Source organism: Pelobates fuscus, chromosome 4 (assembly GCF_036172605.1).
Source record: "Pelobates fuscus isolate aPelFus1 chromosome 4, aPelFus1.pri, whole genome shotgun sequence".
NCBI lineage: Eukaryota > Metazoa > Chordata > Amphibia > Anura > Pelobatidae > Pelobates > Pelobates fuscus.
In genome coordinates, this window is record NC_086320.1 from 163,234,282 (window position 1) to 163,306,370 (window position 72,089).

Sequence of the window (72,089 nt, forward strand, 5' to 3'; positions counted from 1 at the left end):
GTGCACCCTTCGGCTCCATCTATGTGGTAACTGAGGCATATGTAACCGGTGTGGTGCTCCGTGGTCTGAAAGGAGCGATGTTTGCTGGATCCCAATTGTGGCTCGGGGTGGTAGGGGCACCGGGTCCTGTTTGGGGGGGTAAGTCTTGTGGTAGACCCAGGGTTCGTAGAAGGGCCGCTGCCTCCTGCATGCTGTGGATTTGGTGCGACGTTTCACCCTGTTGTATCAGGAGCGTGTGTGAGGGTCGCCAGCGATAAGGTACGTTGTTGCGCTGGAGTGTGGAGGTGAGAGGCCGAAGAGACCTGCGCCACGCCAGAGTTCCACTGGACAGGTCGGCAAAAAAGGTTAGTGTGGTATTTTCAAATTGTATGGGGGCCTTGCCTCGGACGGCCGTGAGGACCTTCGATTTGTCAGTCCCGTTTTTAAAGGATAGTATGGTGTCCCTTGTGGCCATTTCTGGAGCCCCAGCCGGTTTTGGAATTCGAAAGAGCTCTGTGGGTGTTATGGCGTTAGCTTGGTCTGTGGGTAAAATGGTGGTAAGCAGGCGCTTGACCATGTGTGGTAGGTCCGTCTCCGGCAACCCCTCTGGGAGTCCTCTGACCTTGATTGTTCAACCGTACTTTACCTCTTTTTTAATAAGTGCACCAACACTTGTTATATATCATTTTATTCAGGGGAAACAGGGCTTTCATTTAACATCAAATATTTAGCTATGAAACATAATTTTATATGAATAAAATATAAAAAATGGGAGAAAATTATTATTATTTTAGTTCTACATGAAATTTTAAATGTCATAATACTGTTTGCTCTTACTGCTATAAAATACATATATTTGTTTTTAGCGATGTCTCACGTGTAAAACAGTACAGTAAAACAGTACTGTAGTATGTACAGGTTTTATGGTGTTTTGGGAAGTTACAGGGTCAAATATAGCATGTTACATTTTTCAGGTTATACACATTGAAATTCGCCAGATTTGTTACGTTGCCTTTGAGACCAAATGGTAGCCCAGGAATGAAAATTACCCCCATGATGGCATACCATTTGCAAAAGTAGAAAACCCAGTGTTTTACAAATGGGGTATGTCCAGTCTTTTCTAGTAGCCACTTAGTTACAAACACTGGCCAAATTTAGCATTCATATTTGTTTGTGTGTGAAAAATGCAAAAAACTAAATTGAACGCTAATTTGGGCCAGTGTTTGTGACTAAGTAGCTACTAAAAAAGATTGGACATACCCCATTTTCAATACCTTGGGTTGTCTACTTTTGCAAATGGTATGCCATCGTTGCAGTAATTCTCATTCTTGGGCTACCATACGGTCTCAAAAGCAACCTAACCAATCGGCAAATTTCAATGTGAAAAAAAAAAAGGAAACCCAAGCCTTATATTTGACTTAGTAACTTTTGAAAACACCATAAAACCTGCACATGGGGGGTACTGTTATACTCGGGAGAGTATCCCCCATGTACAGATTTTATGGTGTCCTAGAAAGTTACAGGGAGAGAGAGATACATATATGTATTTATAATGTCATTCTAAATGTATTTTGAATTCAATTTATATGTATATTAATTTCAAATACAGTTAGAACAAATTAGAACTGGTATATTTCTTTTTTTTTTTTCTTTTTTTTTAATTTATTGATTATTTTTTATTGTATATATAATTAACATCATTCTACATGTATTTTAATATTAATATATATATATATATATATATATATATATATACATAAATATAAAAATACACTTTTATTAATTGTTTATGTATATGCATGTGCATATAAAAGTACTTGGATTATATATATATATATATATTAATTAATCTTTATTAATCTTTTTATGAACTTTAAAAACTTTTTTCCAGGCACTAGGGGGACTGCCTAAGAGCTCAGGCATGCCCCCTGCAGGCACTGCATTAGCAAGCTATTCCGGCCATGTGATCGCAAGGACCCCGCGATCAAATGGCCAGGGGGGGTGGGGGGGATCAGGCAGAGGGGGTCTGCCTGAGCTCCCAGGCAGACCCCAGGATCGTGACCGCCGTCGGGGGAACGGCGGGGACCCGGTGAGTACAAAGGACGGCGGTAACATTCTATGCCGCTTGCTGGCGTTTAGGACCACCCAAAAAAGGACGGCATAGAACGCCAGCCGTCCTTAACCCCTTAAGGACACATGACGTGTGTGACATGTCATGATTCCCTTTTATTCCAGAAGTTTGGTCCTTAAGGAGTTAAAGGGTTACAGTCCAATTTGGTTGTGAATACTCTCAAATAAGAGCTGACAGACTGCACTTTAACCCTATATTCATTATTTAACTGTAACTTGTTAAATAATTAGATAAATATAATTATCTAATGAAATAATTTATATATATTTTTTTGCTGGCGAATGTAATGCACATTTATACAAGACACTACTATACAACATGCAGAAGGACATCCAGCATCAGCTATTTCCCCATATCAATGCTTTTCTATTGGGAGGGCTAATGCGCATGCAGCATTAGCGCCAGCTCTTGGTGGGACGACGGAAAAGGCAAAGCCGCGACCCAGCACCGAGGGTCATCAGCACTGGGGTCAGGTATGTAAATAAAGGGCTTTTAACCCTTTATTCACATTTGGGGGGGGGGGGGGGGCAGGGCAGGCAGAAGAAGCTATAGTGCCATATTATACCATAGTGACATTGATGGTATTTTAAATTTAGTGTTACATGTTATCATTTGCTCTTGCGTACCCCCTCACCCAACAACCTCAGCCTAACCCCCCTCAACTCAGGAGGGACCTTAATTCTCTTGATCTCCAGCAGTTGTCAGCTGCATTGATTCACGACTGCTGTCCATCCCTTCCCTCTCCTGTCCTTCACTGGCAATCTCCACATATAACTCTACTCTTACATCTTACATCTTACATCTTACATCTCTTTAGGAAAGCTTATGGCCTCCAAGACTAACCCCTACCTCACATACCTGTCTCTTGCCCTCTCCTAAAGGACAGCCCACCTTATTTGATTGTAAATTCCTGTCCTAATGTGTTTTACACCCCACCTCCTATAGAATGTAAGCTCGGTTGAGCAGGGTCCTCTTCAACCTATTGTTCCTGTACGTTTATTTGTAATTGTTAAATCCCCTCTAATAATATTGTAAAGCGCTACGGAATCTGTTGGCGCTATATAAATGGCAATAATAATAATAAGTCACCTAAACATCTGTAGCTTAATGAAGCAGTTTTAGTGTATAGATCAAGCCTCCCAGGTTTCACTTCTCAATTCACTGCCATTTAGAAGTCAAATCACTTTGTTTCTGTTTATGCTGCCATTACCTCCCCTGGCACAGCCTGCATGAAAAAAAATGTTTCACTTTCAATCAGATGTAATTTACCATAAACAATTGTATCTCTTTCTCTGTAAATTGAACTTTAATCACATACAGGAGGCTCTTGCATGGTCTAGCAAGCTATTAACAAAGCAGAGGATAAGAAAATCTAAATTAAACAGAACTTTCAATAAAGGAAAGATACACATTAGATGGCTCTTTACAGGAAGTGTTTATGGAAGGCTGTGCAAGTCACATGCAGGGAGCTGTGAGTAGGGTTCATAAACAAAGTGATTTAACTCCTAAGTGGCAGAGAATTGAGCAGTGAGACTGCAGGGGCATGATCTATACACCAAAACTGTTTCATTAAAGGACCACTCTAGGCACCCAGACCACTTCAGCTTAATGAAGTGGTATGGGTGCCAGGTCCAGCTAGGGTTAACTAATTTTTTTATAAACATAGCAGTTTCAGAGAAACTGCTATGTTTATCAATTAGTTAAGCCTTCCCCTTTTTCCTCTAGTGGCTGTCTCACTGACAGCCACTAGAGGCGCTTGCGTGCTTCTCACTGTGAAAATCACAGTGAGAGCACGCAAGCGTCCATAGGAAAGCATTATGAATGCTTTCCTTTGCGACCGGCTGAATGTGCGCGCAGCTCTTGCCGCGCGTGCGCATTCAGCCGACGGGGAGGAACGGAGGCGGAGAGGAGGAGGAGAGCTCTCCGCCCAGCGCTGGAAAAAGGTAAGTTTTAACCCTTTTCCCCTTTCCAGAGCCGGGCGGGAGGGGGTCCCTGAGGGTGGGGGCACCCTCAGGGCACTCTAGTGCCAGGAAAACGAGTATGCTTTCCTGGCACTAAAGTGGTCCTTTAAGCTAAGGTTGTTTTGGTGACTATAGTGTCACTTTAAGTCTATTCTTTCTCAAGCCTTCATACAGGAACAAAGTTTGCCTGTGTGAATTTGCCTGTTTGAATTCACCCGTTTTAATTCGCCAGAATTACATTTTCCGGAATGCAATTTACAGAAAAAATTTGAATACTAAGGGACAAAAATCATCTACGCCTCTGTACCCAAAAATCCTTGCACCAGCCCTGTAAAAATGGTGTATATGTTTTTGAAACTATTTCACTTTATCTGGTTGGGCAGACATGTTCGGTCAGACACAGTGGCAGAACTAGAGACACGGCAGCTGTAATGGGTAGCCCATGGACGTAGGGCAATCCTGATAGGCAGGTTCTTTAGCAGGGCAACTAGGCCCCTTTTAATAATGGCAGCCAGTGTTGGGTGACTACTTGTCACTTCCTCCCAACTGACAGACTGCGCAGGCTAGGATGATAGAGTAAGTACATACAGGGTGGGAGGGAGAGCACGGCAGAAAACCTGGACAGCCTCAGACTCCCATCAACTTCATCCAGCCTAGGGAAGCCACCCTTCTGCACTCAAAATATATGTAAGCAGGGGGTTGGCTAAATATATGCAAATTGCGACTTGTGTGTATGCTTCTGTGGCTACAGATGTGTATATCTGGCTATACATACCAGAATTCAAACATTACCACTACAAGCACGCCCCTGCAAGCAAATGCCCTAACTACATACAAACACATTCCTGCATTCAAACACACTACATACAAGTGTATCACTGGTTTCAAGTGGCAACAGTACATACAAACACACAACTGAATTCAAATGCCAAGGCTACACACAAATATAAACACTATGTTCACATGCACATACTCCATGTAAAAAGATGCTTACATTCAAACACTGCTCACAATTAAAACCCTGGAAGGATGGGCCAATGGTAAAAGATGGCATTACATTGCGCAATATGTACGACAGATGCCGGGGTGAGCCCCAAATACTTTCTTACACCAGGGCCCTCTCTATAGGACTTCCGCCACTTCACACTACTAGTTTCTGTGCTGCAGTTTCAAACTTTTAAACAATGTGAACGTAAAATTTGTTTACAGTTGTCCGTTAAAGTCACTTAAGAGGACTGGGTGCAGTGGTCCTTTCCTTTTAACTCTGCATTGTAAAACATTACAGTTTTTGAGAAACGGTTCATGGTAAACTTCTCATGGCACACTGACAGCCACTAGAAGTGCTTCTGCAGCACAGACCAAGTAAAACTTAGTCATGTGATGCAGAAGCCCCATAGGAAAACATTAAATCAATGCTTTCCATTGCAGAGGCCATGACTCCTCTGTATTGTCAATGGAATAGAGGACTGGAGCAACTCTGTGCTGGGGAAAAAAATAAATAAATATATATATTATTAAAATTAGAAGATTGTCAGGTCCGCTATAACTAGGTACAGGGACAATGTGTGTGGGCTAGGCACTGACTGTGGTGGCAGGAGGGACATAAGGATGTCCTTCCATTTATTTTAATTTAATAGCTCCATCCTGCTGGCAACAGTGTGGGTTGGGGGACACAGTGATCTGTTCACCTCCATTATTTAAGTCAACACCAGATATTCATGGGGGGTGGGGAGGAGTACTGTGTTCACCTCTTTACTTAAAAGGTGTTGATGGGGCACTTATAGTGACACGGCAAAATGACTGCCCTGTTGCTAGTTTTAAACATTTAGAAGAGGTTTATTTAATGTAGCAGCTGGTAAACAAATGCTGGCCAGCCACTACATAATAAACCCTAGTGGTGGAGTCGGTTACTTAACTAGTTGCCCACCAGCAGTCAGGATTACAGCCATTTGTGGCAGTCTGTCAGGCCGAAATCCTGACCTTATTCAGGCCCTTTTTCTGCGTGATGTGCAAAATCTGGAAATTTTTAAATAACGTGATCAATGTCTGGATATTGCACTCCAAATGGGTTATAACAAACTGGAAAAAAATATCAAGGCCTTAAATTTAAAATTCACTTGAACAACTTGAATTCTCATACTTAGTAAATAAATCAATGAGATATGTCAGATTTCAATGCCAAATAGGTAACAAAACATTTCGGAAAAAAAATTGCACCTCACCCTCCCTCCCCACATCTCCTATTGCCAGTGCTACAATTATTTATAATTAATTTCATAAGAGAAGGGGTTCACAGAGAATAAATGTTATTTTAATAAAAATAAAAACTCAATATGTAATGGAAATTAAATGAAAATAGTATTGTAATAAATTAGTCAATAAAATATAGGATTTGCAGGGAAAAAAAAAATGTGTTGGAAATAAAGGTTTAAAAATCTCCCCTCAGGAAAACGGATGGAAAATGGAACCACCAAAAACACGCTCTTTTCATAGCAGAACAATCCAAGATTGGCAGTTTAATCTCGGAATGAAAAGCAGATGGTTTTAAAATGATTTTGTAAGCTTATTTGATATAAAATGTACATGTGGACTGTCTTAGCACATCTTGCATCCAAACAGACTTTCACATTAAAAACTGGATAACCTGTAACCATGAATTCTCTAACTAGAATTTACAAAATCACTGTGCAACACAAGGGGGCACTAAACGCATACACATTCTGCCTCGGTTACCTGGACAACTCCATCACAAAGAAAACATATCTAACATCTCAATAGTACGGTTGCCATAGCACTAAAAGCAACAAACATGCTTGGGTTGTAGCTATTGAAATGCAGGTATTCATCCGTTACTGAAAACGTTATTTAGTTACAATGTACCTGTTCATAAAGTGCTTATCTAGCCACTCCTACAATTTCAGATATCCATTTTTAGAAATATAAAATTTTAAATCAATGTTTAACTGTTGTATTCTTAAATTATATAGTATCTTATGTCTGAGCTCTGATATTTATTAACCCCTTAAGGACACATGACATGTGACATGTCATGATTCCCTTTTTTCCAGAAGTTTGGTCCTTAAGGGGTTAAACATGATGTGGCTATATGATATAATTATATCCCCATATTATTTACACAAGATGAGTGTTTGTTAGCCTTGAAAGGTTTGAAACTGAGATTTTTTTGTGGGCTGACTACTTGTGCATTGTTTTTTAATCTGATGGTTACATATCATGCACTAGGAGTACCATGATTACGTATCCCACCACCTGCCATAAAGAAGAAAAATATTTTATATCACTGTATAGACATGTTCTGTTGGATGGCAACAGAATCTTTTTTTCTTGGGTCCATGAAATATGCAAATATGAAGTAAAACCTAATGGCAGACAGCAAAAATTGTGGTCTGTGTCCCTTGAACTTTTTCATTATTTCCCTACTCTATATACCAAATAGCTTTTTGGCACAAAATGTACTTGTTATATTCTGGTCTATTACCTTATCCCTTGTTATTTGTTTTAACACACACTTCCACCGTCACTTTACCTATTGTATACAACCTGTCCTACATCCCCATGTAACGTTACTACTCTCTGAAAGCCATGAAATTTGGCTCTCCTCCAGTTAAGAGGGTCTTATTCCACATCTGTTTACAGGCATCTCTTTTCTGCTTTGCCATCGGATGACTGAATTGCACAAGAGGAGAAGGTTCTTTTCTATGGAACATCAGCACAGGCACATAATGTGACGCGAAGTAGGCCCACACAGACATGATCCTAGAAATAAATGCCAGGGTGAGCTTGTTCTATTGCTGGTTTACATATTGGCTAAAAAGACCTAACATCTCCTGGTGCAAGCCTTTGAGGGGCCTGCTCCTTTAGTCTCATGTCTGATCAGACCTCAAATTCCCAAAGCAATAATTTATAGCTAAATAATAAAACCATGCCAGATTGATACCTACAAGTTAATTTATTTACCATAACTTAATTACATGGTATGCACACAATGAAGATATACATTATTATATAAAAATAGATAATATTCACACTGAACTGTGGTTGCTTAATAATGAAGAAAACAAATGCATTTAGGGTGTACCATTAATCCTGTATTGGCACATTGGAGCAGACAACTGTTACACTTCAGAAGCAATTACCAATGTGAGAAAGATTATTGCCCGCACTAGACTAGAGATTTTTATACACAGAATAGGCATGTTACAAAGTTGTCTACAAAATGCATATTCTTGGTCTGAAGAGTGGAATTTTCCTTAATCTCTATTTTAGATGTATTTACCAGTTCTTTAGAATGCAAACAAGATTCAGATTAAAAAAAAAAAGTATATCCACTGTATGTTTAAAGTGAATAACACTAATTTTAATAAAATGGGCTGGTCGTTCATGCACTACTTTGTTGTCCCTTTTTCTTCTTTTGTTTATTTTCAAGTTTCCGTTTTTTTTGGACAACTGGGGTTTCTGTTTCTTCTGTATCCTCTGTTGTGTCTCTCTTTGATTTGGGTTTCTTCTTGGCAGTCTGAGAATGTTGGTCTGGAAATGCAATTGAATAACTGGAATCAGCACATATTTTAAAAAGATAACATTGCCGCTTTAAAGTATATTCCAGACTAGTATGTTATGAAGCTTAGTAACCAGATACCTCCAGCTGTCTTAAATACTCAAAGTTAACTAGATCATATTTACACAGTAATTCTATAACTACTACCTGGCACAACATACAGAACTAGAAATCCAGCAATCTGTAAAACGCGAAAAAAAAGGAAAAAGATCCAAATATGTATTACTGTATGCTACTGTAGCATCTTTGGGTCATCACATTAAACATACTAACATCCCCAACTCTGTACATAGTGTGGGTAATGGAAAGATGCAGACATTAAAACCCCTTAAGGACACATGACGGAAATATTCCGTCATGATTCCCTTTTATTCCAGAAGTTGTGTCCTTAAGGGGTTAATGGTACAGCTACATGGGGTCCCCAAGAACTGCAATACTTTGATGTAAGAACCACTGGTTACTGGCTGTAAAAGTAGTCATATCCCACTTCCCTCCCTTTTCAATAAAATAGTCCCTGCCAAAACAAATGAAAATCACAAAATATAGACACAAAAATTCTTACCAGGAGTGGCATCTTCAGTGGATTTTTCCTTATCCTCAACTCCAGATTGCCACACTGAAACACATGTAAGTCTCGCTGATGTACTGACTTTGCAAAGCAAGGATGGAGCATTCTGCAACTAAAAATAAACATACAAATACATTAAACACTTGACCATCCCTCTATAGCATGTGATACTATACAAATATGAATTCTTTAAGTCTCTGTGAAAAGACTAAAACATTGGGAACTTTGAAGAATTCTATAATTTACAAAATATCCAATTATCTCCCTACAGTTTTGTAATATGATCCCATGTCAATTTGTTTATGGTTTTATTTTTTTGGTTTGCTTTTTTATGACACACCCCAATCACTTCTGTCAATGCTGATGGATCGTTTTCCTACGCAAAGACATCTGTTGAACAAACATTTTAAATGACAAAACATTTGTTAACCTGGTTGTTAAGTCTTCAGTTGGAAACATCAGGAATCCATATATCATGCTAATATTTACAGGGGGGAAAAAAATAGCAAAATTGGCTTCTTACATTTTTCATCATTTGTGACACACTATATCCTTCTGAAATGTTATCAGGTCCCAGGCGAACATCCCTTTGCTGAATGCATCCTTTGACTTTTTTTTTTTGGTTGAAAAGGGACACTATAGTCACCAGAACTACAGCTTAATGTAGTTGTTCTGGAGAGTATAGTCCGTCCCTGCAGGTTTTTTGCTGTAAACATTTTTTTTTTTTTTAAGGCAGTGTTTACTTTCCAGCCTAGGGACACCTGCAGTGACTACTCCTCAGATGGCTGCTAGAGGTGCTTCTGAGGTCACCCGCTGCAAGGAGACACTGAACTTTTCCTAATAGAGATGCATTGATTCAATGCATCTCTATGAGGAGATGCTGATTGGCCAGGGAAGCATAAGACTCTCCCCCCCCCCCTCCCCCCACCCTGCCTCACTTCTGATGAGGTCAGTCAATGAGGCAGATCTGGACAGAGTCAACACTAGCAGACTGGAATAAAGGTAATATTTCACTATATTTATGGGTGCTAGTGTTTTAAAACTATAGGGTCAGGAATACATGTTTTGGTTCCTGAACCTATAGTGTTCCTTTAATTAAGGTATCTATAAAGCATATCATTAAAGGGACACTATATTCAACAATAACTACAGCTTAATGTAGCTGTTCTGGTGAGTATAGTCAGTCCCTGCAGGATTTTTAATGTAAACACTGTTTTTTCAGAGAAAAGCCAGAGTTTACATTGTCCCCTATGCACACCTCCAGTGGTAGCCACTCACACGAACGTTCAGAGTCTCAAGGCTTAATATTTTGTTAAATCATGAAATGGTGTAATATGTCATGCGTTGTTGCTCATCTGAGGTGTAATTTACCCAATTTTAAGACCTGCTAAGAGACAGATTGTTATATCCCTATGTGCAAAACCATAGAATTCAAAGAGGGTGTACTTTCTTTTTCCCATGACTGTGTTTCAAGAACACCTTTCCAAACAAATGTATATTATGCAAGGTTCAACGTTTTGATTTTTTCACAATCTGCAGAATCATACATACATTTTCTCTGTCAAGTTTCCACATCTTTACATAACCATCACTTGATGATGACACAATTATTGTAGAGCCTTCAAATTGAAAAGTATGGAGATTCTTTACCCTGGTATAATAAAAATACATAAATAAAAAGGACATTGGTTTTATATGGATTTAAAAAGGCAATGTGCCAAACACAGCAAGTAATTCACTAGTCATTTTAATATGTATGCAGTTAGATGTTTTTAATAAAGAACAAAATATAAAGACATGTCACATATTTGAGACATTTGGGTGTATCATGTGCCTAAGCTGCATAAAATACTAGCCTGGAATATACTTTAATACTGTATCTTTCATTTATTAGTATAACATTGAGGAGCGCTCTACAATCATTGTTTCAGAACTTGATATCCATTATGTAGAATCAACTTTAAATGCTTTTGGCTGCACAGCTCCAAGGGAAACATGTTTTCTCATGTGTTGTCACGCACCGAATGATAAAGGGCATTCCCAGTTGTCAGTTGCCATGGACGCCACACGATGCGTACATATTGCATTGTGTCAAAAACCTTGTGAGTGGTTATGGAGTGCAGCCAAAACGGCAATGGTGCCAAACACTATTGCAAAGACTAGCAGAGCAGGAAACTAATAGTTGGTATTACTCCGCAGAGTTGTAGTTCTATGTCAGCAGTGTCTCTGATAAAATACTATTTTTATGCGATCTCCCTCCTATACTCATTACAACAACACAACTTAAATCTCCCAGCACCATCATAGATGGGGAAAATGGCAATTGGAGAGAGTTTACATCACAGTAGTGGGGGAAGATATGTGATCTAGTACAGCATTGCGCCCTAGCTAGTAAAACCCAGGAAACCACATTTAAAGTATCATCTATGTGGTATCGAACCCCGCAGGCCCTCCAGAAAATGAACCTGTCCCTAGATGGGGACTGTTGGCGCTGCCATGCGGCCACAGGATTGTTCCTCCACATCTGTTGGGAAAGCCCAAGGGTCAAACTTTTCTGGAAGGCGATAAACGCCATCCTATTGAAGATTTCTGACAACCCCCCTCCCTTCCGGCCCGCCCTATTTCTCCTACACCATACCTCTTCGCTGACCGCTAAATATAAGAAATCCCTGGGAAACGGGACATACCACCACCCCCTACTGTCTGGTTTACTAGAATGTAAGGCTTAAGACGATAATTAATTTACACAGCACAGGACCGCTCCCAATTGTACGCAGATATTTGGGCACATTGGCTGACGACTGCCTACATTTCTGACTTCCAGAGGTTGAAGACATAGGAGACCCGAGGAGAGTAGTGAGCGAAAGGAGGGAGGAGATGGGTGTTACTGCTTAATGGGGTCTCGGGTTGCCAGCCGTGAGCAACAGGAATGGTCTAACAGAGTTCTAGGGACGTTGACGCCCCTTGCCTCTGACCCATGAGCCCCTAATCTGTGTTGCAGATGACCGCAGCCCACTTCTTGGACGGGCTGGGTGCAGGGGGGTTATGGAGTACTGCTCCTCGCTAGCCAGAACAGACTAGCAAGGGGAAGGAGGATCCCTCAAACTACCTAAGCTATTCTCTGACCAGTACTCCTTTGCTACTGAAACATGAGTAGATGGAATAGGTGCCTTAACCAGTGTTACATTATACTAGAAATTATTTAATTGATTGCAATGGACCTGCGCGTCCTGACAAGTTCATTAAGACGGTCCTGCGCGACCCACGAATGGTTGCCGATTTAGACATGCATGTCCAAGAATGTTGTATTTACTGTTTTACTTGACCAATAAAAATAAATAAATCTTATTCATAATACAAATACTATTTTTAGGTAATGTAGTTGCCTCCTCTGAATCATTTGGGTGTCATGTTGTGATATGTCTGGAAGAGTATGGTTGAGGACTAAGGGGGTGTAAGATCTTGTAATTCTCAGATTTGTTTCTGGATGTCGGGAAATATTTTATATTTGTTATTAGTCATCCACAGCCCTGCTTTGGAGCTTTGTTTTAGTGGTTTAGCAATTGGTCATTCACAGCTTATCTTCAGGGTAAAGATTAAGGGAGTAGGACTGATATATCAAAAGGTACATCTACAGATTTGGTTTCCTAATTTAAACAGTAGAGAGTGGTAATGTTGCTGCAAACTACTGGCTTTTTCAGTATTACAGGAACATTTTCCTGACAGTGAATCAAGCATGCTTCCTAAGCCAAATCACAATGATTGGTGCTGGGCAGTTGGTAAAGGCCAGCAGTGGTCACAGCCAGGGAGACACAGTGTCTGTTTAGACCCTAGGGTTCGCCCAAACAGACTGGTGTCTCCTCTTCAGCTCAGACCCTGGGGTTCTCTGTTTTTTTTATAGTTTGAAGACCGTATCAAAGTTATAACCTTTACATTTTATCATTTGAAGAGTCATACTGTGAGAGGAGTTTGTTGAATGCAAACATATTTGGATTGCCTGGAACTTTCAGCCTCCTCCCACAGCGTGGGTAAGAAATACATTTATTCATTCATCCATCAACTGGATCTTCCATTGTGGCTTTGTTTATGTTAAAAACCATTCCTCTATTACTCACCCCTGTACATGCTACTGAGGAATTAACACAGAGAGATCCACAATGGAGAAACTATTAGGCACTTAAAGGGACACTATAGGCACACAGAACCCTACATCTCATTGAAGTGGTCTGGTTGCAGTGTCCTAGACAGCCACTAGAGGTGCTTTCTGCGGTTTCACAGAGTTTAACGGTGCTGGACAACCTCAGGCTTTCTTAGTATGAGGACATCCAGCATCTTGAAAATCCCCATAAGAAAACACAGATTTTTATCCCTTTCAGCAACAAGGGGACAGAGGGACATTATAGTGTTTTATATTCCCGACACTTTTTTTTTTCATTCTTTATTTATGTTGTGCACATATTAACAGATAAATTCGGTATGCCACAATAGCTATACCAAACGTTTTAAGAACATTCAAAGAACAACGGTAGCATGGAATGCATATGACTAGCACATTTTTTAATTTTAGGTGTTGTCGCTGTGGTGGAGTATTATGTGTAATAGTAATACTTTTTAACTCTGCTTCATGTGCTATGTGGTGCCGGCTTCCACGATTCCCTGCACGGAGCAATGCGGTCCATATTTACATTCATGGTCCACACAGAAAAGTGGAACACTTCCATTTTATGTGTGAGTAATAAAAAGAGAAAAGCATAATCATTTACCAACAGTTAATACATGTGCCATGTGATTGCCATGAATGGCAGTCCTGGCATGATGGAGTTACAGATTTTAGACAATAGACCATATTGCCAAAGTCGTTTCCTGCAAAGTTATCCTGAAATTACAATAAAACAAGTATTTTAGAGGTTTGTGAATCTACATGGGTTCAACTCTGAATGCAAAACCATCCCAGCAGGTTTTTTTGAAGAACTAGCCAACTACAATAATATTTATAAAGAACTTGAGATTGTATTGTTTATCACGGACATTCTGCTACTCCAAGCCCGGTAAAAATGGTTCGGTTTTTGTCCAACAAAATAAAATAAAAATTCAAAAAAACAAAGCACACTATTGTGTTAAGGCATGTTAACGAACAGCAACCATTTATTCTGAACCATGGTTATATATTTAAAAAAAATAAAACCATAGATGAAAAATTTAAAACCTGCTAGGTATGCAGGACATTGTCCCAGTGCTGCCCTTTCAGTTAGGTCCTCACACTAACATTAACCTAAAATGTAATGGAATCTAAACATCTCTGGGCACTGGAGACATTTATAAACCCCTAATATTTTGTCTTTAAGTTTAATACAAACAACGTTGGGATGGGTCAGTAGGTACACTGGGCTTTGCCACTGGGGTGTATTGAAACGTCCTAATGTTTTGGTGTGAGCAGGGTTAAATCCCAGCCAACATCAGGGAGCCTCGGGTATTATAAGATATCTGGGGAATCCTTCTGTTATCTAGGGCAATTTTTGATGTAAGATTAGTTGGATGTAGAGGTCAATCCTGCAATTCGGTGTAAACAGGGTTAAATCCCTGTTCACACCAGGGAGGCCCAGGTATTAATGGATACCTGGGGCTCCTCATTGCCATTTTCAGTTACCCCAGACTAACGCATGAGCTGTATGAAGCATTTAAAGTTAGCTCGGGAAACAGATAAATCCATTCAGAATACCACGGCTGAGCAATCGCACTCAGCAGCTTTGATTCTAGGGATGCAGGATGCTGAAGGAGAATTCCAGGGTCTGAACAGACCCTGACTGGGAATTTCTACATGTCTCCAAGTTGATTGTGATCACTGCTAGGCTTTGCCAGCTGCCCAGCACCTATCACAGTGTGGAAAATGTTCTGTAATATTGAAAAATACAGATGTTAGCAGCAACATACCATTCTACTGTTTAAACTAGGAAACCTGATATCAGCAGATTGTTTCCTTTGGGGTTAGGAGTAGTGGTAGGTTTAGGGTTAGTGTAGGGTTATGGTTAGTGCAGGGTTATGGTTAGTGTATGGTTAGAGCTAGTGGTAGCATAGAGTAAGGGGTATGGTTGGTATAGTGTGGGGGGAGTTGATAATGGGTTAGCGTTAACTACCAAAAAGAATTCAGATCCTAATCGTATTATACATTTAACAATCATGTGCATCTTCCCCCCCACACTTTAAGGAGCACTAAAGGGTTAATAACACTAGGCTGTATTCCCAACACTATATTGTTCCTCTCCCTAGCTCTAAAATCTTTCACACTAGAAGCAGTCTAAACCCTGCAATGTTAGGGACAGGGGCACTGCACCCAGACTACTTCAATGAAATATAGTGTTTCTTTAAAGTTGTGTTAGATTTGTGGTCTTCGTCACAATAGTGAACGTATGTTTGTTGTAGCTACCAAATTCAAAGCCGTGTAATCTGTCCTTTGCCCTGACCACCATAAGGAAAGCCTGAACAGAACTAATCAGGAGTGTGAATGGAAGAAAGGCAATAAAAATAAAAAATGAAATTATAGCATGTAAAGGGTGGGTTTGAGGTTATAAAGCATGCTTCCTGAATTAGAGGAGCTATAAAAGTGAGAAGGAAAGTTATGCCGATGCCAAAATGAGTGTCACTGACAAAACAGCAGGATGCATGTTCAATCAGGGTGTGTCACCCAACACTCCCAAGCACTGAGCTGATGTGCCAACTGCCTGGCAACAGAACTCAGCTACAGTGTTTAGTGACATACTGGAAGTAAGCTCCCTACAGATCATGTCTAGTGTTCCCTGGTGCAGGAGAAGAGAAAAATATGAAAATACTGGGACGGCAGGGGACAGGCCCCAAATTAGGTCTGTCCTGCAGGATGTTGGACTGTTGGGAGGGATAAGACACATGCAGTAATAGTCAAGGACCACAGTATGTATTTGCGAGTCACTTAGCCAGCAAAATCACTACTGCAGCAGTAAAAATAAATAAAATGTGGTCTCCTATAGAAACTTTGCTGTGTATATTACCTCTTCAGTTACAACCAAATGTTTGCTTCTTTTGTAGGTAATAGAATAAAAAAAAAAAAAAGTTTACAGAACAGCAACAGCTATAACTGTTAAATTAAGGAACAGTTGAGCAATGTTAAGGTCAGCCTGGCATAGGACATCTAGTTAAATGGATATTCCAGGGTTGTTACACTTAATGCATTAATCATAGAATGCATCAAGAAGATTTAAAATAAAACACAACTACACTTACTATTAAAGCGTCTAACGCTGCTGCACTGGCATAGCAAGCTTCAGCAGCAGACAGACCTTCCCAGAGCAAGAACAGAAGATCATCTATCAAGAGGCTCTAATGCTCGTCTGTGTAGTCTGACCTTACCCTATGAATACCAATCAAGCCAGGTATTATGAGATATGAAGTTCAGCCCCAAATTCAGTTTCACTCATTAGATCAAATAATAGGAAGTGCTCAATAAGCAGATAGCAGCTATCAGACTTAACAGCCCCGTGCAGCTTTGCTCAATGTTCTCATTAACAACCAACCACGAATGTTCTCACTCTTTGGGAGGTACATAACTGTGTGAAGATGCACAATCTGGAGGGATTCTGTGCTAAAGGGTAAGTTAAAACTCAATGAGAGAAGGGATTGAAAGACATGTGCCTGCCCTGCATGCACACATACATATCTGGATGGGTAGAGTTCTTATATCTGGCATAGAACGGGCAGGACAATAACTCAAGTGATATTAGCAACTATGTTAAAAGCAACTGTATGTTTGGGCACAGTGACAAAGCACTTCCTTGTACCTAACAATGAGTAACATTCTTATTGAGTCTTAGTGTGTCTCTTTAAGATATTCTTTACAGACAGGAAGACTGAGCAGTCAGTCATGGGAGATAAAGGTTTACTATGTTATAAAGTTCAAGAGGATTTCTCAGAATTCCCAGGGAATGTTAAAAATAACTTGTGCCTTTTAAATAAAACTTCTGCTTTTGATTTAAAGATTAGTTGTAATTGAGTTTGTTCCCAGCAGTCAACAAACTCCCTTGGGATATAAAAAAATTAAATGCTAAAAATAAGCCTATTTAATAAGTTAATGGAAGGCATAAACTTGATAACGACCTCCATTCTATCTACAGAAAGCAAAGGCTAAGTGGATGGCCACATGTCAAAATAGATTAGCAAACTCACTACAAATAAATCCGGTTACAATTTCAATTTGGTTTAGAAAAAAAAAAAAAAGCTATGCACAGGACCCATTTGATGCTCTATATTTTATGTTGGCATAGGAAATGTGCCCAAGCTACCATTTTTTTCTTAAGCACAAATTATTCTGACCACTAACAAAATGTTTATTTCATATATTTACTACACACCCTGAACCCCTGCAGGCAATGACATGTCAGGAATGTCACAATAACAAAACTATTTTATGAAATTAAGACTAGAAGCAGTCAAAAAAAATATATAAAATAAAATTACACCATGCTTTCCATAACATAAACCAGGTATATATGAAAACTATTAACAAACATTTGTTTTTTACATAATCTACCTGTTCATTCAGCAGACATTTCTAATCATCGCATATTACGTAACATCAAACTACACAAGAGCATGCATGATGCTACTTATACAACTTCCACCCTGCCTGAATGGTGGGAGTCACAGTCCTGGCTATCTATTTGCGACTACCACTACTAATACAATAGACCCTGTCATTACGGACATGCCAGGAAAATGTCTGGGGAGACATGTTGCCAACAAGTTGGTAACGGACTAATTAATGCTCAGAAGAGGGCCTTCCTCCAGTCTCTGCCAGGCCATTCCAGTTGACAGAAAACTAACACTTGCCATAACCATAAATGCAATGAACCCATGTAACACAATGTTATACAACACAAAGGCAAATATTAGGGGAGTATAAAGCCATCTATGGGTTCTAGAATAATCCATTGACTTTGGTTTACGTCTGCAGAACCCATTAGTAGCACTATTTTCCCATAAGATACAGTTCATGGTTAGGAGAGAGATTATATATGTATATATACACATACTTCTATACATATACATACACACACACACACACACAACATTAGAAGTAAAATTAAGTCTGGGGTTCACCCAAGAACATAAAACAAAAACAAAAAATCAAGTATCAACCAATTTTTACCTGTTTTCATGAGCTTTGAACTCACAAATGCATTTCTGTGAGTCAGTGTTGTACAGTCTGATCTCTTCTTCATCTCCAGCTACAGCTAGAATTGTATCCTGTTGATTCACATAAACATATCATATCATATAAAATATGACCAGGTAAGAGAAGGGAAAGTATTAAACCTGTAGTTATCTATACATTTTGCCTGACTATTTCCTTTGCAGATCACCAAGATGGAGCAAAATGATGTTAAGCAAAAGAAAATGTGATTTCAAAACTGCATATTAAATAGTTGACATAACATCCTAAAGTAATTATATGTAAAAATAAAGTAAACAAATAATGGATCCAACCGGAGATTTAAGATTATTAACCTGTTAAGAACAGATAAAGGTCCATTCTATCATACTACAATTTTTAAAGGCATACCCTAAGCACCAAAACAACTTTACCTTTAAAGGATACTATAGTCACCAGAACAACTACAGCTGAATATAGTTGCTCTGGTGAGTATAGCATGTCACTGTATGTATTTTAATGTAAACACTGCCTTTTCAGAGAACATTACATTACTGCCTCTTAACACCTCTAGTGGCAGTCACACACGACGTGCAGCATGGACATTTAGCCTATTAACGACGTGAATGAAGGCTTTGAACTCTCCCCATAGAGATGCACTGATTTGAAGCATATCTATGATGAGATGCTGATTGGTGCAGCACTGCATTTTGCTGCGCATGCACGATAGCCCTCCAATACTTTCCTATGGAACAGTTCTGCCAATATGATTTTAATAAAAGCAGAGCATGTATAAAAACTGACTGGTAAAGGATTATGTGACATGAACTTGTAAAGTACTTGGTAGCAGTTCCATTTATCCAAATGGGATAAATGGAACTGCTGCTTAAGTGGATATCAGCTGGCACCTGTTAACTGAGAATTCAATTCAGGTTTGTGAATGGACTGCACAGCTAAGCTATGGTTCCAATTTATTCCAAGTAAACTGTGAAGTAGCTCGTTAATGTAGGTGGGAAGTTGTACAGCATTTATCTTTCCAGCAAATACGCTCCACATGATTATTCTATATGAAAATATATATATATATATATTTTTTTTTTAGAATGGACACTGTGAAATGAGACAGACCTCTTTGCACTATAACCTCTGCAAAGATCACAGGTAGTTATGGTGTGTTCTGAGTCAATATAAAAGGTGTCACTTTAAAACGTTATCAGTCACTAATCCGGAAGTTACACCACTCAAAACAATAAAATTCAACTTTGTCATCCTTGTTACAATAATGAAGAATTGTGCTCCATTGTGCATTGCATACTTTTGAAGTGTCATACTATCCCTGTATGAATCAATACAAATTAGAATCCAAACGTTGGTATCTGCAGTTAAGGTCCAACATAACAATGACTTGGTAAATATATAGACAGTGTCTTACTGTAATGAATTGTATTGAAGAGATCCTTTTGGGATTATGTATAGTGCCAATAATCGAGGCATTTTCCAGTTTGTACACATCTGCTTTATCATGAATTACCACTGCATATTTCTCTCCATCGGGAGACCACTGGACTATATGTGCATCTATAAGGAGCAACAAGAAAATATATCAATCATTGCCAGTTTAAATTTACAAAAATACATTTCTCATGTTTGTAATGTTTAACAGTATAACATTTTATCCATATTTAAATTGAAGAGACAAGCTGAAAGAATCATCTGACATCAGCCTATGGCTGCCATCCAAATAAGAAAAACATTTGTATTTATGAAGCGGGAGAGTAAATTCCTCTTTAGCCGTGCAGGAGTTAAGGTGGTGTTCTCGGGTAGCATGAAGGGAGCAGAAAATAAAACTGCAGTATTTGCAAACTGTTTTTAGACATAACCCAATGAGAAAAAAAAAAAAACGCATGATTAAATGCATGCAAGTTTTAATGCTAATTTGTTGATCTGGTAATTAGGATTAAAAATGGGATCCAAGGACAAAACTACCAACCATTGAAAATTAACACTTTGACATTAAGAGGACACACCATTAAATGCGTTTGTGACTAATGTGAAGAAAAAATAAGGGAGATTTAAAAATGCATTAAAGGGACACTATAGTCACCTGAACAACTTTAGCTTAATGAAGCAGTTTTGGTGTATAGAACATGCCCCTGCAGCCTCACTGCTCAATCCTCTGCCATTTAGGAGTTAAATCCCTTTGTTTATGAACCCTAGTCACACCTCCCTGCATGTGACTTGCACAGCCTTCCATAAACACTTCCTGTAAAGAGAGCCCTATTTAGGCTTTCTTTATTGCAAGTTCTGTTTAATTAAGATTTTCGTATCCCCTGCTATGTTAATAGCTTGCTAGACCCTGCATGTGATTAAAGTTCAATTTAGAGATTGAGATACAATTATTTAAGGTAAATTACATCTGTTTGAAAGTGAAACCAGTTTTTTTTCTCATGCAGGCTCTGTCAATCATAGCCAGGGGAGGTGTGGCTAGGGCTGCATAAACAGAAACAAAGTGATTTAACTCCTAAATGACAGTGAATTGAGCAGTGAAATTGCAGGGGAATGATCTATACACTAAAACTGCTTTATTTAGCTAAAGTAATTTAGGTGACTATAGTGTTACTTTAATAAAAAAAATAAAAAATAAAAATACTAAAATAGAGAATTTGAAAAAATTAAACTACTTACTTTGTTTGATATTTTTAATAAAAGCGGAACGACCCTCTACTAGATTCCAGGTTCTGTAAACAAAAAAAACAAAAAAATTCAATATGCTTGCATTAATATATTTGCTTTATCAATAACATTTATGAAGTAATATTGGAACATTGTTTGAGCAAAAAAGGAGAATTTTGCTGTTCTAAAAACGAAAATGATTCTTCCAATCTGCTCATTGTTGAAGTGTTAGCAGCATGGGCAGAGCAGAAGGGCTACAAAATTAAACAATTCACACCGGCCAAATAGGGACATTCACATGGTGCTTGAACTAAAGAACGCCTTGTGAGTTACTTCCTTTTTTACAAAGCAGTGACCCATTAACCAAGCTCTTCACAGTATTAATTGGCAGAAAATCACATAGATTGTTTTATACAATAAAAGTATGGAGAAAGTGCCAGGAAGCTTGTGATTAAGCATAATAATTCCAGTCACGCACCTCTTACTTTTCACATATTATTACATAACAGACGAAAACCCCCGGGGAACTGCTACTGCTGAAAAACAATGCTCACGACTGGAAACATCCTCCCAGTAACGTTTATTCTGGCGACTAAATCTTAATAATTTTTCAGTCTTGACAATGAAACACCAAACCCATTAACAGGACTCTGTTAGTCATTTTGAGAGAGCTTTCTAGAAATTATATCACTAAATAAAACATTTTGAACAAAATCATGGTATGCGCATATACCCTTATAGTTCTATGCAGGTGCTTTTAAGAACAAAAATATGTATTCCAAATGCAATACAGGAGGATTAAATACAGTGGTTCTTAAAGGGACACTCCAGGCACCCAGACCACGTCAGATAAATTAAATGGACTGGGAGCTGTGCCAATATTGTACTTAGTGCTGCAATGTAAAATATTGCAGTTCCAGAGAATATTGCAGCTCTAAGTCTGCCTTCTGTGGCTTCTAGAGGGCTTCTGGAATCCAAACCAACCCTTGGTCGGTTATCTGACGCTGGATGTCCATGGACCTCCAGCATCAGATTTTCCCCATAGGAAAGCATTGAATAATGCTTTCCTATGGGGAGGTCTAATGCACGCGGCCATTGCCACGCATGTGTATTAGGTCTCCCCCGCCGGCTCAGAGCCTGATCCAGCACTGAGGAACATTGGTGCTGGATTTAGGTAAGTAGCTGAAGGTGTTTTAACCCCTTCAGCGACATGGGATGGGGGGGCAGGAGGGAGGAGGGCACTGCAGGATTCTGCAGTGCCAGGAAAACGGGGTTGTTTTCCTGGCACTGGAGAGTCACTTTAACATAACATTTCAGTTTTCATTGGTTTCCATGGAGTTGGTGCGCCTTCCCCAATACAATAGAGACATCCTTAGTGGGTGCATAATAGGGGATGGTGAGGGAGATTAAAAGAGTTGGAGGACCAGCATTCTAAAGATTACATATAATTTGAATTTACCGTATATACTCGAGTATAAGCCGACCCGAATATAAGCCGAGGCCCCTAATTTTACCCCAAAAAACTGGGAAAACTTATTGACTCGAGTATAAGACTAGGGTGGAAAATGCAGCAGCTACTGGTAAATTTCTAAATAAAATTAGATCCTAAAAAAGTTATATTAACTGAATATTTATTTACAGTGTGTGTATATAATGAATGCAGTGTGTGTGTGTGTGTATGCAGTGTGTATATAATGAATGGAGTGCAGTGTGTGTATATGAGTGCAGTGTGTGTATGATGAATGCAGTGCAGTATGAGTGCAGTGTGTATGTATGAGTGCAGTGTGTATGTATGAGTGCAGTGTGTATATAATGAATGGAGTGCAGTGTGTGTATATGAGTGCAGTGTGTATATAATGAATGGAGTGCAGTGTGTGTATGAGTGCAGTGTGTATATAAGTGCAGTGTGAATGCAGTGTGTATGTATGAGTGCAGTGTGTATGTATGAATGCAGTGTGTGTATATAATGAATGCAGTGCAGTGTGTGTATGAGTGTGTGTATGAATGCAGTGTGTGTGAGTGCAGTGCATTGGTGGGGGTGGGCATTTTATTAATTATTATTATTTAATTCTTATTGTAATATATATTTTTTTTATGTTATTTTTTTATTATTATTATTTTTTTTTATTATTATTATTTTTTTTATTTATTTTTTCGTCCCCCCTCCCTGCTTGTTAGCTGGCCAGGGAGGGGGGCTCTCACTCCCTGGTGGTCCAGTGGATGGGCTGTAGGAGGGGGGCTGTCAGGAAGCTGTAACTTACCTTCACCGCAGCTCCTGTCAGCTCCCTTCTCTCTCCTCCGTCCGTGCAGCTCCCAGGTCAGCTCCCTCTGCAACTCTCGCGGCCGCGCGGAGCGTTGCCACGGTAACCCGTGGCAACGCTCTGACCCCGCGGCTCTCGCGAGAGTTGCAGAGGAAGCTGACCTGGGAGCTGCACGGACGGAGGAGAGAGAAGGGAACTGACAGGAGCTGCGGTGAAGGTAAGTTACAGCTTCCGGTCCTTGTCTGTATTATGGCAATGAAAATTGCCATAAAACAGACAACTGACTCGAGTGAGTGTTTTTCAGCACAAAAAATGTGCTGAAAAACTCGTCTTATACTCGAGTATATACGGTAGTTGGTAGTGTTATGGACCAAAGGAGTCAGACAATCCTATATCCAATTCCTATATGATTTTGCTAATTTTTCCTGTGGGGATTTCCACATTTCCGCACCCAGCAGCTGACAAGGCTACCACAAAAACAAGTTTACGCCAGCCCAGGGCTGGAAAAATTTGTTTAGAATCTAGCAGTCAGCTAAAAAAAAAATACAAAAATAAAATTAGAAGGCAGGTTTTTTTTTTTTTTTTTTTAAACTAATTTTAACTTTAATAGCAAAAAGGAAAAGAAGAGGAGGGTCTGTCCCTCAAGAATGTAAATATATGTATGTAGAAGTATAGAAGAGACAGTTCAAAAAAATTATATACTTTATTATACAGAAAAAAGACACACATCAATAACACAACCCTAACCGTAGCTACCCAACTTAATATAACAAGTTAGTGACCGTAGTCTACGTAAGGAACAAAAAGGAGGTAAAAGGAAGTGAGATATGACACACAAAAGTGAACGAGTAAATAAAATAAACTGGGCTGACTAGAAATGTATGTACCTTAAAGAGCTAGCTAAAAAGCTGCATAAGGTATTAAGAAATCACCTAAAGAGAATACTAGGCGCAAAATGTCAAAAGATATATATATCTATCTCAAGCTCTAAAATAACTTTAGCTTAACCCCTTAGTGACCGTGGACATATCAGATACATCTGACAAAAAAAACAAAAAAAACGGTTATCTACCTCGGATGTACCCGCGGCAAATTTGAGCTCTAATGGTATTGCAGCGATTCCTCGATACAGCAGTGTAGCAGAGCATCGGAAACCATCGGGCAGGCTTCCAATGCTCTGCCTGTGTGCTGAGTGGAGAATAAATCAAATAAAATAAATCATAAAAAAAAAATATAGATGTATTACTCCCATCCCCCCCTCCCTCCCACAGCCATCTGGCTTCCAATATGGTGCTGCCTTTCTAAATACAGTGTATCATGGGGCTCCTGGTGGTGTGCCTAGGTCATCCAATCAGAGCTTGCCTTTATACCAATGTTTATTATAACTATGATCCCCATTTGTCTTATCAGGTCAATATTAAATTGAGATTTAGCTAGTTTTAGGTAGGGATTTGTAAAATTGTGAGACTTAAAGGCTCTTTTCAGAACCATTAAAACCCCTATCTTGCCAGTGAGCACTATACTGGAGATCACTGGCTCTTGCACATTAGTACTTTTTTGTTAGCGTTTTGTTTTTTTTAGGGGTTCATTTTTCTTGTTATACCCAAAAACTCTTTTCAGAGCGATTAACCCTGATCAATCACTGTATAGATCACTGACTCTTGCACAGCAGCTTATTTTGCTGTTTGTGCATTTTTTTTTAGGGGTTAATTTTTTTTCAGTGATTTTTTTGTGGCAGATCACTAAATAAAGTTATTGTGATCATGTCACAGAGGTCGTATAGCGCTGAGGAGGCGTATGCCATACTTGCTTTAGAGTCTGACGTGTATGTCGGACTATGACCGGTGATCAGATACATCACTAGATGCAGTGTCTGTTAGTGATGTATCTAGTTATGATGCATCTGTGGCTGCTAGTCCCACTGCCAGAAGGAAAGGTGCTGCTCCAGCTGGCAGTGCTGCTGAGGAGTGGGTATCACCTCATCGCCAGTGGCCAGATATTCCATCATTCACTGCAAATCCTGGCATCAATGTGGATGTCACAGGATTTAGCCCCCAAGAGTTTATGGAGGTGTTTCTGGGCGATTATGTAATGGGGAACATTGTCGCCCAAACTAATTAATATGTCCATCAGTTCCGTGCTGCAAAGCCAGAATCTTTTTTTGGCAAAGCAGCAATGGACCCCCATCGATGTGCCAGAATTTTTAAAATTCTGTGCATTGGATATGCAGATGGGCATCATAAAGAAGCCCTCCATCTGCTCCTACTGGAGCAGTATCCCCATCTACTCTACCCCCTATAACTGGCAAAAAAGCCAATAAAGTTAGATCACAAGATAAGACGCACGGACTGGCGGATTTAAATGAGGGAAAAACGGGAGAGAATACAGAAGCTCCTGAGGAAGTCGGATTGCCGAAACACGTAGAGCTCCATCAAGAATACCCTGTCACTTGGTATAAGCAAATTGTGAAGCACCTTTGCTTATATTATTTGCACTTTTCAGTTGTGCTATTAGTTGTGTGCTCTGAAGGAAGTTGATGCTAGTTGACATTCAAGCAACAATCAAAGCACTTTATTCACTATCCTTTACTTGAACTATCTTGCACATTATCCATTTGTGCCATGATCTCTGTGCTGTGAAGGTCTTTTGCTGTGAGCTGCTATCCTAAGAGTTTTATGCCTATGTAGGCTTTCTATTGTGATTGTTGCACATTTTGTGCCGCTGCTTAAAATATGTTAATTTTCATGTTCTAATAAACTGTACGTTGTTTTACTAATAGTTTTTTTCGCTCACTCCTTTGTTGAGAATACGGACTACAAAGCTGGTAAATATAGTGACTGTGGTGCAGTTATTTTCTTTACATTGTGTCTTTATGTTTTAGAAGGTTAGGAGTAACCTTTAGCAGGATGCTTGCCTGCACTTATTTATTATCACATAGAAACATAGAATGTGTTTCTATGTGATAATAAATAAGTGCAGGCAAGCATCCTGCTAAAGGTTACTCCTAACCTTCTAAAACATAAAGACACAATGTAAAGAAAATAACGGCACCACAGTCACTATATTTACCAGCTTTGTAGTCCGTATTCTCAACAAAGGAGTGAGCGGAAAAAAAACTATTAGTAAAAATCACTCCACCCATCCACTAAAATAAAGGAGTAAGAGGACAATTACAGCTAAACAAAAACACAACAGAAATGTAAAAAGAGCCCTGGACCTCAACGGTAAGAAAATTGAAGGGAAAAAAAAAAAAACAAAACGGTCTGGCCACTAAGGGGTTAAACACAAGCTTTTGGTGTGTAGGTCATGCTGCTGAAGCCTCACTGCTCAATTCTCTGCCATTTAGAAGTTGCATTACTTTGTTTAGCCAATTACATAGGGTGTACTGTTAATTGCCTGTTACAGTCCCTTGTGTGTTATTAAGATTCAATTAACACAGTAGGCAGGACCATTTCTAAATGATGCACATGGAGGCTGTGAGTCACAGCCAGTTTTGATGTGGCTAGGCTTGCATAAACAGGCGGGCATCCCTCCAATGGCCATTGGAGCAACTAAATGACCTCCATTTGTCTAAATATACATAGGGATTAAGGAGAAAGCGCAAGTAACATTTTCTTTTCTTTGGTTTTTACTATATATTGGGGCTGATGTGTGTTGTAGTCCTTGCTGCTTAAGCGCAGGACTTCTCTTTTTGTATTTGTATAGGCTTGCATAAACAGAAACAAAAGTGATTTAACTCCTTAATGGCAGAGAATTGAGCAGTGAGACAGCTTTGGCACAAGCTATACACCAATACTGCTACATGAAGCTAAAGTTGTTTTGGTGCTCATCTGTTGCAAAATCCAAACCTTTCCAATTCTCCTAAGGTTGATACTTACCTTAAGGTTTTATCTGTTCCCACAGATAAGGCCAGTTTCCCAGAAGGATGGATGGAAAGAGAAGAGACCTGTCCCCTGCAGAAATTTAGGAAAAAAAAATAAAAATTAATATTTTCATAATTTGAAATCAGAATTCCTACCGTTCAAGGGGAAGGCAGTTATATCATTCAAAAATCATATGCATTTGAAATTGTAATATTTTCTGATAAACCTATCGAACAAAACTAGGCAGACTATTCTAGCATACAACCTCTTAGGATATAGATAATCTAACAAAGAAAAAAAACCACAAAATACAGTTATGTATAATTGCGGGTGGAGGGGGTTGAGCACTCACAAGATGTCAATGAATAGTATGCACGTCTCTCCTCAGGGTTATCACTCAAATTTGAAGTCTGGTTCCAATTGTACTTTAGTAGTAACATTTCTGGTAATAAAGAGAATAGATAGTACAGTATAGTTTGTACACATTTTAATTTAGTAAATGATTGCACTTACAAACACATAGAAAAGTTGGGCATGTCTCCACAATAAGTAACCTCAGGAACTGAAGAATCTTATATAGTTCCACCAAGGAAAATAGCAGCAAACATGAAAATCACAAAAAAAAAAAAAAAAAAATAGAAAGATCCAACAAAGTCCAACACCCAACACGTTTCGTCCCTCTCACTGAAGAGGTCCCCCAGGGAGAAGGGTGAAATGAGCTGGATGTTGGACTTTTATATTATTTAGTGATTTCCTTGGTGAAACTATATAACATTATTCAGTTCCTGAGGTCACTTATTGTGGAGACATGTCCATCTTTTCTGTGTGTAAGTGCAATTATTTACTAAATTAAAATTTGTACAAACTATACTGTACTATTATCTCTTCATTATCAGAAATGTTACTACTAAAGTACCATTGTAACCAGACTTCAAATTTGAGTGAGGAGAGACGTGCCTACTATTCATTGACATCTTGAGAGTGCTCTACCCCCCTTCGCTTGTACATAAAAATCTGTGCTACACTATTTTGCGTTTTTTCTTTTTTAGATTATCTATATCCTAAGAGGTTGTATATTCATAATTTATATGAAATGGTTCATATTATTTGGTTAATATGTATGATTCTTTTCTGTTATATGCTTATAGGGTGTGCGTGAGACACCTCATATGAGCTCTTGTTTTATACAGAGTGATTTTCTTTAAATTGTAAACTATTCTAACAGGCTGAATTAGCGTCTCTCAACCGCTGATTGGTTGAGAGCCGCTGCCAGATTCTGCAAAAGTCTTCCTGTTAAGAGATTTTTAGAAAACAGAAGATCAGAAAGCAGGGAGATTCAGAGCTGGAACAAAAACTTGGGGGTTAAACCATTTAAGACCTTAAGATGAACCAGTGCAAGGCACCACTACAACTTAATTTCAATGAAATCGCTATGGTGCCCAGAGTGTGTTGTTTGTTTTTTGTTTTTTTAATCCCTCCTTTATAATCCCATATCTTATAATCAAATATCTAAAGCAAGCAAGCTTCCTTCTTTATAAGAAGATTCTTCAGTGCTGACTTGATAGTATTTTTATTATATATTGAAATATATGTTTTCCATTTTTAAGAATTTCAGGAAAGTTTCAGTATATAAAAATTTGTAAATTATGACAAACCAAATAAGAGGCAAGAAATCAAACATTCAACTGTGGGTATCACTTTCCTTCACATACAGTCCAAGCACCACAACCAATTCAATAACTTGACCCCGCTGCAACTGGAAGTGTAACTCCTCCTTAAGCACATGCACAGAACAGACATTAGCCAGACCAGAACCAAGTATCAGTTCTGTGCATGTTTTGTTTCTTTAGTCAGCACACACAGCAATAGACATAAATTGTAACACCCATAGCCTCCATGCTACCCATTCCACCTCTCATCCTGCCCTCCCTGACATCCAGCTCCCACAAGTGAGGTTGCAAGACACCAGCAGAGGAGGAGAACTTGTCCATGGTGCTAGAATGGAAGTGAATTTGATCAGTTTTCCTTTTTTTTGGTTTTCAAACCAAAAAACAGTGTTTTCTGAAATGGGCAGTCTATTTACTTTGTGTACATATCAGTTATCCATGTTAGGGATCGACTGATATTGATTCTTTAGAGCAGATACCTATAATCTGCAAACTTTCAGGCGGATCGCTTACTGATATTATGTACGTTTACCCGTTTTGAGAAAAAAAAATATTTTTTGCACATTTTTTTCCTTTTTTTTTTATTAAGTGGTAAATGCCCAAAATATACATGCCCGTCATATTTTTGTATGTTTTCAAGAATATTTGTGTGTGTGTAGTGGATGGAGTGAGAGTATTTGATTAGTAAATGCAGTGGATGCAGTGTGTAAATATGTGTGGTAGGAACTCCCCCGTCCCCCTCCCCCTTAATATTCCTTTCCCTTATCTTTTAGTGCTCCCCTCACCCCCAACCATGTGTTCCTTTTCCCTGCACCATAGATCCCCTCCCTTCATGTTCCCCTCTCCACCCCATAGCGTTCTTTCCTCCTCCTCCGCCCTATAGCGTTCTTTCCTCCCCCTCCTCCCTGCCCCATAGCGTTCTTTCCTCCCCCTCCTCCCTGCCCCATAGCGTTCTTTCCTCCCCCTCCTCCCTGCCCCATAGCGTTCTTTCCTCCCCCTCCTCCCTGCCCCATAGCGTTCTTTCCTCCCCCTCCTCCCTGCCCCATAGCGTTCTTTCCTCCCCCTCCTCCCTGCCCCATAGCGTTCTTTCCTCCCCCTCCTCCCTGCCCCATAGCGTTCTTTCCTCCCCCTCCTCCCTGCCCCATAGCGTTCTTTCCTCCCCCTCCTCCCTGCCCCATAGCGTTCTTTCCTCTCCCTCCTCCCTGCCCCATAGCGTTCTTTCCTCCCCCTCCTCCCTGCCCCATAGCGTTCTTTCCTCCCCCTCCTCCCTGCCCCATAGCGTTCTTTCCTCCCCCTCCTCCCTGCCCCATAGCGTTCTTTCCTCCACCTCCTCCCTGCCCCATAGCGTTCTTTCCTCCACCTCCTCCCTGCCCCATAGCGTTCTTTCCTCCACCTCCTCCCTGCCCCATAGCGTTCTTTCCTCCACCTCCTCCCCATCCCAATAGCATTCTTTCCTCCCCCTCCCCCCATCCCAATAGCATTCTTTCCTCCCCCTCCCCCTGCCCAATAGCATTCTTTCCTCCCCCTCCCCAATAGCGTGCTTTCCTCCCCCTCCCCAATAGCGTGCTTTCCTCCCCCTCCCCAATAGCGTGCTTTCCTCCCCCTCCCCAATAGCGTGCTTTCCTCCCCCTCCCCAATAGCGTGCTTTCCTCCCCCTCCCCAATAGCGTGCTTTCCTCCCCCTCCCCAATAGCGTGCTTTCCTCCCCCTCCCCAATAGCGTGCTTTCCTCCCCCTCCCCAATAGCGTGCTTTCCTCCCCCTCCCCAATAGCGTGCTTTCCTCCCCCTCCCCAATAGCGTGCTTTCCTCCCCCTCCCCAATAGCGTGCTTTCCTCCCCCTCCCCAATAGCGTGCTTTCCTCCCCCTCCCCAATAGCGTGCTTTCCTCCCCCTCCCCAATAGCGTGCTTTCCTCCCCCTCCCCAATAGCGTGCTTTCCTCCCCCTCCCCAATAGCGTGCTTTCCTCCCCCTCCCCAATAGCGTGCTTTCCTCCCCCTCCCCAATAGCGTGCTTTCCTCCCCCTCCCCAATAGCGTGCTTTCCTCCCCCTCCCCAATAGCGTGCTTTCCTCCCCCTCCCCAATAGCGTGCTTTCCTCCCCCTCCCCAATAGCGTGCTTTCCTCCCCCTCCCCAATAGCGTGCTTTCCTCCCCCTCCCCAATAGCGTGCTTTCCTCCCCCTCCCCAATAGCGTGCTTTCCTCCCCCTCCCCAATAGCGTGCTTTCCTCCCCCTCCCCAATAGCGTGCTTTCCTCCCCCTCCCCAATAGCGTGCTTTCCTCCCCCTCCCCAATAGCGTGCTTTCCTCCCCCTCCCCAATAGCGTGCTTTCCTCCCCCTCCCCAATAGCGTGCTTTCCTCCCCCTCCCCAATAGCGTGCTTTCCTCCCCCTCCCCAATAGCGTGCTTTCCTCCCCCTCCCCAATAGCGTGCTTTCCTCCCCCTCCCCAATAGCGTGCTTTCCTCCCCCCCCCAATAGCGTGCTTTCCTCCCCCTCCCCAATAGCGTGCTTTCCTCCCCCTCCCCAATAGCGTGCTTTCCTCCCCCTCCCCAATAGCGTGCTTTCCTCCCCCTCCCCAATAGCGTGCTTTCCTCCCCCTCCCCAATAGCGTGCTTTCCTCCCCCTCCCCAATAGCGTGCTTTCCTCCCCCTCCCCAATAGCGTGCTTTCCTCCCCCTCCCCAATAGCGTGCTTTCCTCCCCCTCCCCAATAGCGTGCTTTCCTCCCCCTCCCCAATAGCGTGCTTTCCTCCCCCTCCCCAATAGCGTGCTTTCCTCCCCCTCCCCAATAGCGTGCTTTCCTCCCCCTCCCCAATAGCGTGCTTTCCTCCCCCTCCCCAATAGCGTGCTTTCCTCCCCCTCCCCAATAGCGTGCTTTCCTCCCCCTCCCCAATAGCGTGCTTTCCTCCCCCTCCCCAATAGCGTGCTTTCCTCCCCCTCCCCAATAGCGTGCTTTCCTCCCCCTCCCCAATAGCGTTCTTTCCTCCCCCTCCCCAATAGCGTTCTTTCCTCCCCCTCCCCCCTGCCCAATAGCGTTCTTTCCTCCCCCTCCCCCCTGCCCAATAGCGTTCTTTCCTCCCCCTCCCCCCTGCCCAATAGCGTTCTTTCCTCCCCCCTGCCCAATAGCGTTCTTTCCTCCCCCCTGCCCAATAGCGTTCTTTCCTCCCCCCTGCCCAATAGCGTTCTTTCCTCCCCCCTGCCCAATAGCGTTCTTTCCTCCCCCCTGCCCAATAGCGTTCTTTCCTCCCCCCTGCCCAATAGCGTTCTTTCCTCCCCCCTGCCCAATAGCGTTCTTTCCTCCCCCCTGCCCAATAGCGTTCTTTCCATCCCCTCCCCCCTGCCCAATAGCGTTCTTTCCTCCCCCCTGCCCAATAGCGTTCTTTCCATCCCCTCCCCCCTGCCCAATAGCGTTCTTTCCTCCCCCCAGCCCAATAGCGTTCTTTCCTCCCCCTCCCCCCAGCCCAATAGCGTTCTTTCCTCCCCCTCCCCCCAGCCCAATAGCGTTCTTTCCTCCCCCTCCCCCAGCCCAATAGCGTTCTTTCCTCCCCCTCCCCCCTGCCCAATAGCGTTCTTTCCTCCCCCTCCCCCTGCCCAATAGCGTTCTTTCCTCCCCCTGCCCAATAGCGTTCTTTCCTCCCCCTGCCCAATAGCGTTCTTTCCTCCCCCTGCCCAATAGCGTTCTTTCCTCCCCCTGCCCAATAGCGTTCTTTCCTCCCCCTGCCCAATAGCGTTCTTTCCTCCCCCTGCCCAATAGCGTTCTTTCCTCCCCCTCCCCCCTGCCCAATAGCGTTCTTTCCTCCCCCTGCCCAATAGCGTTCTTTCCTCCCCCTCCCCCCTGCCCAATAGCGTTCTTTCCTCCCCCTCCCCCCTGCCCAATAGCGTTCTTTCCTCCCCCTCCCCCCTGCCCAATAGCGTTCTTTCCTCCCCCTCCCCCCTGCCCAATAGCGTTCTTTCCTCCCCCTCCCCCCTGCCCAATAGCGTTCTTTCCTCCCCCTCCCCCCTGCCCAATAGCGTCCTTTCCTCCCCCTCCCCCCTGCCCAATAGCGTTCTTTCCTCCCCCCTGCCCAATAGCGTTCTTTCCTCCCCCTCCCCCTGCCCAATAGCATTCTTTCCTCCCCCTCCCCCTCCCCAATAGCGTTCTTTCCTCCCCCGCCCCAATAGCGTTCTTTCCTCCCCCGCCCCAATAGCGTTCTTTCCTCCCCCGCCCCAATAGCTTTCTTTCCTCCCCCCCACCCCAATAGCTTTCTTTCCTCCCCCCCGCCCCAATAGCTTTCTTTCCTCCCCCCCGCCCCAATAGCTTTCTTTCCTCCCCCCCGCCCCAATAGCTTTCTTTCCTCCCCCCCGCCCCAATAGCTTTCTTTCCTCCCCCCCGCCCCAATAGCTTTCTTTCCTCCCCCCCGCCCCAATAGCTTTCTTTCCTCCCCCCCGCCCCATAGCTTTCTTTCCTCCCCCCCGCCCCATAGCTTTCTTTCCTCCCCCCCGCCCCATAGCTTTCTTTCCTCCCCCCCGCCCCATAGCTTTCTTTCCTCCCCCCCCCGCCCCATAGCTTTCTTTCCTCCCCCCCCCGCCCCATAGCTTTCTTTCCTCCCCCCCCCGCCCCATAGCTTTCTTTCCTCCCCCCCCCGCCCCATAGCTTTCTTTCCTCCCCCCCCGCCCCATAGCTTTCTTTCCTCCCCCCCCCGCCCCATAGCTTTCTTTCCTCCCCCCCGCCCCATAGCTTTCTTTCCTCCCCCCCGCCCCATAGAGTTCTTTCCTCCCCCCCGCCCCATAGAGTTCTTTCCTCCCCCCCGCCCCATAGAGTTCTTTCCTCCCCCCCGCCCCATAGAGTTCTTTCCTCCCCACCGCCCCATAGAGTTCTTTCCTCCCCACCGCCCCATAGAGTTCTTTCCTCCCCACCGCCCCATAGAGTTCTTTCCTCCCCACCGCCCCATAGAGTTCTTTCCTCCCCACCGCCCCATAGCGTTCTTTCCTCCCCCCCGCCCCATAGCGTTCTTTCCTCCCCCCCGCCCCATAGCGTTCTTTCCTCCCCCCCCGCCCCATAGCGTTCTTTCCTCCCCCCCTCCTTGCCCCATAGCGTTCTTTCCTTCCCCCCAGTAGTGGTTATGGTACTATCTGGAGTAAGCCCAGAGCTTAGCACAGTTTCTGAGACTGATCAGTTAACACTCTCAGACAATGAGCAAACCCTGCTCAAGAGCTTCTGACTCTCCACATTAAATAGTGGAAGTGGGGGCATAGCCTGGCATACTCCAGGTAAAAAGCCAGATTAAAGCTGTAGTGGTTATGGTGTTTAAAATGTTTTGGTTCTTTGTTCTTTTAAAGACATCTACCATTTCAAATCTCAGAACAAACACTAAACAGAGTCCAACTCACGTGTGAGCTTTGAAGGTTTTCTGGCATTCCCATTTCTTAGTATTCCATACGCAAATCAATCCATCTTCAGCCCCACTGAGAAGGTGTGTGTTACCATAAAATTCTAAGCATGTGATTGTACCTGATACAAAATTTTTAAAGTGAGAAATTAGGGCTAGAAAATTATATAACACAAAAAAGATTAAACAATATTCTAAAACAGTGGTTGAGCGACAGGCAACAGAGGGTTGTAGTCAATGGAGTATATTCGAAGCTTGGGCTTGTCACCAGTGGGGTACCTCAGGGATCTGTACTTGGACCCATTCTCTTTAATATTTTTATTAGTGATATTGCAGAAGGTCTTGATGGTAAGGTGTGTCTTTTTGCGGATGATACGAAGATATGTAACAGGGTTGATGTTCCAGGAGGGATAAGCCAAATGGAAAATGATTTAGGTAAACTAGAAAAATGGTCAGAGTTGTGGCAACTGACATTTAATGTGGATAAGTGCAAGATAATGCATCTTGGACGTAAAAACCCAAGGGCAGAGTACAGAATATTTGATAGAGTCCTAACCTCAACATCCGAGGAAAGGGATTTGGGGTGATTATTTCTGATGACTTAAAGGTAGGCAGACAATGTAATAGAGCAGCAGGAAATGCTAGCAGAATGCTTGGTTGTATAGGGAGAGGTATTAGCAGTAGAAAGAGGGAAGTGCTCATGCCATTGTACAGAACACTGGTGAGACCTCACTTGGAGTACTGTACACAGTACTGGAGACCCTATCTTCAGAAGGATATTGATACCTTAGAGAGAGTTCAAAGAAGGGCTACTAAACTGGTTCATGGTTTGCAGGATAAAACTTACCAGGAAAGGTTAAAGGATCTTAACATGTATAGCTTGGAGGAAAGACGAGATAGGGGGGATATGATAGAAACATTTAAATACATAAAGGGAATCAACACAGTAAAGGAGGAGACTATATTTAAAAGAAGAAAAACTACCACAACAAGAGGACATAGTCTTAAATTAGAAGGACAAAGGTTTAAAAATAATATCAGGAAGTATTACTTTACTGAGAGGGTAGTGGATGCATGGAATAGCCTTCCAGCTGAAGTGGTAGAGGTTAACACAGTAAAGGAGTTTAAGCATGCGTGGGATAGGCATAAGGCTATCCTAACTATAAGATAAGGCCAGGGACTAATGAAAGTATTTAGAAAACTGGGCAGACTAGATGGGCCGAATGGTTCTTATCTGCCGTCACATTCTATGTTTCTAAAACATTAACTACAAATACCTTTTAACAGCAAGTAGTCAATACAAGCCACACACATCTTCAATTCACAAATCAAACATTTAACTACCTTTTCCTATACTTGCCTGAGAATATATATCTTGCTTTTCCCACACAAATCACAAATCTGCAGTGATGTTACTACTGCAAAGGGTTCTGGGTGGGCATATGCAAATTTGTTTAACAAAGAATCACATTTTTGCCTCATTCCATTTTAAACATGGATTCCTTTGAGTCTGTGTTTGCTGTATACAACAGCTTTGAAACACAATATAGGAAAAGATGCAAAGCCAATAAACCACTCATGGACAGCTGTTTCATTGTTAATGCAAATCATCAGCATGAGGTTGGTTATTAAGGTTTGGTAGTGCTTGGGCAGCAAAAAACAATATAATAGAAATACAATGTTTAGATTTATTGTCTGGGTCTTTCACTCTAACTCAACTATAGTCACTATTTAATAGAAAACTATAGCTTTAGGAAATAAACTTGTTTTTGCAAATGAGGGAGGGACCTGTATAGATCTAGGGACAGAGACATTTTTAAATTAAATAAATGAGAAAAGCTTTACTTACTTTCTTTCTAGCACCAAGAAGCCCCTTGCACTGCTCAACTTTCTGCCTCCCGCAACATCATTAAAGAGGCATAGCCTCCTCTGTGATGATCCAATCTAATGCTACTCAAAAAGAAACATTGGGGACCTAATGTGCATGCACGACGACGACTACTGTGTGCATTCAGGCTTCCCCCACAGAAAAGCATTGATTCAACATTGCGGTGTTAAAAGGACAGTACCATTGCACCCAGACGACTTCATTAAGATTAAGTGGCCTGAGTGACTGTAGTGTCCCTTTAAAGAGGCAGTGTCAGCACCATAACCCCTATAGAATTTTGAAATGGTTATGGTGTCAGGAGACCTCTGGTGCAGTTCCTGTGTTAAGAGTCAAACCATCTTTTAACCATTTGACACTGGGTCCCTCATGTGTCCATGGTCTAGAGACTCTTCACAGACATTACTAACATTGAGTGCTCAACATACCACAAAGGCCAATTATTTTTATGAACAAAATCTGCAAAGAAGTGCAAAGTATGCACTGTATGAGTATACTAGTTAGGACTTTTCGTTAAGTGTATTTTACTGGATATATCCATGGCAGCACTACATATGGGTATAGCTCCGCCCCCTTCCACACTGGACAGGAACACCTAATTAATTCTTCATTCTTTTTTCCTGTCCACTTCACTTTGGACACAGGATGCTTTGCACCTCTTTTTTGTGACTAACTTGGGTCATCCGAATCCCAATTCCTTGGGAAGTTCAGCCTCTCTTCCCTTGGAAGCCTCAGGATACGGCGCCTAACCAAGAGCGACCCCCTGGAGGAGTCTCCCCTTAGCGACCGGGGAGCGTATGCTGCAGTAACCATATAGGTAGGAGCTGGATGTGCCAGACCTACTACGGTGGTAATGTCCCTTCTATGGGTACACCTGATAAATCTTGGATATTTGGGTTTGGCTTTCTCTTTATAGGCGGAAATTGCCTACACAGGTACACCTACCTGGACGTGTCATGGCCCATGTAAAGCCAGGTATTGGTCCCTTAGGGGATGAAGCAATGAAGGCTGGTCTGGGGATCATCTTTACTATCCCACGTAAGGTTGCAGGTGTATTAAGGTTCTCCCTGTGTGACCTCTCGCCTTTCTTTACCTTGTTGCTGTGTAGTTGGGGGTTTGTGTATGCTTCTCGGTGATTAAACGCAAGCTGGAACGCACGCCGGAACCTGTGCGTAATGACGTGCATGCGCAGAAGGTAGCGCGTCATTTCCGTTTCTACCAGTTACACAAGTACTTGGAACGCAATAACGCCAGAAGTGACGTCGTTCCGGCTCTATTTTTTGCGGTCCTAATCTCCCCAGGTTCCTGGCAAAAATACTTGGCTTCTGTCAATAGAGCTTCTGGAATTCGTTCCTTTTGTGGTTAGGTATGGTCTTCATTTTCTTTCTACTGCAGGTCAGTTGATTTCCTTTCCTTTTGTTTCTCTTTTAATTCCACTTATACTGTTTGGATAGGAGGTTTTTTTTTTTTTTTTTAGCTAGAAATATTTATTTTCTAGCTGCCCGATCTCATGGAGTCCCCAGGCCACTCATCTACAAATAGGTCGCATTCTCTAGGTTCTGAATAAGTCACTGGTATTTTATTCTCTACTTATATTCATACAGTTAAATATTTAAGAGTGCGCATTCCTCCTATCCAAATATAGATTCTCAGTTCTGCTCAGAGATCCTACTACAAGAAAAGGAAGGACAAGACTCCTTTATGTGAAGCATGTGATAATGCTATTCCACTGCATATCCTGTTTAAAAGCAGCAGCTGGTCATAAAGAATTGGATCCTGATGTTTTAGCCTATATCCATCAAGCTGTTACAGAGGGTCTATAACAAGCAGAAAAAACTAGAAGACAGATCTTTCAGTCCTGAATGGAACCCAGATTGGCGTACAGACGAAGGAATGCCTCCAGTATATGGTATGGAGGAATTTTCATCTTCAGAGGAAGATACTCCTTCTAATCAAGCTTTCATGGATAGTAAGAAAATTGAAGCTCTTACTAAGGCAGTTCAGAACATACTTGATTTGAAGGATAAGAAAGAAGAGCAACCGGCCTCTAGCAAATATTTTGAAGACTTGAGGAAACAGAACCTGACTTTTCCATTTCACAAAACTATTCAGGATCTGATTAAGGAGGAATGGAGGAAGGCTGAGGAAACAAAAAAAGTCTCCTTGCAAGGCCGGCTTTCTGTACTATCCATTTAAGCCTCCTGATTGTGCTCCTTGGGACTCAGCTCCCAAAGTTGATGCAGCCATTATTTGTCTGGCCAAGACGACCACCTTACCAATTGATGATGGAGGATCATTTAAAGACCCAATGGATAGAAAGCCTATATTTCCTCTGGTTCTGGGCTTTGTCCTGATGAGGACTTGACATCTGTCTCTAGGGCCCTAAAGTAATGGTTGGAAGACCTCGAGGAGGATATTTCCCATGGGGTCAGCAGATCTAGAATGTTGGATCCTTTAAAGAATTTCAGAATGGCCATTGAATTTACTTGTATGGATTTAGTCAGAACCCTGTCTAGCTTGGTCTTGTCGGTAGCCTCAAGACAAGCATTGTGACGAGCTCAGAAACTGGCTTGCGGACTCAACTTCTAAGAATAGCTTATGTGCCCATCAAGGGGATATGCTGTTTGGAAAACATTTGGATGAATGCATCAAAAGGGCAGTGAAAGAGCGGAAAGCTGTTCTTTTGTGATAAGGATTATAGAAGGTACAGACCAGGGAAATAATTTTCCAGATTCCAAAAATATGAGAGGTGGCAGTACCAGGCAGCCTAAACAATTCTGATGGGGTGCCAGTCCTGCCCCGGGGGAGAGGGAGCAAGACTTCTGGACTTCTCGGAGATCTGGGCTAACAATATTCCAGACAAATGGGTCTTAAAAATTCTAAGTACAAGATATTTCCTGGAGTTCTCCATTCCTTTCCCTCGATTCTTGCAAACCAGAATGCCTCAAGATCCAGTACAGGCAAAAGCACTCCATTCATTTGTGGCTTCTCTCCCAGCAGAGTCCTTTGTCAAGTTCCTTTAGGAGAAAAAAAATTGGGGTATTACTCAAGGCTTTTTCTAACTCTGAAAGTATCTGGGGAATGGAGGCCAATTTTAGACCTTCATGATCTCAAGGTGCAAGACTCGATACAGCGAGTGCAAGGGTATCCCTATCCTTTGAAAGAGGTCTAAGACTCTAGTCAAAAATTCTCCAGCTGATTCATCGTCAGTCAGTTCCAGCAAGAGAAGTCATGAGCCTCTTAGGGAGTCTTTTATCGACAATAGGGCTTACAAAATGGCCACAGAGGCACATGAGAACTCCTCAAATAGAGTTCCTATACCAATATTCGAACAAGGACCTGAATCAGCCTATTCTTATTTCAGACAAAGTCAAGAAAGAGCTGTTATGGTGGCTGACCGAACAAAACATTTATCGAGGATTTCCTCTGGGATCAATCCCTTGGATGACGTTAACCACAGATGCCTGTCAGTCAGGTTGGGGTGCACACTTGGGTTCACAACACCTCTAGGGTCCATGGAAAAGCAGATGGAAACACCAATCTTCGAACATCCTGGAATTCCTAGCTGTATTCCAAGCACTTCTCCGGTTTCTCTCCCTGAGACATCAATGGGTAAAGGTGAGAATAGACAATACTTCAGCAGTAGCCTATTTCAACCACCAAGGAGGGACGAAAAGCAGGGATCTAATGGCAATTATTCTCCCACTTATGACTTGGGCAGAAACTAATCTGAAGGGCATCAAGGCAGTTTACCTGGCAAAGACAACCTTTTGGCAGATTACCTGAGCAAGGTGAGAATAGATCCATCGGAATGGTCTCTCTCTTCCCAAGCATTCAAGTGCATAGTCCAGAAATGGGGTCTTCTACAAGTAGACTTGATGGTAACAACTCAAAACAGCAAGGTGAGAAGGTTCTTTAATTTCTTCGACCCTTTGGCGGAAGACAGGGAAGCCCTATGCTGCGAGTGGAAGTTCCTTCTGGGGTATGCGTTTCCCCCAACGCCTCATTTTTCCTCTGTTGAGAATCCAACAAGAACCTGTGATTATTCTAGCAATAATTCTGTATTGACCCAGACGACCATGGTTCTCTCTGCTTCAGAAATTATCCCAGGATCTGCCTCTAGATCTGTCATTTCAACACCAGTTATTCCTCCAAGGTACAGTTTTTCATCCTGCATCCCAGACTTTGAAGCTGATGGAGTGGAAGTTGAGAGGCAACAACTCAAAGAAAGGCTTTTCAGTATCAGTTGTCGATACTTTGCTTAAAGCAAGAAAGAAATCAACATCCTTGGCATATTACCGTATTTGGAGTATTTTCTGCGGCTGGTGTCATATTCATGAAATTTCTCCTCAGCTTCCAGGTATAAGCAACATCCTTCAGTTCCTTCAGGCAGGATTTGATAAAAGCCTTAGGCTCAGCACCCTTAAAGTGCAAATCTTCGCTCTCTCTGTCCTCTTCCTCCGGTAAGATCTTGCTCTCCTCCCTGGGACTTGCCTCTGGTATTGCAAGCTTTGTCTGGTACTCCATTTGAGCCCCTAGAGTAGGCATAGGCAACCTTTGGCACTCCAGATGTTTTTGACTACACCTCCCATGATGCTTTGACAGCATGATGGGTGTAAGAGCATTATGGGGGATGTAGTCCACAAAATCTGGAGTGCCGAATGTTGCCTATCCCTGCTCTAGAGCATACTGCCTTATTGACTTTAACAATGAAAACAGTTCTTCTGGTGGCTCTTACATCAGGTAGAAAGATTTCAGAGCTCCAGGCTCTTTCGTGTGAATCTCCTTTCCTTATACTGCAAGAGGAGAGAGTTATTCTTCGGACTAATACAACATTTCATCCTTTCATCCAGGTCTTTTTTCCATATTAACCAGGATATTGTCTTACCTGCATTCTTCCCTCATCCTTCATCTGAAGAGGAAATGAAATGGCATTGTCTGGACTTGGTCAGTTGTATTTCCATTTACCTGACCCGTACTTCTGGCATTCAAAAATCATCTAGCTTCTTTATCATTCCTTCTGTTTATCATATGGGTCCAGCAGCATCTGCAGCAACTATTGGTCGCAGTATAATCACAGCAATTTCTCAGGCATATGAGGCCTCTGGGGTTCAGGTCCTGTCGGGTCTAAGGGCCCATTCCACCAGGTCATTGGCTTCTTCATGGGCAGCTGCAGCAAATATTCCTCCTGACCGCATTTGTTCAGAAGCAACCTGGTCTTCATTCACCATTATCGGTTGGATGTTGCCAGATCTTCTATTTCTGAGTTCAGTAGAAGTGTCATATCAGCGGCATTGTAATTATGTACATAATAAATTAGTGTTCTGGGCATCATATTTCAGTGTTGCTTGTTTTCTTTACCTCCCTTACATCCTTAGCTTGGGTATAACCCATATGTAGTGCTGCCATTGATATATCCGGGAAAATAAAAAATGTACAAAGAGAAAACTACACATAAAGATAGGAAAAAGACCTATTATAGATGTTTTCTAAAAAGGGTTATAGAGGCAGATAGGACTTAACCCTTAAGTACAAATGAAGAAAACTGATGAAACTGGTAGCCCCCCTAAAATGGGTAAAGAAACCAACCTCCCAAAGAGTATCTCTAAATTAAATACAATATAGGGTAAAATATATTTAAAAAAAAAAAAAAAAGTACAAACTTTACAAAAAGGTGTTCATATAAAATAAGAGTGATGTAAAGATGTGTAGTGTATAGAGAGTGATGGTAGAGTGAAGAACAAGGAAAGTGTACCGGTAAGGGACTGGGATGGATAGGATATACTCTGTGAGTACCGGGTATCTACAAAATAGCTGCCAGACTAGGAACTTGATAATAAAAAGCAAACAATAAATACATTTTATTAAATCTAATGAAAATAAGAAAATATAAATAAGTGCTTGTGTACAGAAAGGTGAACAAAGTGATAGGTATTAAACCAGTTACACTAACTAGGAATGTCCCTATTAACACTAAGAATTCTTAAGACATACCACAAGTCTATGTGGCTCTGATAGGCTAACTCTAGTGGTATATATAGAAATAGTGTCAATGTATTATCGTAATAAATTGGTACAGGTATAATAACTACATACCCTGCATGGAATTAGACCAAGAACATTAGTTTGGATGTCACCATTAAAATGGATCTCAGAATGTGACTAGTCTATGTAACACTGATCGGCTGCCTCAAATGGTATATAGAGTTAATATCAATGGATACTTAATGTTAGAACGGTGAAAGTTGTATATTAGCCTAACCAATAGCAGGATAGTGGGATACTGTGGAGCTAGCCTGATAACTTATTATCCTGCATACGTCTGTGCCTAGATATAGAGCTTCACCCTCTTCATATGTTCCTTGATAGGGTCTGTTTTCGGTATGTATTTTCTGGTTAACATTTTTATACAGGTATCATAATATTGTTTCTTTGCATTAGTGGTTATACCACCCAGTTTGTATTTGATCAGAATTTGTCTTTGATCTCTTTTTCTTTGGTCCTAGTCATTGCTTGCATATTGGGTATATATGTTTGAGTATATTGACACTCTAAGATGTCCTTGCCGATACCGATTATATGTGCCCTTGTACAATAAAGTGTTTTTTGCATTTTAATTGGTTGTGCTCCTCCTTTCAGTATTATACGATTATATTAGTAGCCTTTAGGAAATGGGGCTTTTGGAGCGAGCACCCTTATCTAATCTAATTTCCTTTATCCAGTGTTTATGGCGGATAACCGGGTGTGCCCACCTTTCTTTTGTTAATAGATTTAGAGCTCAGTCAGGAAAAACAGGAAGGTAATGTGCATAAAAAGGAGATAATAGGGAAAGACGGGGAGTGGGGAGCTGCAAGAGATCCTGTATACCTACAATGCCAATGAGAATGGTCAAATCATATGGGTTTCCATAAGGCAGATAAAGTGTAAAACTTGCCAGAACTAATAATACAAAAATCCTTGCAACTCCACCCGAGACCAAGGATAGAGGAGTAATACCTGTATAGGGTAGGACCGGGCTTGGTGGCTAAATCGCTATTGGTATGAAATCCTACTATGTTATGATAACAGGTTATACTCAGCTCACTGAGTAGCAGGTAGACGAAACACTGCTGCCATACGGAACTAAAGAAAAATATCCCACGGATAGCTTTCAAGTGCTCCGGCTTTTTACCCCGTGAGCTTTATTTCTGACATTTGTCATTCTCTGTTATATGTGTTTAAAGGGGTCTGACTTTTGGAATAGCCACAAAATCATAGGGGGGATTATATATGGATCTATACTAGGATTTGTTTATAGCCCCTTACTTATGGCCTTTCCCCTTCCCTCTATTTATCTATACCACCAAGGATTCTCTGTGATCCATATTATATCATTAACTATACGTATTTACCAACATATTAACAGAGTTCCCTCCTCTACTATACATTGAACTAGACCTCTGGTCCATAGGTAACCTATTATTCAGTCTATATGAACTCCCTATCTGCTTTCTCCTTGTCCTCTCTATTTACATAACGCAGGCTTAACCCTGCATGTATTTATATTCACTTTGAGGACATAATGTAAGCAGTTTGCTACTTTGTGTTAATCTAATCTGTTTTCATGCTACATGTGTAGCTTGTGGAGTCCATCATATACACCTGGAACCAAGATTCAGTAGTCACTCTACCATCACTCTCTATATACTAAACTCCTTTACACCACTCTTATTTTATATGAACACCTTTTTGTAAAGTTTGTGCTTTTTTTCAATAAAGATGTTTTACCCGATATTGTATTTCATTTGTGAGGTTGGTTTCTTTACCCCTTTTAGGGGGGGCTACCAGTATCAGTTTTCTAAATAAAAAAAAAAAATAATTTACTTCATAGTTACCAATATTTTCTTTTCATGGATGTATGTTAAACATTGGTGAGTATGAAGTACATTTTCTATTTTAGTGTATTTTATTATTTGCCGTTTCGTTCAGGTGTGATTTAAGCAAAACAACTAACTCATAGTATTTGTCTTAACTAGAATGTGGGGGTAAAAAAAGTGTATTTTAGCATATTTTATTATTTGAAGTTATTTTGCCTATTGTGCCACTTAATCACACCTGAAACGGCAAATAATAAAATACAGTAAAATACACTTTTACCGACTTTTCCACTCTACAAAGTTAAATGATTTGGCTTGACAGCTGTGACTTCATAAAATTCAGATAAATACCATTGTGGTGCAGTAGGACTCCGTGTTCCACTTTCTTTTTCATGTCATAAATCTGAATAGTTTCATCTTTGCTCCCAGTTGCTACAAATCTGTTGTTTGCAGCCACTACTGACAGTGAGGCAGTATGGGCATGATGGGTAAAATCTGCTGTGGCTTGCCATTCCTGAAAAAGAAAATAATTATCACCATATTGGTGTTAGAGTCTTCATGCCTTTTAAATCCATGGAATTGTCGCTGATGTTCATGCCTTTTAGATTCATAATGTCACTATAACATGGACTGAACTTCTGCTATGATAAAAGTCTGGTACTAAATAAATACAAGTATCACATTTAAGATTAATAGGCGAGTACTGAAGACATTCCACTATTTCAATAGCATCTCATCTAGTTTACTAAGAGGCTGGCTGATTTTTAGTAATATTTGCAGAGAACATAATTTAGTAATTTGTTATGATCCTCTTACTAATTACGCTTTGCTGAATGGGAAGGCTTATATGCTGCACAAGGGTATCTAAGTAAATTTACAACCCCCTGCGGAATAAATTCTGAAGACCTCTATAATTGCAAGCAGCCAGGGGTTAAATTTCACATAAAATATTTCACTGGCAGAGAACAAATAAGTAACATTATAAAATATTGACCCTGCCTAATGTTGTAAACGTCATAGGCTAATGACACTTTAAGCAAGGATTTAGCTCATTTAATACTCGCTAGCACGCATTTTCTGACTTACCTCCTCCTGGGGCTGCACTTGAAACCCAAACAGTATCTGCTCATAGCACCCCACCACTAGTTCAAGACGGCTCTCCATGGTGCTCACTGTACACTCTAACACGTGGGTTGGAAACGCTGTTTCCGGGGTCCTCGGAGCAGTAATATGGCTTCCAACACAATGCCTGATCTGAAGTCGACAGTTTTTTTTTTTTATTATTATTATTATTATTATACTGACTGAACATCGATCAGCTTTTCTGTGTGTAATGATTTTAATCCACCATTAAGCACCACGCGAATCAATAAAATAGATGAGGCAGGCACGGAAGGGACAGCTAAGGGTTTTATGTCATTCGTGTGCGACAGCTGAACTTGTCCACACATGGCTATAAAGGAGGTCTAGCGTACAGGAGGGAAAACGCATGAGTTGTATGGCTGTAATAATTCGCTGGTATATTTCCCTGTAAATCACCACTATATTCTTGAAAATGCGTTAATTCTCAATGCAAAATACGTACATTATGTTGGTATACGTTATACAGCACTTTATAATAATAATAAGCTGTTTTACAGTAGTGTTACCATAGGCAAGAAAGGGTTAATGCCACAGACCACATAGGAGTTAAATTAAAGTAATATCTTGCTGGACTGATTGACACCTTTCTATAAAAATTGACACATTGGAGGAGATTTATAAACCGTCCCTAGAACCTTAACAGCAAATATTTGACATAACTAACTTCTGTCAGGACTTTTTTCATCTGTTGCTTCTTTTGCTTACTCATCATCATTTTTGATATATGCTATATTCAGTGTCGCAGCAGATGTATTATTATTAATTTTTTTTTCTGACTAACAAATGTTCTGTTTTTTTTGTTTTTTTTTTGGGGGGGGGGGTGAGGAGGCGGGGTTGGTTGTTTTCTGAAATGGAATTAGCTGTGAAGACTGAGCGAATTTACTATTTAGAAAAACGTCACTTTATAGAACTCATTAATAAATAAAATACTGTCAGAATTTAGCCATAAAAGCTAGGGGAGTTCTGACTTTTACAGATTCTAATAAAACATGGCCTGGCCACCTCAATATATAGGTTGTTGATGTTTACACTGCTGCAAAACCATTAGGTGTTCTTATTCTAGTACCCCCTTCCCACTTCGTATCATACACGAAACTGAGAAATTGAAACAGATCCAGAACAAGATACTACTGCTTTTTCACAACAGAATATTTTAGTGAGTCCAGGAAGTACTTGGTTGAAACATCATATACAGAAGCTCCACCGATGATTTTAGTAATAGGGTTGCAGACACTGATTAAAAATATACCAACTAAAGATGATATTAAAGTAATAATCGAGAAAGCCTTACAACCTGTCCATGTTGAGCTGGTAGGTCTCAAGCAAGAAATAAAAGAAAGGAAATCATGTGACATCTTTGGAAGAAGACAGGTTTAAAGTGTCACAGGCGGGGGCAGGTGCCAGACCACCATGCTGAATGGTTGCATAGACGATCGGCTCCTGCAAATCTTTGGCAAATACACTGAAATTCAGCGATTAACCTGCTTAAATACAGCTGTAAAGCAGCGGTCCTGCGTGCACAGAGGTTCTGGTACCAAAGCTACACTTTCCCTGCGACTTTTGACCCATTAGAGGTGGCCGCGACATTGTGATAGCTGAGGCCTACTGGGGTGGAAGGTTGCCTGGACATTGTGATAGCTGAGGCCTACTGAGGTGGTGATTGAGGTGGACGGTTGCCTCAACATTGTGATAACTGAGGCCTATTGAGGTGGTGATTGAGGTGGACGGTTGCCTCAACATTGTGATAACTGAGGCCTACTGAGGTGGTGATTGGGGTGGACGGCCGCCGCCCTGCTATCCTGCTCGCGGTTACAAGCCGAACCTTTGGTTCCACGTGGTTTTGGCCTTGTTTCCCCCCCTCTTTCCCCTTTGGACCGGTGGGGGTGATCCCTGTCCGCACCTTGGGAGCCCTTCTGCAACTCATAGTTGTTCTGCTAAGCTGGATGGAAAATTTCCCTCTAAAATGTTGGATGCCTCATGTCAAACTGATGGCAGCAAGGAACAGGCTGGGCTTTCCCTCAATATAAACCAGATCTTTGTGGACATCTTGGACAAACTGGCCCGACGTTTGCACCAGCCGGTCAGGCAATAGAAGAGTGTCCACTCTCCCCAGGTCTCACCGTCCAGGTTCAAACAGAAAGCTCAGACTCCAGCTACAAAAAAAAGCCTGCGACAGAAGTCAGCAGAGGGCGCAGTCTGAAATGACGGCTGCAGTGAGCCACACATCGAAGGGACGTGGCCCATGCCGTCTCACTAAGGTAGTTGCCCATAAGCATAGTATACAGAGAGAGAGATTGTAACCATCACCAAGCTGGCATTGCCATATTGCCTGTTTTCCCTACCTGCCGGCGCTGGGGTCATGGAACAAGCAAACAAACGGACCACACTGGGTCTATCCTGTGTCTCTAGAAGGAGTTGGCTGAATCATGACTCGTGCTGCAGCTGTTCACTATGCCTTCACCATATTTACTTTGCTTTTTTATTTCTCTGCCATTTTTCTGTTTTGTGCTATTGTTTTACTGTAGCCTAACGTTGATACAGTTGACATTTTTTACCTCTTGCATAAATGCTGGGCTCCCCAGGGCAAAATACTACTTTATAGCTCACAGTTAAGCCATCCAGCACTTTACTACAGAGCCCATATGTATTATTTCATCAATAGAGCTGGTATATGATTTCAGTCTAAACTATATGAAATGCTTCCCTCAGTCTCAGTGTGCAATAACTATATGCTATAGCTTCTTGTCCTCATCCCCCGCACCTTGGACAGTTTCATATTTAATTTAATTTAAAAAAATGAGACATTTCTTAGCAAAATGTGTTGATTTGATTTACCTTCGTTCCCTTGATTTTTTGCGCCGACACATATAGGATCTTTGTGGTGAGTGAAACTACATATGTCTCAATAAATTATTATTTTAAAAAAAAGTGGCAGAGGCAATTGATGGGATAAATCTTTTTTTTTTTTTTTTTTTATAAATTCTTTATTTTTGTTGTGCATAGGAGATTGCAACAGTGCTTGTACAGCCACATTAGCTCTCACAAGCGCGATTTTCATAGAGTGATAAATATATATGTGGTATATAGATAACGTGCACATTTTTGTAATCTGGCTTTACATATTATTACTAACAAGTTTAACAAGATAATAACATAAAAAAAAAATAGGTAGACAAATGCGTAGAGTCGAGTAGGATTTTAACAAGTATGTGCCATGAGGAACAGTGCTATACTAGTGTGATAGAGCAGTAGGTTATCCGCACATTTTGATAATGAAGGACAAAGTTAGATTATAGTAATGGCTTGGGTTATGTGGGAGCGTACGATTAGTGCCTTAGAGTTAGCGTTAGATAGGTCACGTCATGGTGAGGTAACCAGGCCTTAGATATAATAACAACAAAAATCATAGTTTAAACTGGTAACGTAAATGTAAATAGGGTCTAACATGCAATGCTAGTATCTATTTTAGGTCAGTTTTATCTGGCGCAGGTTGAGCGGGTGATGGTTTCTAGCAGTTCTGAGGTGCCAAGCCCAGTGGTAGGATAAAAGCAGAATACTCTCGTGGCTGGTAGGATACTGGGCATTGGAGTCATTAAGGTGCTAATGGGAGTCACCAATAATTAACATGGTGGTCTAATGTTGCTAGGGTAGGCTGCGTTACAGGCATTTAAATGAATTTAAGTACATTCAGGTGAAGGCGGACAGCCAGTGGTTAACCAAACATAAAAAAAAAATACCTATGACATCTTTTAAGCAGCATTGTTCGGCTTGGTACCAGTAGGCTGGGCTACAACTGCAGTCAATACCTCAGCTTGGTATTTTGCTCTACTGAGTGTTTAATTATGGAGAGTAAGGCAGCAGTCATAACCCTGCCCGGGTGCTTGTAGGTACAGTTAAGGCATGACAATAGCTGAGGTTAGGTTAGTAAGTAAACAGCTAGTGACTGTTGTTAACTAGGGCTCACCCGTGCCCCTACACAAAGCAACCCGTCAGTATAGGGTCACTTGTGGCGCTCCCGGTGGCGCTTGAGGCCATTAAAGTGTGGCATGCTTTCGGTAGGATATATGTGCCTCAAGAGCTCGATGTTGAGATTGACAGGCTGCTATATAGGGTGTTCGGTGGGCCAATGTGTAGGGTATATACCCATATTGCGCTTGGAACATTAGTGTATTGTGCAGCGATCTGGCGAAGGGCACATAAAAGTGAGCGAGATGGCAACTAAATGGCAAAACAAGTATATATTTAATAGCGTGTGTGATGTTAATCATCGTTAGTTTTGTCAAATTAGGTAAGCCTGGATAATATCTACCCTACTAGACTGGCCTGTCCATTGGACTACCGGTAACGGGATTCGGCAGTGTCAATGGCACCTTTACCCATAGTCCAGAAGGCTGTGTGAGCAAAGTCTCTTCGGGGTTGTGCTACCGGCAGAGGATGCAGTCTCTGGGTCTGGGTAGCTGCCTGGGTATCAATGTCACTATTTAAAGTCTTATGGGAGCTCGATGGTGTGTGGTAGCGGTGATCCCGTTTCCGCACTCTGTGGTCCCGGAGTGCCGCAGCTAACAAGGGTACACTGTTGGTGGTCGCGTTAGGCGCTTGTTGCATTCCCCTGACAGCCGAGGGTGATGTCGGGTGTTGGCCTTAAGTGGTGACCACTGCGTATGAGTCCGGCATGGATCCTTGTGGTATGAATGGGGTCACCTTGGCCAGATTCCACATGTGGGTCGGTGTGGCATTATTTAGCGAGTCGTGCGGCAGGCCAAGGGTCCGCAGTAGGGCCGAGGCCTCCTGTATGTCTTGTATCATGTGCGTGTTCGCCCCCTGTTGTACTAACAGGGTTCTGGAGGACCGCCATCGGTATTCAATTTTGCGTTGTTGGAGTATAGAGGTGAGAGGGCGTAGTGACCTTCGCCATGCCAGGGTGCCGCTGGACAGGTCTGCAAAGAAGGTAAGTTTCATGGTCTCATAGTGGAAAGGGGTTTTACCCCTTAGGGCAGAGAGGATCGCCGCCTTGTCCCTGGCGGTTCGGAAGGACGCTATTACGTCTCTTGTGGCGGTGGCAGGGGCCCTCGTTGGCTTGGGGACCCTGAAGACCTCCTCCGGGGTAATTTTGCCTTGTCTGTGCGGTATTAGTGCGGAGAAGATGTGTCCCGTGACTTTTGGCAGCTCGGTTGCTGATACTTCTTCAGGGTCCCCTCTAATCTTTATGTTATACCGTCGCCTGGAGTCCTCCTGGGTCGCAAGGCGACACTCATATTTCTGGTTTTGCATTTGTAGGTTCTGCACCGTCTGTTGCAGCGTGGCTATGTTCAGTGCGTGGCATTGAGTGGATCCCTCCAGTTTTGTAAAGCGGCCTGTCAAGCCTTTCAGGTCCGCGCGTAGCGCTGCGACATCATCGTGAATATGTTGCTGCAGGTCTGCCAGCAGTGCTTTCAGCACCGACGTGGTTCTGGCTCTGAGTCCGCTTCTGCGCCTTTTTGTTTCACCTGCCTTGTTGGGGTGGGAGACGGCTGGTCCTCCTCATCCATGTCTTCCGACAGTTCTTCTGAGAAATCCGAACAGCCGCCATATTGTGCCGCGATGCTGGAGCCGCTTGCACCTCGTGCTTGACTCCATAACGCCCCGAGGTAGGCTTATTTGGTATGGGTTTTTTCCCCTTTCGCCCCACGTGGTGTTGGGGTATGATTCAGTCATTTGTGAGGGGGTATTGCAGTCGTGTTTTCTCCGTTTGGTGCTTCGATGGGATAAATCTTAAATCATTTAAACAAGAAAAAAACAATTGTATAGTTAAAATGTCAAATAGAATATCTGCAAAATAGGGGGAGAAGATCTTGCTTAAAGGTATGAGATGTTCTGGAAAGTGTACCCCCTGATAAGATAACATTAACTCTGCAAGAAATGTTCTCTCAGATCTTAAAACAGCCCTTTGGTTATGCAGACCAATGAATCTGTCAGAAGATATACCAAGCAATATAATATGTTGTCTACACTATTATACAGACAATTAAGAAATTCTAAGGAAATATAGAAGGGCTAACCAGGTGATTATACAAGACTCCACAATCAGTATTTTTCCAGACCTCTCTCCCACAACTCTGCAAGCTAGGATGGCACTTCAGCCAATCACGTTGTTGCAAGATAAACAGTTGAGGTATTGTTGGGACTTTCACTTTAGTCTGACAGTAACTAAAGATGGAAAGCAGTACACATTGGTAACTCACAAAGAGGTCCCAGAATTTCTGAAATCACTAGACCTTCCCCTGGTCGAAGTACAAGACTAGTGAAAAGAACACCAACCTTTCAGGAACCAGGGAAAAGGTGAGAAATATAACCTCTTAAGAGGAAAAGGCGCCCAACAACACTAGCTTTGACTTTCTCTAGCTAAATAAAGAATAGGTTAAACTTAAAGCTGTGTTTGCAAAGTTGATTTTGGTATCATGTTTGTACTTCATTATGTATTTTATTCATGTATATAAGTGATATATAGTATGCTGTTGTTTTAGTACCACTCTATATAAATTTGTAATAATGCCCATAAAGTAAGTATAGGTTTAAGTTGACCTCAATACCATGGCCCAGTAGACCTCTGTATAGTATTTATCTGTGATCTTGGATATTGGATATATATGGTATGGACCAGTGGTTCCCAAACCAGTCCTCAAGGCACCCCTACCAATCCAGGATTTAGGGGTTACCCAGTTGTGTATAGGGTGTTTTGTTTTTTCTCTAAAAACACCTTAGACGCAACTTGGTAATCCCTAAATCATGGACTGGCAGGGGTGCCTTGAGGACAGGTTTGGGAATCACTGGTATGGACAGAATATTATTGTGTGAATCCTATTAGTCATACGTTTATCATTATGAAAGGTTGACATCCTAAGGCATAGAATATTCAGAATAGAATATGACGTCAACATTTCATAATTTTGTAACTTGTAACAAAGAGAGTTATGAGTTCTAAAAAAGTTGCTTTTGAATTGAAGGAGCTATTGAGAACCTTTGGAGCATCCTCAATCAAAAGATCTATGAGGGTGGAATCAGTTTAGATCCAAACAGCAGCTCTGGGAGGCTATTCTTTCGGACATCTTGCAAACAAATTCAAGCAGAAACTGTCCACAAACTCACAAGTTCAATGGATGCAATACTTGTGAAGCTGCTAGCAAATAAAGGGTCCTATGTTAGAATGTAACGTGACCTGTTAAAATGTTTAAAAAGTTAAAATGTTGTTATAAGTTTGATTGAAATACAATACAAAAGATAAGGTGCGCTATACCTTTAAAAATATAAATATGTGTAAAATATAGATTTATATAATATATCAATACCATAAAGTGCATGTGCAATGTGCAACACGTGAGAATAACAATCCAAAAAAGGAGATGCACACTTACAAGTGGCGGCTGGAACACACAATGTGTGGCACTGTTTGCCCCTCAGGGTGATATATAAAACAAACACAAAAGAAAATATCATAGGGTAATATGTAATAAGATATATGAAATAAAGAAGAGTAACACTCACAATGGTAGAGCAGTGAAAGTCTGCTCTAACTGTGTTGGCATAAGTCCTCTTATCTCGGGACTTAGAGACCTTTCAGATCCAGGACAGCAGCTTAATCCTTCAAAAGTAATTTATTAATAAATACATATATACAAAGTCATTCAGAGTGATATAGCTCTTTGAGCCCGTGCAGGAGATATCCCCAAAGTAAAGCAGTCACAAGGAAAACAGCTGAAACTTGCCGGTTTTCAAACTCAGCCACTGCAGGCAGACACTTCCGGGTTTCGGAGCAATCACGTGGTAACGTCGTGCGTGATGACGCGTTTCGCCCAATCGGCTTCCTCAGATCACATACTGGATCCTGCCGGCCTCTCTGGGCGTTTTATGCCGGCTTCTCTGGGCGTGTACCCATTAAAAGTCAATGTTTATTGGACATAAGTTTAAAACATTCTAATGAATCAATCAGTTCAGAGTCCGATCATTATATGGGGGTGTATCACCTAAACAACATTATCAAATAGAGGGAAACAATATGACATGCTATACATAACATACTAAAAATATAAGCACTATTTACTTGGTAACAGTGTTGTTGAAGTGGGAGGTAGATGTGTGTTTTTCTTTTGAAAAAAATGTTTTAAGAAAAGTATATAAAAAGTGAACATGGTATAAGACAGTTGAGAGGTCAAACTGAATAAGAATGTGAAGTTACTCACATGATAGCTGTGGTTCTTAAAATCAAGATAGATGCCACATAACACAGTGGAATGAAGACAAACTTTTACTGGATACTTGACCATTAAATGGCAAAAAAAATACATAAAAAGGTTAATTAAAAGTTCATACTTAAAGTCCAATCGTCTAAGTTGCGTTTCACCCAAAAAGCATTCCCCCACCTTTATTAGAACTATTAGGGCCCACACCTACTAGCATGGGTGGGGCTAGTGGAGGAGACAATAGGTTCTCCTCCCATTTGTAAATATTAGGAGCCTCCACCTGTCAGCATGGGTTGGGGCAGGAACAATTGGTCCTCCCTCTATTTTATAAATATTATTCCCCCCCCCCCCCACCGCTGGCATGGGTGGGGCACAGGGGAGCCCTCACCCATCTTTTCCACCTCACCTTTTCTAATGACTGGGTGTAGCGTTACTCACCTTTTCCAGGGGCCGGCCGCGGTCCTCTCTTCAAGCCGCGCGCGGTCATGCTGCTGCACGAGCCGCGCGCGGCTCATCCGACTGCTCACACAGGAAGGCGGGCAGTGACCGCGAGAAGCGGTCACGTGTCTCGCCTGAATCTAAGAGCGCGCCGCGAGTCTCGGGCGCGCTCTTAAAGAGACAGTGGGAGCCTAAATTGCCAAAAGGCTCCCATTGGCCCCTGTCATGCCACACACCCCATACACTTACCTTTTGGGGGTGTGGATATGACAGGAGCCAATCACAGTAGTTCAGTTGCTATATATACTTACCCTTTTCCCTTAGTTCCTGGCCCTATCGTGGTTTCTGTTACAGTTCCCTTTAGCGCTTGTTGTGTTCAGTTGTGTTCCTCCGTATTTGACCTTGGCTTTGTATTCTGACTTCGTTTTCGCTTTATCCTTGTCTGTTCTGTTTGCCGGCTTGCTGATTCCTGTGTACCAGACCCTGGCTAGTTCTCGTTTACGCTGTCTCTTTGTGCCCTTGACCTCGGATCGTTCCTGACTCTGTACTTCTCCTATATACGTCTAGTCCGGCCACTCTAAGGTCCGGTAGACGTATCTCTCCTCTGTGCTGTCTTCTGTTTAGCTGGATTCTGCGTGTAGGGGTATATTCTCGTTACATTACGATAGGGCCATGGACCCCGCAGATTTAGCTCAACAGATGGCTTCCCATGAGGCTAGATTTGTAGAGCAGGATCACCGTATGGATCAGATAGCTCAGGCTCTCCAGACGCTCTTAGCTAGAACCATTCCAGCAACCACACCTAACCCTCCTACACCCCTGCTTCCTGAAGTGTCTACTTTGCCTAATACTTCGGCCCATTTAACACCTCCTCCTAGGTATGGAGGGGATTCTAAGACATGCAGAGGGTTCATTAACCAAATAGAATTTCACTTTGAGATGTATCCACGTTCATTTCCCACAGAGAGGTCTAAAGTTGGGTTCTTTATGCACCAACTTACCGATAAAGCACTTGAGTGGGCAAATCCTATTTGGGAAGCTAATGGACCTATGGTGCATGATTTTCACAGTTTTCTTACAGCTTTTCGCAGAACTTTTGACACTATGAAAAGGTCTAAGAATGCCGCAAGAGCATTAATGAGAATTAAACAGTGTTCTAGGTCTGTGGCTGATTTCGCTATTCAGTTTCGTACCCTTGCCTCACAGGTAGATTGGACCAACAATGGGTTAACTACTGCCTTCATGGAAGGCTTATCAGACTCTATATTGGATGAGGTAGCAGCTAAGGAGCTTCCTATTGCCTTAGAGGACCTTATTGACTACCTCATTGATATAGATAATAGGATTCGTGACAGGCTCTATACCAAGAACAGGAATAGACATTTTGTTACACCTATTCACCCCAGAGTTAATACACCGGAGAGTGTTAAAGTATCCGAAGAGGAACCTATGCAATTAGGGGTTGCCAAACTCTCTGATAATGAAAAATTACATAGGAGAAGGGAGGGACTCTGCCTATATTGTGGTAGGAGAGACCATATGGTAAAGGAATGTCCTTTGCTCCCGGAAAACTCTCGCACCTAAGACCTTATAGGGGACTGGCCTTGGGTGTGATTTCTAAGTCTCCTACATTGCCTCCTAACCGACTGCTTCTCCCTGTTTCTTTACATATGGGAGAGAGTTGTATAGTTGAAAATATATACGCTCTGGTTGACTCTGGGGCAGCTGAGAATTTTATAGACTCTGGTTTTGTTTAAAAAAACAACATTCCCATCAGGGAAAAGGAGATACCCTTGGCCGTTGAGGCCATAGATGGTAGACCATTGATATCTCCAGTTGTTACACATGAGATTGCATCGTTACACATGTACACAGGGGATTTACACTATGAAACCATTCGGTTCCAGGTCATCACCTCTCCCTCTTCACAATTAGTGTTAGGGTATCCATGGTTACGTGCCCACAATCCCATTTTTGACTGGGAGACAGGGCAGATAAAATCATGGAGTGAAGCCTGCCACGAGTCATGTACTATTGAAGTCACGCCTATGAATTCTATTAATGTTCCTACCATTCCTCCTTTGTCTACGGCTATACCCTCTCAGTATTTATCTTTAAAGACTGTCTTTGATAAAAGAGAGGCTGACAAATTACCGCCTCACAGACCCTACGATTGTGCTATTGACTTGTTGCCTGGCACTATACCTCCTAAGGGCAGGGTGTACCCTTTATCGGTTCAAGAAAACCGTGTCATGGAGGAATACATTAAGGAATCATTAGACAAGGGATTTATTAGGAGATCCTCTTCTCCGGCTGGAGCGGGGTTCTTCTTTGTATCGAAGAAAGAAGGTGATTTAAGACCTTGTATTGATTATAGAGGTCTAAATAAAATCACCATCAAATTGCTTACCCTATACCATTAATAACAGAATTGTTTGACAGGCTCAAACATGCTACGGTTTTCACCAAACTAGATTTTAGAGGAGCATACAATTTAATACGTATAAAAAAGGACCACGAATGGAAGACAGCATTCAACACTAGGTCAGGTCATTATGAGTATACCGTCATGCCATTTGGGCTTTGCAATGCCCCAGCTGTATTCCAAGAATTTATTAATGATGTCTTAAGAGACTTTATTCACTCATTTGTTATTGTGTACTTGGACGACATTTTAATATATTCTACAGATCTACACACTCATCACAGACATGTTACGACAGTTCTAAAGACCCTTCTTGCTAATGGCCTTTATTGTAAACTAGAAAAATGTCTATTCGACCAATCCGAGGTCCAGTTTTTGGGGTATTTGATTTCCGCTAAGGGTTTTCGTATGGATCCCCGGAAGCTCGCTGCTGTCATAGAATGGCCTCTGCCGCAAGGTCTGAAAGCCATCCAGCGTTTTCTGGGTTTCTCTAATTATTATAGACGTTTTATCAAAGGGTTTTCGTCTATTGTAGCACCTATTACTCGTATGATAAAAAAGGATGGCAATACACGTGCCTGGTCTACCGAGGCACTTCAGGCTTTTGACTTTCTTAAGACTACGTTCGCCTCTGCACCTATTTTACAGCATCCTGTCCCCTCATTGCCCTATATACTTGAGGTTGATGCTTCCGATATAGGGGTAGGTGCTGTCTTATCCCAAAGAGAGTCTCCTGACAAGCCATTGCATCCTTGTGGCTTCTTTTCTAAACAAATGTCCAAAGCAGAAAAGAATTATGATGTGGGTAATCGCGAACTCTTTGCTATCATTTTAGCACTCAAAGAATGGAGACATTTGTTAGAAGGCACTAAGGATCCCATCCTCATATTTACGGATCATAAGAACCTATCCTACCTTAGCGAAGCTAAAAGATTGTCTTCCAGGCAGGCTAGGTGGTCACTGTTCTTGTCTCATTTCAATTATATAATCACCTATAGGCCAGGTGTTCGGAACACTAAAGCGGACGCTCTGTCCAGACAGTTTGAAACTATTGACAAACAGGAGACTGATGTTACTCCTGTCATTCCCCCAGACAGAATAATAGCAACTACTATATTGTCTATTTCCTCGTCCCTCTTGCAGGCCATACAAGCGAAACAAAGCATGGCACCTAGCGAGAGGCCTAATGATAAATTGTTCGTTGACGTTCCCGAGAGACGGGATATTCTGTCACTGTATCATGATACTAAGACTGCTGGACATCCTGGTATTTCCAAAACGGTGTCAGCTGTTTCTCGGTATTTTTGGTGGGATTCCTTACGTAAGGATGTCACTGACTATATAAGTGCTTGTACTACTTGTGCCTGTATGAAATCCTCTCGTAGAGTTCCTTGTGGGCTGTTGCATCCGTTACCCATTCCCGAGAGACCTTGGTCTAATCTATCAATGGATTTTATTGTTGAATTACCCCCTTCGAATGGTAACACAGTCATCCTAATGATAGTAGATCGGTTTTCCAAAATGGCTCACTTTGTGTCTCTTCGCAAGTTGCCCACATCCAAGGAACTGGCTCTTATCTTCGCTAGAGAAGTATTTCGGTTACATGGTATTCCCGTATCTATTGTATCCGATAGGGGTAGCCAATTTATTTCCAGGTTCTGGAAAGCCTTTTGTTCGGAAATGGGTATTTCTCTCTCATTTTCTTCCGCTTACCATCCCCAGTCTAATGGAGCTGCTGAACGTGCCAACCAGTCTCTGGAGCAGTACCTCTGTTGTTTTGTGTCTCACCATCAGGACAATTGGTCTGACCTGCTTCCTTGGGCTGAATTTGCTCGGAATAACGCCACTCATGATTCTTCCGGCAAAAGCCCTTTTTACGTTGTCATCTCCTCACAGGGCATGCCAGTTCTGGATGAGCATTTGGCTGGTTTGTGTAATACTTGGGAGCAGGTTCAGCGTTCTTTGGTGGACTCTGCTGCTCGCCAGAAGGCTCAGGCTGACAAGCATCGCAGAGCGGCTCCTTCCTATGTTGTGGGGGACAGGGTTTTGCTTTCCACACGGAATATTCGCCTCCGGGTGCCTTCTATGAAATTGCCCCCCTGATTCATTGGTCCTTATCGTATTATACATAAGGTTAATCCTTTTTCTTATGCCTTGGGTCTACCTAAGAATCTGCGTATACCTAATGTCTTTCACACCTCATTGTTGAAGCCTTACGTACGCAACCGCTATACCTGGCATGCTCCTCCTCCCCCTCCTGTCTCTGTGGAGGGTCATGAGGAGTTCGAAGTGTCTGCTGTTCTTGACTCTCGTTTCCTTAGGGGTCGGCTTCAGTACTTGGTATATTGGAAGGGTTATGGTCCTGAGGAGCGCAGTTGGATTTCTGCTGATGCTGTTCATGCTCCCCGCCTTGTGCGTTCCTTCCATTCGCGTTTTCCTGCCAGACCTGGTCCTGCCCGCCCGGAGGGCGTGTCCTCAGGGGGCGGTACTGTAGCGTTACTCACCTTTTCCAGGGGCCGTCCGCGGTCCTCTCTTCAAGCCGTGCGCGGTCATGCTGCTGCACGAGCCGCGCGCGGCTCATCCGACTGCTCACACAGGAAGGCGGGCAGTGACCGCGAGAAGCGGTCACGTGTCCCGCCTGAATCTAAGAGCGCACCGCGAGTCTCGGGCGCGCTGTTAAAGAGACAGTGGGAGCCTAAATTGCCAAAAGGCTCCCATTGGCCCCTGTCATGCCACACACCCCATACACTTACCTTTTGGGGGTGTGGATATGACAGGAGCCAATCACAGTAGTTCAGTTGCTATAAATACTTACCCTTTTCCCTTAGTTTCTTGCCCTATCGTGGTTTCTGTTACAGTTCCCTTTAGCGCTTGTTGTGTTCAGTTGTGTTCCTCCGTATTTGACCTTGGCTTTGTATTCTGACTTCGTTTTCGCTTTATCCTTGTCTGTTCTGTTTGCCGGCTTGCTGATTCCTGTGTACCAGACCCCGGCTAGTTCTCATTTACGCTGTCTCTTTGTGCCCTTGACCTCGGATCGTTCCTGACTCTGTACTTCTCCTATATACGTCGAGTCTGGCCACTCTAAGGTCCGGTAGACGTATCTCTCCTCTGTGCTGTCTTCTGTTTAGCTGGATTCTGCGTGTAGGGGTATATTCTCGTTACACTGGGTAGCAATGGCTACCCAGTCACTAGTCTTTAGCGATTAGCATTTTTTTAATGACCACACATGGCGGATGGCAGTTGGGTGCATGTGAAAGTATCTTACCTCCATTTTAGTAGTATGTTGGTCTTATTGACCCCCATAGAATTTTTATTTATTCAGAGAATGTAACAATAAACAAGAGCTTTGACAGACCTAATTTGTATAGAGAACGGGGTTAACATCGTATTATATTTGGTAAGTTTAAGTCAAAAAAGTTTCCATACCAAGTATAACATCACAATATGTACAATCGCTTATATATAGGTTCTCTTATTATATTATAATCACAATAATGACTACAAAGTATAGCCCCGCTTTACGGTCAGTTTAATATCTAAATATTGTCTGGAAATTCAAATTGTTTTAATAACATAACCATTAGACAAAAAGAAAAAATAATAAAGAAAATCTAGAATAAAAATATACAAAGTAAAAAAAAAAAAAAAGAATATTAATTAAGTTCCTGAGACTCGACACTGGGCCAAATCAGGCCAGAAAAATCGTTAGACTTTGTTATCTTATAGGGTATTTATTTGTCCAGAGTAACCATGTTTTTATAGAGTTCGTTCTAGTACTAGTATTAAAAATAGAATTAGATTCCATCTTATGCTGATATTCTATTTGTTCCATAATCTTATGCCAAGGTAAAGGGATTGAAGATTTCCAAGCCCTAGCTATACATATTTTAATAGCGAAAAATATATGGGTCAGGAGATATTTTTGATTATTGTCTTGAGAAGGAAAGCCAATATTTTGACTTCTGGAAATGGAAATTTACAAGTCTTAGCATTTGAGTTTTAACATTCTTTAATCCCATACATTCCCACCATACATGATATATAGAACCCTCCTCAAACCCACATCTCCAACACTCCCTAGGGTAGAAAGGTTAGATTTTGTGAAGTCTTGCCGGGACCATATACCACCTATATATTATCTTTAGATGTGTTTTATAAAGAGAAATACTATGTATACAGCGCTTTAAAAGTGTGGCTTTGGTCCATTCCAGGAGGGAAAAGGATCCCCCAATATCTCGTTCCCATTTCGTAAATTAAGCCAAATGGGAATCCTGTTCAATTGACTAACAATTCAGTGGATCTAGAGATCCCTCCCATCTTTTATATAACATTATAAGGGGATCTATATTGTGATTTTTTTGTATTATTTTCGATATTAAGAAATTTTTAATCCTTAGGTATTGGAAAAGGTCTCTATAAGGAAGATTATATTTTACTTGTAGTTGTACAAATGGAACAGGTTTGATCCCATCACACAAATCTGAAATCTTCAATATACCAAGGTGAATCCACGATTGGATGTCCACGATTGGGGCTCTATATACTAATTTGTCCTCTAATTTAAATTTTTTATTTAAGATTTATGAAGTGCTAATCATATCTATAAGGATTTTATTAGAATATAGCCCAATGTCCAATTCTTCTTGTTTTAAGATACCAATCCATAAGAGGGCACATAATTTGTGTCTGGGGATATCTTCCTGCTCTAGTATAAACCATGATTGGTTGCCCAAATCCGAGTTTAGCCACAGCAAAAGGTATGAAAACATACAAACTTCATGAGTTTTATCAACATCCGGAAAAGCTATTCCCCCCTTTAAATAACCCTCATGAAGGGTATCATGTGCTATCCTAGGCTGTTTGCCTGACCAGATATACTTAGAAATTAAAATTTGGAACTGGTTAAGAGTTCCTTTTCCCACTCTGTAGGGAATCGCTCTAAAATAATACATACATTTTGGTAATAAAAATGCTTTAGTCATATTTAATCTTCAACCTGTTGTTGCAGTTCATTTAATAAAGTATCATAGTTCATTTGTATCAGCTTTTCAATATCAAAGGATATTTTAATTCCTAAATAGTCAATGTTTTCCCTTTGGCATGAAAAGTGAAAATGTAAGGGCAAAAGTTCTTCCTGGGCCTTAGTTAAAAAGGAGGCTAAGATTTGCATTTTTTCATATTGATCTTGCAGTGTGAAAAGCTACTATAAGAAGATATAATTTCTAAGACCAGTGGAATTGAGACTGTCAATGTGAGAAGCACATCATCTGCAAAAAGGGAAACCTTGATTTCTCCATTATATGACTTAACCCCCTTTATATTAGCATTCTGTCTAATCATACTAGCTAGGGGTTCAATCGTAAGGATGTATAGTAGGGGTGCCAGAGGGCAGCCCTGTCTAGTACCGTTTTTATCATTAAAGGGGTCAGATTGAAAAAAAGGGTTAATTATTTTTGCTGTAGAATTCCTATATAGCAGCATGGTTTTATTCCTAAATTGTCCCTCGAGGCCGAAATGGCCCATGACAGAGTCAAGGAATCTCCAATTGACTCTGTTAAAGGCCTTCTCGGCATCAAGAGCCATAATAACAGATGCCCAGTTATGCTTGTTTATTCTATGGATTAGATTAAATATCCTACGTGTATCTACCTTTGGTATGGGAATAATTGATGCCAACAGCATCTTATTAGGAAAGGGGTTATCTATCGACACACCCATATAGATATCCAGAAGGACAGGAGAAATAAGTCTAGAAAAGGTTTTATAAAAAATGGCAGAAAAGCCATCAGGGCCTGGTGCTTTATTCGGTTTGAGATTGTCTATTGCTTCTATTACTTCAGACAACAGAAATGGAGCATTTAATGTATCTAATTTCTTTTGATTGATTTTTGGGAGTTTGAGATTAATTAAGAATTTTTCCATTTCCTCATTACTTTTCCCAACCTCCTTTAAGTTATATAAGGATCTATAGAAATCTACAAATGCTTTTGCAATATCATTTGGTGAGGTCAAATGTTTGTCACTCAGAACAATTTTTTTTATGGACTTATCTTTAAGGTAGTTCTTAATTTTATTTGAAAGGTCTTTATTTATTTTATTGTTATTATGGTACCACCTTTGTTTAAGAAATGCTATATTTTTGTTGACCGTATCGTAAATTCTATCTTTAGTAATCTCCCTAAAATTTTCTATTTCTTCAGTTAATTCCTTATTTACCATACTTTGTTTAGCCGTTCTTTATTTGCTAGTTTTATCCTCAGCTCCTGCAAAGATTCTCCCTTCTTCCTTTTAAGTTCTGAACCAAGTTTTATCAATAATCCCTTTACACAGCTTTTAAGAGCACACCATAGTATTGCAGTGGAGACTTCCCTATTATCATTAATTGTTATAAAATTCTCCATTTCAAATGTCAGAGTATCAATATTATGATCAGATTTCAGAAGGATTCCATTAAGTCTCCATCTTGTCCTTGGCCTGAATCTCTCTTTTAGCTTATCTTACTAAATACTGGGGCATGGTCTGACAAAACTATAGATCCAATATTTGATTTAATAATTGCTCTTAAAAGCCAAAAACATATCTATTCGGGAGTAGGCCTGGTGGACATGTGAGAAGAATGTATAATCTTTCTCACTAGGGTTCAGAGACCTCCAACAGTCATATAGAGAATTCCTATTTAGAAATTCCGAGAAATCAGACAGGTAAGAATTCATGGACTTATGATCTCTAGTATTTTTATGACTTTTTTCCATTCCTCGGTCCAAAACGCAATTAAAATCCCCCCCAACTATAATATTGCCACATGCTAACTCATCAACCCTTTCCATGATCTCATCCAGGAAACCCACCGGACTATAATTTGGTGCATAAATGTTAACAGTAGTATATAAAAGTCCATCGATTTTGGAAATGAGTATCAAGTACCTGCCCATCGTGTCTCTAGTTAAATGAATAAGTTCAAAATTAAGTCTACTAGAGATTATAATAGCATTACCTATTTTTTTCCGCTTCCCCTCCTTATTTGAAGAAAATATTAGCGGAAATCTCTTACACTTCCAGAGTCTATCTGGAGAATCAATCCAGTGTGTCTCCTGGATAAAAGCAATATCTATACCATTTTCAATCAGAAATTTATATACAGCACCCCTTTTCTGGGATTAATTCAGACCCTGAACATTCCATGCCAACAAATTAAGTGTAGTCATAACACCGATTATCCATGATGTACTCCAGGTCGAGTCTCAGAGAAATGATAAAAATAACATAAAAATAAGAAAAAACACCAACAATATTCCAGCTGAGGAAACAAGTCCCTTCCTGGAAGTCAAGTAAGGAGACATGCGTACATGTGTCTCCCTAGACGAATCCTGCCAGAAATTGCAGGAATGAGGATATTAGCGAGAGGAGGGATCCAACATCTGTACAGCTATATATATTTAATTTCCCTTGGCTTTATATAGAATGCCTATACCATGAAGAACTCCATCACTATCCAGACTGCCAGCCTATAACCAGAGGGTGGAGCTATTGTATTAATAGCTATTTAGGGTGTAGTTCATGTTAGGAATTTATAGTCATGAGAAACCAAGTAGACCTCCCGTAAATCCTTATAGGTCACCATAAACCCAACCCACAGAACAAGATCACCCCATATCACGACCTGCTCTGACCTAATATGTCCCTGAGATTCTTCTTTATGTTAATGCTTACTTTAACTCTCTTTATATTTCTAATTAACAATTTCCTTGTGATAACTATAACATTTAAACAAACAATCAATCTCCCCATCTCCTTATTGTGAATCCAATCGGATTGCTTCTAATGTGTGAACAACTTAATTCCATTTCCATTATGATATAGAAGGGCCCTATCCTTCGTGTTAAAATCAAATTATTAAGTTACCACATGTGTATGTGATTAGATCTGCAGACTCAACTCTGTAGATATGCCAACGTGTCAAAGCTCAATATTTTAAAGATGTGAAACCCCTAAACTCAAAGTACTAATCTCTATTATACCATTGATTATATATCTAACCCCTAATCAAGGCCCTCCTCTCCTCATGAAACACACATATATGTAATTTACCAGAGTATAACTCTATGTATATATCTGTACAGTTCCAGCTTATATATATATACAGTAATACAAATATTCCTAAACAAACATTAAACAGGGCTAGGTTTACTGATTCATTATCTCTTCAAGGTGGTTACTCATTGACTTATTCGGTCTGAAATATATCTATTGCAGATTCCAAGATTGAATTGCTTCTTGTGCAGCAAATGCTTCTTTAAAAAGATATTGCTGGTTTTGAAAAAATACAGTTAGTGCCGTAGGGAAGTTCCATTTGTATTTAATACCATATGCTCCTAGTATACCAGTCTGAACTACAAATCTTTTCCTTGCCTGCCAAGTCGTCAAGGATAGGTCTGAGTAGAGCTTAATATCTTTAAATTGAGGATCTGAAATAGAATTTTTCTGTGCCGATTGCATAATCAAATTTTTAATATAGTTATTGGAAAAGCAGACAATAATGTCCCTTGGTATATCTGTCGACAAATTCTTCGGTCTATGTAGCCTATGATATCTTTAAAATGGGAATTCTCCGGGGAGCGAAGCCTGGCTACTGAACAGACCAGAAGCATGCTATATGAACTCCTGCATTTGGCATCTTGAAAGTGGCAAAATTACTGAACCAAAAAGAAATCCGGACACAGCACAATAAGCTCATTGTTCCTGACACACTGACGGTTCCGAAGATACCGCTCGTGGGACGACCCGCCGCTGAGATACTGGACATGAGGCTTTGCGGCCTACTAGTGACCGAGCTGAGGAGAGGCGGCCGACCTGAGTTGTCGTCCCCCCCCCTTTGGACCGGCAGGGGTTATCCCGGTCCCCACAAGCTAGCCCTGTACACCCGCACAGCAACTTGCAGTTTGATACAGTCCACAGAGCACACACAGCCGACTTACCCACAATGGAGGTGGGGAGCTCGACACGGAGGCACAAGCCGCACAGACCAGTGGTGATCATACCGAATCCGGTGGACCTCATGGTCCAACACCTAAACAAAGCGTTCCAGAGACTTTGGGACAAGCTGGAAGCTCGGATGGCCACCCAGCAGACCCCACAAAGGAGAAATGCAGGCAACGGCGAAAACCGCACGGGTCAAAGGCCACCTCGGGGCAAGGCGACCCAACAAGCTTCGGAACAGCCTAACTCAGACCCACGAGGGCTACGGGCCCCCTGACCACAACCGCAAAGCAACGACCGCGAAAGCGGAGGCCAAAAAAGAAAAATTAGAAAGACAATAATTACTCAAGATAACACAAATACGAACATAGGCATTTTTAACCTTTCACAAAAAATCTTAACTAGTGCACAGATATCAGTTTTAACAAAAGGTCTTTAATTTGCCCCAACTAATTCTTTTAAACCTTTCGAAGCCTTGCTTGATGTTAATAAATTTGTCCGGAAAGCCACTCTTAAAAGATTTTTTATAGATAAAAATTAAGAAATTCTATTTTAAATCCAACTCCACCCCCTCCCACATTACCACACAATAAGTCAATAATTAACACACACTCAGAGAGAAATCTACTTTCTACCCTGCCCATTTTAAGTCTGCCCCTCTCACTATGTTCGAGAAACTAGTAGTAAAAGATTTAGAAAAAATTAAGAATAATAAATACGACCCTCAGAATCTCACACATTCTGAGAAATTGGCATTAAAGGAACTCCAAGAAGACAAAAATATTGTAATCAAGCCAGCTGATAAAGGAGGAGGGATAGTTATACTATCCAGCCAGATGTACATAGAAGAGGCACACCGACAACTAAATGATACTAATGTGTACGAAAAACTTTGATCAGATCCAACTGCACAAATACAAGTTATTTTAACCCAATTTTTAAATAAAGGCTTAAATTCAGGGATTTTAAACCAACACAAATGTAATTTTTTTAATAAAAAATTTCCTGTAATACTGTCACGGTAATATACCCCATCACGCAGGAATAGTACAGATAGTCAGGAGACAAGAAACCAGGGGTCGTCTTACCGGACCTTAGAATGGCCGGACTTGACGAGAATAAGCAAGACAGAGTCTAGAACAAGCCGAGGTCAAGGGAACAGAGAGACAGCGTAACGTAGAACAAGCCGAGGACTGGTACACAGAGGACAAAACAGCGGATAAGCAAGCAAGGATAAAGAGAGAGCGGAGTCAGGAACAAAGCCAAGGTCAAGCACCAAAAAACCAACTGAACGATACAAGCACTATAGGGAAACTGGACAGAAACCACGATAGGGCAAGGAGCAAGGGAAACAGGTGAGTATAAATACCCTAAGGTTCACTTTGATTGGCCCCTGTCATATCCACGCCCCCAAAACGTGAGTGTATGGGGAATGTGGCCTGACAGGGGCCAATGGGAGACTGATTCTAATTTAGTCTCCCACTGTCCCTTTAAGAGCGCGCCCGAGACGCGCGGCGCGCTCTTAGTGTCGGGCGGGACACGTGACCGCTTCTCGCGGTCACTGCCCGCCTGACTGATCATATCGTTGGCTGAGCCGCGCGCGGCTCGTGCAGGAGCATGACCGCGCGCGGCGAGAAGAGAGGACCCCGGCCGGCCCCTGGAGAGGGTAAGTACCGCTACAAATCCCCCCCTTGAAGACACGCCCACCGGGCGGGGAGGAGCAGGCCTGGCAGGAAAACGAGCGTGGAAAGAACGCACAAGGCGAGGAGCGTGAACAGCGTCAGCGGAAATCCAACTGCGTTCCTCAGACCCATAGCCCTTCCAATGTACCAGATATTGGAGGCGACCCCGAAGCAAACGAGAGTCAATTACAGCCGCCACTTCAAACTCCTCATGGCCCTCCACAGAAACCGGAGGAGGAGGAGGGACATGCCGAGTATAACGGTTGCACAGGAGGGGTTTTAACAAGGAGGTATGAAACACGTTAGGAATGCGTAAATTTTTTGGAAGATCCAATGCATACGAGACAGGATTAACCACATGCAAGATACGAAAAGGACCAATAAAACGAGGGGCCAACTTCATAGAAGGCACACGAAGACGAATATTGTGAGTAGAAAGCCAAACCCGGTCTCCCACAGCATAGGATGGAGCCGCCCTGCGATGCTTGTCTGCCTGAACCTTCTGGCGAGCAGCAGAGGCCACCAAAGAACACTGAACCTGCTCCCAAGTATTACGTAGAGTAGCCAAATGTTCGTCCAGAGCTGGCATGCCCTGTAAGGAGAATGCAGCTGGAAGAACCACGGGATGCCGGCCATAAACAACGTAAAAAGGGCTGTTAGCGGAGGATTCATGAGCAGCATTATTACGAGCAAACTCAGCCCAAGGAAGAAGGTCAGCCCAATTGTTCTGATGGTGGGACACGAAACAACGAAGATACTGCTCTAGAGATTGGTTGGCACGTTCAGCAGCTCCATTAGACTGGGGATGGTAGGCTGAGGAAAACGAGAGGGAGATACCCATCTCTGTACAAAACGTTCTCCAGAATCTGGAGATAAACTGGCTACCCCTATCGGACACGATCGAAGTGGGAATACCATGCAACCGAAAGACCTCCCTGGCAAAGATAGAGGCAAGTTCCCTGGATGATGGCAATTTGACAAGAGACACAAAATGAGCCATCTTAGAAAAACGATCCACAATCATTAGGATGACAGTTTTACCATTAGAGGGAGGTAATTCAACAATGAAATCCATGGATATATTGGACCACGGTCTCTCGGGTATGGGCAACGGATGTAACAACCCACAAGGAACTCTGTGGGAGGACTTCATACTGGCACAAGTGCTACAGGCATTAACGTAATCGGTGACGTCCTTGCGCAAGGAAGCCCACCAGAAATATCTAGAAACTGCTGAAAATGTCTTAGAAATACCAGGGTGTCCAGCAGTTCTAGTGTCATGATATAATGACAAGATGTCTCGTCTCTCCGGTATATCAACGAATAGCTTATCAGCAGGCCTCTCCCCCGGAGCCAAGTACTGTTTAGCCTGAATAGCTTGTAAGAGAGAAGACGAAATGGAAAGAACAGTAGTCGCTATTATTCTGTCAGGCGGAATGACAGGGGTAACATCGACCTCGAGTTTGTCAGTAGTCTCGAATTGTCTGGACAGAGCGTCAGCTTTAGTATTCCGATCACCCGGTCTGTATGTGATTATGTAATTAAAACGAGACAAAAACAGAGACCACCTGGCCTGCCTAGAAGACAATCTTTTTGCTTCACTAAGGTAAGAGAGGTTTTTGTGATCCGTTAAAATGAGGATGGGATCCCTAGTACCCTCTAGCAGATGTCTCCATTCCTTGAGCGCCAAAATGATAGCAAGGAGTTCACGATTGCCTACATCATAATTCCTCTCTGCTTTGGACATCTGTCTGGAAAAGAAGCCACAAGGGTGTAACGGCTTTTCAGGTGAATCTCTTTGAGACAAGATAGCACCTACCCCTATCTCAGAAGCATCAACTTCAAGAATAAAGGGCAGTGAAGGGACAGGATGCTGTAAAACAGGAGCAGAGGCAAATGTAGCCTTCAAGAATTCAAAGGCCTCGAGTGCTTCTGGTTTCCAGACATGAGTATTACCATCCTTCTTGGTCATTCTGGTTATAGGCGCAACAATGGCAGAAAACCCTTTAATAAAACGCCTATAATAATTAGAGAACCCCAGAAAACGCTGAATGGCTTTCAACCCCTGGGGTAGAGGCCATTCCATAATGGCAGACAGTTTCTTGGGATCCATACGAAAACCCTTGGCCGAGATTATATAACCCAAGAATTGGACTTCAGATTGATCAAATGAACATTTTTCGAGTTTGCAATAGAGACCGTTAACCAGAAGAGTTCTCAACACTAATTTAACATGCATGTGATGAGTCTGCAAATCAGTAGAATAAATCAATATGTCGTCCAAGTATACTATAACGAATGTATGTATAAATTGACGTAGGACATCATTAATAAATTCCTGAAAAACTGCTGGGGCGTTACAAAGACCAAAGGGCATCACAGTGTACTCGTAGTGGCCACTCCTGGTATTGAAAGCGGTCTTCCACTCGTGATCCTTTTTGATACGTATGAGATTGTAAGCACCCCTAAGGTCCAATTTAGTAAAAACTGTGGCCTGTTTAAGCCTATCAAATAGTTCTGTGATCAAAGGTATGGGGTACGCATTTTTGACGGTGATTTTATTTAGGCCCCTATAGTCAATACACGGCCTTAATTCGCCATCTTTCTTAGATACAAAGAAGAAACCCGCCCCTGCCGGGGAAGAGGATCTTCTTATAAATCCCTTCTCTAGAGATTCCCTAATATATTCCTCCATAACCAGATTCTCCTGAGGAGATAAAGGATATATTCTCCCTTTGGGAGGCATCGTACCAGGTAATAAATTAATTGCACAATCGTAAGGCCTGTGAGGTGGCAATCTTTCAGCCTCCCTTTTATCAAAAACAGATTTAAGAGACAGGTACTGAGAGGGTATGACCGTAGGTACGGGAGGAATATTAGTAGAATTCAAAGGGGTGACTTTAACAATACAAGACTCTTGGCAAGAATCACTCCAAGAAACTATTTGTCCTGACTCCCAATCAATGGTGGGATTATGAGTACGTAACCAAGGATACCCTAACACGAGGTGAGAGGAAGGAGAAGTAATGATCTGAAACCGAATGGTCTCAGAGTGTAACACCCCTGTAGACATATGTAGTGGAACAGTTTCATGTGTGATAACTGGAGAGCATAATGGTCTACCATCTATGGCCTCAACGGCCAAGGGTGTCTCCTTCTCTCTGGTGGGTATGTTATTCTCCTTGACAAAACTGGAATCAATAAAGTTTTCGGCCGCTCCGGAATCAACCAGGGCTAGTATATTCCCTGCTATGCAGTTACTATCAAGGTGCAGGGAAACAGGAAGAAGTAATTTATTAAGAGGCAAATGTGAGGACTGTGATGTCACACCCAAGGCCAGTCCTCTATACGGTCTTAGGTGCGATAGTTTCCCGGACGCACGGGACAGTCTTGTCTCATATGACCCCTCCTACCACAATAAAGACAAAGTCCCTCCTTTCTCCTATAAAGCTTTTCAGCGTCAGTAAGTTTAGCAACCCCTAACTGCATAGGTTCCTCCTCAGAACCCTTAGATCCCTCGGGAGTCTCAGCTCTAGGGGAGTTAAAGGGAACAAAATGTCTATTTCTGGACCTGGTATATAACCTGTCACGGATCCTGTTATCTATATCGATAAGATAGTCAATCAGGTCCTCCAGGGGTACAGGGAGGTCCTTAGCTGCTACCTCATCCAACATAGTTTCAGACAGACCTTCCATAAACGCGGTAGTAAGCCCATTATTAGTCCAATCTACCTGTGAGGCAAGGGTACGGAACTGAATAGCATAATCGGCTACAGATTTAGATCCTTGCTTTATTCTCATTAATGCCCTGGCGGCATTTTTTGACCTTTTAGTCGTGTCAAATGTTCTACGGAACGCTGTGAGGAAGCTATTGAAGTCGTGTACCATAGGCCCATTAGCCTCCCAAATAGGATTTGCCCATTCTAGTGCCTTATCCGTAAGCTGGTGCATAAGAAAACCCACCTTAGATCTATCAGTGGGAAATGAACGTGGGTACATTTCAAAGTGGAATTCCACTTGATTAAGGAATCCCCTACATGTCTTAGCGTCCCCTCCATACCTAGGTGGCGGGGTTAGATGTGCAGAAGCATTAGGCATATTAGCTGTGTCCGGTATAGGGTTTACAGGAGGCGTAGGTACAGGTACCGGAGCTGATCTGGATAACAGTGTCTGGATGGCTTGAGCCATTTGATCCATACGGTGATCCTGTTCTGCGAATCTAGCCTCATGAGTGGCCATCTGTTGACCTAAACCTGCGGGGTCCATGGCCCTATCGTAATGTCACGGTAATATACCCCAACACGCAGGAATAGTACAGATAGTCAGGAGACAAGAAACCAGGGGTCGTCTTACCGGACCTTAGAATGGCCGGACTTGACGAGAATAAGCAAGACAGAGTCTAGAACAAGCCGAGGTCAAGGGAACAGAGAGACAGCGTAACGTAGAACAAGCCGAGGACTGGTACACAGAGGACAAAACAGCGGATAAGCAAGCAAGGATAAAGAGAGAGCGGAGTCAGGAACAAAGCCAAGGTCAAGCACCAAAAAACCAACTGAACGATACAAGCACTAAAGGGAAACTGGACAGAAACCACGATAGGGCAAGGAGCAAGGGAAACAGGTGAGTATAAATACCCTAAGGTTCACTTTGATTGGCCCCTGTCATATCCACGCCCCCAAAACGTGAGTGTATGGGGAATGTGGCCTGACAGGGGCCAATGGGAGACTGATTCTAATTTAGTCTCCCACTGTCCCTTTAAGAGCGCGCCCGAGACGCGCGGCGCGCTCTTAGTGTCGGGCGGGACACGTGACCGCTTCTCGCGGTCACTGCCCGCCTGACTGATCATATCGTTGGCTGAGCCGCGCGCGGCTCGTGCAGGAGCATGACCGCGCGCGGCGAGAAGAGAGGACCCCGGCCGGCCCCTGGAGAGGGTAAGTACCGCTACAAATACCCGTCATATATTTTCTCGGTAAAATCCATAAAAATGAAACCTCCCCACCAGGGAGACCAATTGTGTCTGGCATAGGTTCCCTCCTATGTAATCTCTCGCAATACATAGACACCCTTTTGCAACCTTCAGTTAAACTTATGAGATCCTATCTCCAAGACTCCATGGCTCTTTTAAAGTTCTTAAACAATTTTATATGGAAACCCAGTTTTATACTGGTCACATGTGACGTCCAGTCACTGTATACTATTATACCTCATGAGATAGGCTGTCAAGCTATCAAAGATATTTTAACAAAAGAAG

At 41.9% G+C, this 72,089-nt stretch overlaps 1 protein-coding gene across 1 annotated transcript; it reads right to left on the reverse strand.

The window, feature by feature from the left end:
- Nucleotides 1-8,021: 8,021 nt before the first annotated feature.
- On the reverse strand, nucleotides 8,022-45,169 carry PAK1IP1 (PAK1 interacting protein 1). Its single transcript, XM_063450521.1, has 10 exons — nucleotides 45,045-45,169; nucleotides 44,310-44,472; nucleotides 34,219-34,339; nucleotides 27,206-27,280; nucleotides 21,079-21,131; nucleotides 19,826-19,971; nucleotides 18,391-18,488; nucleotides 10,767-10,866; nucleotides 9,210-9,327; nucleotides 8,022-8,619 (listed from the first exon to the last, which is right to left on the reverse strand). The coding sequence occupies exons 1-10, from the start codon at nucleotides 45,120-45,122 to the stop codon at nucleotides 8,471-8,473; spliced, it is 1,101 nt and encodes a 366-aa protein (XP_063306591.1). The 5' UTR covers nucleotides 45,123-45,169; the 3' UTR covers nucleotides 8,022-8,470.
- Nucleotides 45,170-72,089: the final 26,920 nt, after the last annotated feature.

What these genes read in the sequence shown, in the direction of transcription:
- PAK1IP1 (XM_063450521.1), bottom strand. Translation starts at nt 45,122, where the DNA reads ATGGAGAGCCGTCTTGAACTAGTGGTGGGGTGCTATGAGCAGATACTG. An exon ending in AAGTGCAGCCCCAGGAGGAG is followed by an intron (nt 44,473 to 45,044) that starts GTAAGTCAGAAA and finishes TTTCTTTTTCAG; the next exon opens with GAATGGCAAGCCACAGCAGA. An exon ending in AGTCCTACTGCACCACAATG is followed by an intron (nt 34,340 to 44,309) that starts GTATTTATCTGA and finishes ATTTTGTATCAG; the next exon opens with GTACAATCACATGCTTAGAA.